Genomic DNA, 72,089 nt, shown 5'->3' on the forward strand with positions numbered 1-72,089 from the left:
GGTCTTGGAAAATAGCTTGAGCCCCCTAAGCATCCAAAGGATAGATATAAAGTCTCCATGACTGAATAATAATATGTCATCAGCAAAACATAGATGGTTCAGCTTCAAACTAGCACACCTATCATGGAATTTATAGCTTGGAGAAGAGCTAACTTTAAGCATAATCCTAGATAGATATTCCATACCAAGTACAAATAACAAGGGAGACATAGGATCTCCTTGCCTCAATCCTCTTTTAGCCTCAAAATATCTATTCAGTGAGTCATTAATCATCAATGAAAACCTGGGAGTTCGAACACAAACCATGATGAGCTGTATAAATTTATGGGGAAACTGAAAAACAGTGAGCATTTCTTCAATAAAGTCCCATTCTATAGTATCATATGCTTTCCTCAAATCCAATTTGATCATGCAACTTGGCCTACAACTTTGTCTCCCATAATGCCGAACTAAGTCTTGACATATCATGATATTGTAAGCTATATATCTACCATGAACAAATCCCCCTTGATTTTCTGCAATTATTTCAGGTAGAACTTTCCGGAGTCTTGAGCATACCATCTTGGAAGCTGCTTTATATATAACATTACAACATGCAATGGGTCTGAAATCACACACAGTATCAGGGCAAATATGCTTGGGAATGAGTGTAATGGTTGTGTTATTAATCTCCCTAAGTAGTTTACCCGAATTAAGGAAGGATAACACAGCTGTAGTAACCTCCGAACCCACCAGATTCCAATTATCTTGGTAAAAGTAGCTGCTATATCCATCTGGGCCTGGGGCTTTCAAACCTGGTATTGCAAACATTACATCCTTAACCTCCTGAGTTGAAAAATCTATTGTGAGATTCTGAATAAGAGCTGCATTTAGAACTGGTCCTAGCTTCATGATTGACCGAGACACCTTTTTCCTGTGCATCATAGCTGTCCCCAACAAGCCTTGATAATAATCCAAAAAAGCCTCTTTTATATCTGTAGGAGAGTCGACCCAAATCCCTGCCTCAGTCTTGATGGACATAATCCTATTCTGTATTCTCCTAGCCTTAAGAGAAGCATGAAAGATGTGAGTATTTTCATCTCCATTAACCATCCAAACTGCTTTAGCTTTTTGAGCTAAGAACATCAAGTAGGCTTTATGGTAATGAAGATACTGTTCTCTAGCCAATTGTTCTTGAGTAATCAACCTGTCATTAAGTGGATCCTTCTGCAATTGTTCTTGAAGTTCCTTCAATAATAGTCCCGCCTTAAATTCTGTCTGTTGAATGTCAGAAAAACCCTCTCTATTTATATTCACTAGCACTTGTTTCAACCTTTTCAGCTTAGATACAACTTGGAACATTGGAGTACCAGCAACTGGTAAGTTCCAACTGGTCTGGATTTTGTCTTCATAACAAGGTGCTTCTTTCCACATCCGGAAATATCTAAATGACTTCTTCTCCAATTGCATCTCCAAAGTAACATGAACCAGAATTGGACTATGGTCAAATATCCCTTCTGGTAAGAACATAGCCTCTGAGTTAGGAAAATGATCGATCCATTGTGGATTAACTAAAGCTCTATCAATCTTTGAATAAACCGTCTCCTCTGCTCTCTGCTTGTTGTTCCATGTATAGAAGCATCCTGAAAATTTCAAGTCTTCCAAATGACAAGATGTCAAACAGTCTAGAAATTTGCTTGAAATCTTAGTGGTAACCTTTTTGCCTATTCTGTCATGTAGTGAAAGAATCTCATTGAAGTCTCCTATCACCATCCAAGGTTCAGTTACATCTATAGCCAATTCTTGTAAATCATTCCATAGCTGCTCCCTGGAGGAATCATCATTATAACCATACACAAAGGTGACCAAAAACCTTCCTGTTCTATTTGGAACCTGCACTAAACAGTGAATTAATTGTGTAGTATATAGCTTGATATCCAGAGAGAAAACTCTCGGGTTCCAAGCAATTATTATCCTACCCTTATCAATCCAAGGATTGTTATTAGTGAAACACCACCCGGAAAACAGACTTGTATACATAGAACCCATATTTTTATTTTTCACTTTTGTTTCGAGTAGACTAACCAAGCCAACCTTCTTTGAAAGGATTAAATTCTTAATCTCCCTATGCTTATGTTGACTGTTAATCCCTCGAACATTCCAGGTAAGGATTCTATCCATCTAGTGTAGAGGGTCCTCCCCCCTCTCTTCCTGTATTACTCCTCTGTAACAGTTCTATCTCAGGATCCTTTTCCAGCAGACAAAATTTATTATTCACACTCGTTTGAATGGCTATAGGTTCCTGTATCTTAACTCCTTTGGTAACTGATAGAAATCCATCTGCATCCACATTGACTTTACTTGCAATTGGTGATGAGACCCTCTGTTTAGGAACCCATTCCTGCTTGACTGGCTTACTCTTCCTGCATATGTGAGCTTCATGTCCTAAGCCAGAGCAATTCGTACAGATAATGGGCTTCCACTCATATTCTACGAAAATGTCAACTTCCTGGTCAAATTCATTCAAGAAACTGATTCGAGATGGAAAGTCCTGTGTCATGGTCTCCTCAATAAGAATTCTGGGATATGCTAATCGATCTCTGTTTTTAGTAATGAAGTCAACTTGAATTGGCTTACCAATCTGACCCACTATCTTGAAAAGTGACCTATCACCCCAATATTTAATATCCAGTCCTCCCAATTGAACCCAAGTCGGAATTGAATCTATATCTTCTTTAGAGAAATCATCAACAGGATTCCAAGGCTTCATTATCAGAGGTTTTTTCCCAAAAAACAGATAGCCTCCATCCAATATTCTATCTCTCATTTCCATAGACAAGAATCGAATTATGAAAATACTTGATGAGAGAATCCCAACTTTGTCTACTTGATCTTTCCATAACCTCCTCACAAAGCCTCCAGGATTCGAATTGGTGGATTAGCACCAAGCACATAGCAGACTATGGAAGATTGCCAATAATTCACCTCCTCAGCTATATCCTCAACATCAATTTTGACTCCTGAAGTCCTCTCCTAATTCATAACACCTTTCCCTGCAATACTCTTCTCTTTGGCCCTAGTACAAGTGACATTAGTGGAGTTAGACTGTAAAATCGGAGATGGAACAGCCTTACCCATATCTACATCTTGCATTACTTGCTTGGAGGCCGATAACCAATCTTCTACATTATTACAGATTCCTGTTCGAGGTGCTGGAGTGGATTCACCACAGACTCGCACTTCGCCTGCTCCTTGTTCATCCTCTGACATCTCCAATTCTTGAATCCCTAAAATGGCATCCATAGATCGAGTTTTGATGACCCTATCAGCAGATGTTGGACCTGTTCTCTTGCTTTTGCTCTTTGATTTGCCCTTCCCCCCAACCTTTGATCCCTTTGCCATGGCGCCGATGAGAATCATCGAGAGAAAAAAAAGCACGGGAAAAAGCTTTCAAACTTAATCTTTTTCTTTTAATTTTTACTAACATTAATTTTCACTAACATTAGTTTTATTTTTAATTTTTTTAACATTAATTTTCACTAGCGGAGCCTTTGCCTCGAGCCCCCTTGGCCAAGCCTTTACCCCGAGCCCCTACCGTAATATTTTTGTTGTTGTTTATTTTGTGTGTTAATTTATATATATATATATTATATGTTTGTAATATTTATTAACAAAATTATTTTTGTAATTAAAAAAATAATAATTTATAAATCTTATTTAATTTTCATATTGAAATCTCGCTTCTTTAGGGAGTTTCAGATGCAACCAAGTTTGTGGGTTTTCAGTATTTTATTTTTTAATCTTTTATTGTCTAATTTTCTGAAACATCTTTGCATGCTATTTGGCTAGACAATAAAATTAAATTGTAATCTCATACCGTTTCAATCTTAGTAGTAATAAAGTCTATTCTCAACAAAAAAAAATTAGAAATGTATTTGAAATAACTAACATGTCTGTTTATATTTCATAAAAACTAAATAAAAGTATTTACAAAAAGGCTTACAAAAAGGGAGACTACTTCAAAAATTGTATAGGTTTATCAACTTATCTCATTTATTAAATAATGATATAAATTAAACAGTTATACAAGAATCTGTTTCAAAGCAAAATTAAACCAAAAAGATAAAATTATTACTTATCCCATAAACAAAACTTCATTACACACTCAAACCGATAACCTGAAATAAAAACCCAAAATGAATATGTAACTAAAAACTATATCTAGTAACCCACCACTAAAATAAAAATATAAGAATATCTACTAATAGTCTTATTTACAGACTTTCAAAATTGAAACAAAAAACTCTATATCAAAACGTTTATAAACATGAACATCAACATAAAAATCATACTTTGAACTTTGGCATTAAGAGAACATCCTTTGGCATTGTACATTTCTCCTTAATTATTTTCAGTCTCCTTCATTCTTTGCCATGACCAGTCATGGTGATGGGGTTGTGTGATTCGCGTTCACTACAAAAAATCTTAGTTTTAGTTGTAATAAATTTTGTGACTAAAAACAAAAAATCTGTGAATAAAAAAAAATCATCTTACTTATGTTATCACTAAAAAGTCTGTGGTTAAAAGTATTAGTCACAAAAATTACAATTTGTTGTTACTAAATGTATTTTTAGTCACAACAAACTTTATCACTAAAAATAATAGATTGTGACTAAAACTACATTAGTGACAACTTGTGATTAAGTATGACTTTTTAGTCATAAATAATTTTTTGTTGTTACTAAAAGTGACATTTAGTCACACAAAATATATGTTGTGACTAAAAAGTTGTCACTAAAAGTTATCTTTTTTTGTAGTGGTTGTTGAGGCTACCACAAGCAATGGTCCTCCACGGACACTACCGATTGACTAGGATGAAGAGATGGATGGAGAGGGAGATGGAAAAAGAGATTAATTTTGTTTATTATTTTTATTTTTTAATATTATAATATCTCTTATTCTAGTTTAAAATGTAGTAATAATAGTGGGGAAATTAAAAAAGGTTCCTTAGCAAAATGACTTATTTTTTGAAGTCATGATTTTGCACTCTAGCCTAGTTTTGATATTTTTTTACAAAATGACCTCCGACGTTCTAGAAAGCTGGTCAAAAAATTTCAGACAGCTGGTCGAAATTTTAGGCAGATATCATTTTACAGAAAATTATCAAAATTAGGTTAGATTGCAAAATAACTTTAAAAAAAAAGTCATTTCACCAATTACTCAATTAAAACTGGAAGATATTAAAAATATAATTGAGGAAACCGTGAGTGATATATTGAAACCAAATACAAACTTTCTATTTTTAAATAACTTGACCTTCAGATTTAAATTAGATATAACTATTAAAATTTTAAAAACAAATGTAACCAACTTAATTTAATGTTAATAAAACATATAACGTACTAAAAAATATAAATAAAAAAACTACCTTAATAGTGTAGTAAAAATATCATTTTTATATTAAAAAGTGGGATTTTTCATTCTCTTACGAGTCAAAGACTATATTTTTGGGCCTTATTATCTGAATTTGGGCTTGGTTCATTTTATTATCCCTCGACAATGCATGACCAAGTTTTCCAATGAGACAATTAATGCAAAAGGTTTTTAAGACAGAACACCACCGCAGGGAAGTGATATACTATTATTAGTGTAATTCTATCGGGTCTCACTTATTTGAATTTAATAAGTATTATGGTTAGGCATGGCAAAATGGGGCGGGGAGAGGCCCCGACCCGATAGGGCATCTTTGCCCCAGTAAAAACGGGGCAAAATTCGAGGGGGGGGGGGGGGGCCTGCCCTGCCATGCTAGAAATTTCCCCACCTCGATTTTTTTTTCTATACTCAAACTCAATTCTCTTATGCTACTTATATACATATTACGTAAAATTAAAATTTTATATGTGGTTTAGAATATTTTTAATTCTATATAGAGTAGAAAGAATTATAAATATTGAAAAATATGTTTTATATAATTCATCCTTATTTTTGTATTTATTTTGTAAATTTTAAAATAAAATAAACAAAATATAATATTTGATGGTGTAGTTAATACCAAGTGTAAAGTATAAATATTACAATAAAAAATAATATTTAGGCTTAGGAAAAATTCTAAAATTATAATTTAATATTTCTAAAAAAAAAAGTTAAATGGGGCGGGGCAGACACGCCTTGAGTAGCCCCGCCCCAAGAAACTAACCGGGGCGGGGCAAAATGTTTGCGGGGCGGGTCGGGGCGGAAGCGGGGCGGGGCAAACCCGCCCCATTTACATGCATAATTATGGTGTATCGCTAACCAATCATGAGGTGCCACCTAATATGGTGTTAAACATCCTAAGGTGCCATAATTAAGATATGTCATAGGAGTACGTAGTTTATATTAATAATTTAGTTTACCATTTGTTATGGCATAGTATATGTCACGAAATTTTGCCAGCTAAATTAATGCTGGACTAAAACAAGCTTAGCTTCACTTATTATTTATAAATATATATATATATATATATATATATATGAGAATTTTTAGTATTGTACAAGAAGGCTCTTCAATAAAATAAGCCAAAAACATCAAATGTACTTGTATGTAATCTTGTTTGCATAGCTTAGTAAGCTCTTAACTTATCACCAATATATAAATAAATATATATGTGAAAAGAATAAATGGTTATTTTTTTTTATGCCGGCGATCGATGTAGTATCAAAAATCTACCTCAACCGTTGGATCATCATCACAGTTATATCAAAAGCTGGTAATTTAGTGTATGATTAATCTCCACCGTAGGATCATTTCCATGTCTGATCAAGACTACTGATACGAAGAGTTCTATAAATAACCACCACACAACTTTCCTTGATCGATGCCCTTGCGGGGAGAGTACCCAAAATTTGCAGTGTTATATATAAAATAAAGCTTTGTTCCCATTTTGCCCCTTCAAGATCATACTCTCCAAGTTCAAAAATAATATTATCCCAAGGCTAGAAGCTGAGAATGATTACTGTAATGATATCTGCATCCAAATATTACATACCAACGATGAGTGGAGCAACAGAAGTTTTGAGAATTTAAAAAAAGGTCGTGACAATTTTTTCAACCAATTATATATTTCTTTTTTGATTGAATGTATATTTTTGGTATATATATATATATATATATATCGTTACTCGTAATTAAATTATTTAGTGTTGTCTTGGGATGATGTAGAATTAGAATAAACAAAGTTCTAAAAGTTCTTAAAATTTATTTAGTGAAATACGAATGTATTAGTTTTAGGAAGCTTCATGAATTGCATGTTTTTATGTTAATTTCAACTCACAAGAGTGTTAGAATAGAAAGTTCTCCATCTAATATTAATTGAATGATCTGGACTATATAGTTTCGGGATATGGATATAGTAACATGACAATTAAGACTATTTTTGTGAATGTTAATCAAATAATTGAATGTATTTTTGGCCACTAGTACTTGCATATATATATATATATACATTTTAAGTATTATTTTACTTTCTAGATAGTTTTAATAAATTTTTTAGAATACTATATGATAATTCAGATAATTAGTTTAAAATTTCACAGTAGACAATCGATCAAATGTTTAGACATAAATTATTTTATAAAAAATTATCAAAGATTAAAGTACACAATCACTTAAAAAAAAGTTATTATCACCAATTTCTAATAACTTCGATGCTATGTAGTAACTTAAATGTAAAAGAGGGGTAATATGTATATATAGAGAGAATTGTTAAGGGGTATTGTTGGTGCCAACATTACAATGAGTTGGCATATCACTATTTGTACAATTCAATATCAGGTCATGCATATTTGAATTTTATAAGTAGTATGAGGAATCGCTAACCAATCAATGAGTGTCACCTCATGTGGTCCTGAGCACCTTAAGGTATCAAATAACAACACTCATATATATATATATATAGACATACAACTTTGATAGTATATTTTAACATGACAGATGTTTGATTGAAGGATGTATAGGAAATGGAATATATAAATATATATATAACTACATTAATTTGATAAATTTGTGACGATAAGTGATTTTGCATTCTGGTCTACTTTTAATAATCTTTTGCAAAATGACCTATGTCTAAAATTCGACCAGTTGTCTAAAGTTTTCGACGAGCTGTTTATTATTTTCGACCAACTGTTTGAATTTTTCAACCACTTATCTAATTTTTCGACTAAATGTCTAAATTATGAAAGACAATTTTGCAAATGATTATTAAAAGTAGGATAGAGTACAAAATGATATTAAAAAATAGTTCATTTTACCAAAGTACCTAGAATTAAATTAACACAGCAATCAGAAAAAATGTTTATTTAAAGGGAACATATTATTATAAGTCTAATAGTGGCTATTTCACCTCATTGTATTTGTACTATATTACTAAAGATAGGGCAGATATAATGTATAGATAAATGCTGACTTTGCTCTTAGAAAAAGATACATACTAGGGTATATGATATATATAAATATATATGATTTATATATTTATACAAATTATTTAATTACTTTGAAAGTGATACATTTGTCGTCTCCAATAAAGCCTTGATTAATTGTTTCTTTGTTATTTATTTAAACCACCTTTGCTTAAGTCGCAACTCGCAATTGTATCAATTACATATCTTATCCCAATTAATAATTAAATAAATAAGCCACACAAATATATATAATATATATTTACATAATTGTTTCTATTTTAAAGAAATAATTAATTCTTTTGATAATAATTTAGGAGGAGGGTCTTCTTGGATTGATACAGAGGAGATGCATGGAGGACATGGAGATCACTAGTGATGATCAACCATAGAATTACATGAATAATGGTGTTGATAATTATGAAGTGTGATCCATATATATAATTATGAAGTGTTGATATATATATATATATATAATTTATATGTATGTTGTTGATTTTGAAATACACTAGCTAGCCATGTTTAAACTCTTGTCCTAATAAAGTTGGCTAGTATATATATTTAGGGGAATTCTTTTATAGGACTTCACTTTAAGCTTTACTGGTAGAACTCTCAGTGTTCTTGACTTGTGAACAGTTTTTGGCGCGATTTTTTTTGTGACCGTGTATATTGTAGCTATTTAGAGCACCCTGCAAATTTTCAGAAAATTTTGAATAGTTTACAGTAGCAAAAACTAAGTTCGAACATGTTGTTGCACGCGTGACTATTTTTTTTATGCGCGTGGAAAGCAACATATTTGAACCTCGTTTTCGGTACTGTAAAATATTCAGAATTTTCTGAAATTTTGCAGGGTGCTCTAAATAGCTATAATATACACGGTCATAAAGAAAACCGCGCCAAAAACTGTTCAGGGGTCGATAAATAGTGAGAGCCCCACCGATAGGGCTTAAAGTGAAGCCCCTATAGAAGAATTTCCCTATATATTTATAATATATATATTGGCGAAATAAATATCTAACTTCATATATGTATTACACTTAAATACTTAATTTTTTATTTTTGTAGTATAAATAATAAAAAAAATTAAAAAAGAAAAAATTACTATTTATGTTACTAAGTATTTAAGTACAACAATTACATAAATTTATGTATTTATGTCGCAAATATCTCTAATAAAACAGAACATACATTATTCCTTTTCTACTATTACATTCTTGTAATCTCGAGGTATTTTTTTGTTCTAGCTCTTGTTTTTTTTTATATGGTTGGTCTCATGATGATGTGTTACATGTTTTGTTTCTCTATCATTTTTCTATTCAAGTTTGACAATTGTTCAATTTTTGGTACATTGTTAAGACTTTCTTTTCTTGGAGCATAATTGCCATTTTGCAGGCTCTTCTTTGTGTTTAGTCTCCTAATCAACTATGCTTAGAGTATTTTGGGGAGCCAAACAAAGCCACACATATGGTTCTTCTTGAGTAGGACCTCACACAATAGTTTTAAACTATGTTTAATATATATATTTTTTGAAATTGATTCTAATTTTCTATAAAAAAAAAATACATTTAAGACATAATTAAATGAATATGTGTGACTCTAAAAAATGATCTGAGAGAATATATTTATGGAATTTCCAATGCAGCTACTCATAATTATGGGGAAAGATGTCATTTTATTATTATTATTTTGTAATGAACTAATTTTTCTTAATAATAGGAAAAACGTAATTTGTGAAATAAATTATTTTAATTTTATAGTATATAATTTGATGATTTTTAGTATGGTTAAATTTTACAATGCAATTGGTTTGACATTATAGTCATTTTCTTATAATTATACCCCTGCTAAATAATTTTTAAGTAATATTCCCATGTTATTTTATACTTTGACAAGTTTATATTTATTTATTATTTTCTCAAAAATAAAAAAGGTATATATTTTCAATTCTTTTTTATCACAAGTTTAATGTTTCCTTTTTCCTCAAAGTTTATCACAAATTTCATGATAAATAATCAATCATATCCACAAAAAAGGAACCCCACAAGTGACACGTGTCATAAACAGAGTTGCTCAAACTCTATGCCGCGTAGAAGCTCTTTCACATTATGCTTTCACATTTTTGGTGTATGCATTCCAAGTGTGAACCATATCTATTCTTTTTTTCTCCAAATCCAAAGTAACAAATAATAAAGATGTTATATGCATTCAAAATATGAACCGAAATATAACATATATTGATCACAGTAGCAGCAGTTTAGCTTAGTTATTCACATTTATTAAAATTAAGATCCACTGTTTTAAAAAGCAATGACACTGTGTAATATTTGGAAACATATTTTAAGTGCACATATCATTACTCAATAAATAATAATACGACTAATTTGTGAAAATAACATCTTTTTTAATACTTGCCTAGTTTTGATAATTTTTTGTAAAATAATTTCGGTACAAAATTGAAATTTTTCGATCAGCTATTTGGAGCATCGGAAACTATTTTGCAAAAAATTATCAAAATTAGATCAAGGTGAAAAATTGCCTTAAAAAATAGGGTTTATACATTTTTAGACCCTATGTTTTGCCTCATTACCTGTTTGGACCCTGTGTTTTGATAAATTATTTTTTGGACCATGTGTTTTGTAAAATGGTTCAAATAAGCCCCTAAACCTGATTTTGATGAACAAAAAATTGAATATAACAACACAATTCGTAGGCAGAATGTCTGTATTTTTGTTTTGAGTTGTTAGTTTGATGAATTATTTGTAATTTTAGTTCAAAAAACTTTGATCAAAATCAGGTTTAGGGGTCTATTTGAACTATTTTAGAAAACACAGGCTCCAAAAAATAATTTGTCAAAACACAAGATCCAAACAAATAATGAGACAAAACACATGGTCAAAAAAAAACTATAAATCCTAACAAAAAAATAAGTCATATTCCCAAATAAATTTAATATATATTATCACACGTGCCACATGTGTTTTCCGGGTAACTACTAACTACCACTCGTGATATTTCTTTCCATTTTCATTTCCATGGTCCCAAAAATCCCACTCTAATATATAATATAATAAAAAATATAATTGGCTATTAACAAGGTCTTCTTCTCAAACACACACACACATACTATCGTTTATGGCTTCCCCATTTTCAAAAACATGTAGAAAAGAGTCCATTTTCTTCAACGCCAATATTCCAAACCACTCTTCTTCTGCGTTTTGTTCTACTTCTCAAAGAGTTTGTTTCAGACATGAAAAGCCCAAGAAATCTTTCGAGATCGAAAGGAAAACTAGTAGTGAGATCACTGTGTCGTTTATGCAGAGTAGTAAAAGTTCCAACAGAGAAAATGGTTCCAATATAAAATGGGATCGCTCAGTTTCCAGGAAAAAACAACTTCATTGGCGAAAGGTTTTGTTTGGATCCAAGTCCAAGAAGATCAGGAGTATAATATTGCTCAATGTTATCACAATTGTTTATGGTAAGGACATTCTTTTCTTACTGAGTTTTCTGTTTTGACTTGATAGGATTTTGAGAGATTCAATCATAGATACTTTTAATTGTATGATCAGTACAAAATCTAGTGAAGCTTAAGTGATCTGTGATACTTAACTAATAATAAATCAAATCAAAACCTGCTAAAGAAAGTTATAAGCTGGAGAAGAACATGAAGTTTTAGTACCCCTCAGCCACTTTAAAGAATAAAATGGACATGTTTTTCTTCTTTCTTATTTCTTTGTATGCTAGTTAATGACTCGTGTAATAACATATAATGTAATTGGTGAGAATAAACCATTTTATAAGAATACTTTATAAAATGGCATTTTTTCTGTTTGGAATCCAGACTATCGAAGTATGTTGGTGGTGTTTGAAAGATAATTTTGCACAAAATTATCAAAACAAGGTTATCATGTAGAGTAACTGTAAAAGAAAAGGTTATTTTGCCAAACTTTATGAGAAATGCTCTCTGATTTGAACATGCAGCAAGTGACATTATGGTTGTTAAAGGCGCCGAAGCAACCATGGACCCAGCAGCCTTCTCTGCAGTGCGATTCATCGTGTCAGCAATCCCGTTCTTGCCATTTGTCTGGCGAGCTCGGCGTGACGATCATACCAGAAATGCAGGGATAGAGCTGGGGTTCTGGTTGAGTCTAGCATACTTCATTGAAGCAATTGGACTGCTTACATCTGAAGCTGGTCGTGCTTCATTCATATCTCTGGTCACAGTAAGTTGATAAAACTTTGAACAGACAATGCATCTAGGATTAGTATATACTGACTTGTATGTATGTGTAAGCAGAAGCATTATAAGTAGTCTATTTCAACAGGTTATTGCTGTGCCTTTGCTTGATGGTATGCTAGGATCATTTATACCTGCAAGAACATGGTTTGGAGTTCTTATGTCTGCAATTGGAGTCACTGTACTCGAATGTGGAGGATCCCCTCCCAATGTAAGCACCTACAAGTTTTTCAAGATCAACTTGTGTTGATGATGCTGCTTTTGACGAATTAGAAGAAAATAGATTATGGTATTTTTGTTGCAGATTGGCGATCTTCTCAACTTTCTGAGTGCAATTTTCTTTGGGATTCACATGCTTCGAACTGAACATATCTCTCGATGCACAAAGAAGGAGAACTTTTTGGCACTCATTGGTTGTGAGGTAATGAAACACCTACTACCCTTCAAACCTCTTTGGTATGCTGAATTGGATATGATTATTGAATTGGACTGAAATGTATTAGAAAGGACTAGGATAAAATTAAAGGAATTTACTCATTTGGTACCTTATATTTTTGCAAAGTATCACTTTGGTACCCTCTATTTTCAATAATGCTCATATAGTACCCTACATTTTAAAATTATGTATATTTGATACCCTACACTCAGATTTTATAGATAAAATTTTGTCAATATTATCAAACTGTCATTAGCTATATGTAATTAAATTTAAATTTGGACCTTATATAATTGATTAAATTGATAAAATTTAATTAATTAAATTTGAGTTTAGGGTACCAAATATGTATGATTTTAAAATACAAGATATCAAATATATACGATTTCAAAATAGTGGGTACCAAATGAATATTATTATAAACACAGGGTACCAAAATGATACTTTGCAAAAACACAAGGTACCAAATGGTTATCTACCCTAAAATTAATACTATCTTGTATTTAGTGTTGTATTAGATAGGATAAACACTATTATCCATATAAATTAATCAAATATTAATAGCATTGGAGATTGTAATTGAAGGTGTATTCCCCACTTTTGAGTGTTGGATAAATAATTTCATAGGGTCGAGATAAATAATCTTACATAAATGGAGCTATTTTGGAAATTAGGATTATTTAACCTACTCCCAAGTTAATAACAAACATGGAAGGAGTAATAACCCCAAATCCTAATCCCAATCCTAGTCTCATACACCAAACGGTCAATGTCTTTAGCCTTGTAATTTTGTGCATCTCAACAGTTTTTAATATTTTTTTCGTTTAGGCTTCTGTTCTTGCTCTGTTGTCTACCATGTGGGTACTCCTTGGAGGGTGGTTTGATGGTGATCAAAATCGTAACCAGACAATATGGACATGGACAGAGTTATGGGAATGGATTGCTACATTCCCATGGATACCTGCAATTTATACTGGTGTATTTTCTACTGGAATTTGCTCTATTATTGAGGTACTGCTCCTTATTTCTTGCTGATTATAGGATATCTTGTTTCTACTCATGTTTGGATTGTACCTAATCAAGTTTCACTCCTCTCTATACTCTTTTTTTTATCACCCTTCTTCAACTAAACAGACTTCTATATACTTGCACATACATGCATGCAAAGTTATACTTACATGCTTAGTTAAGAAGCTATATATATTGGACTTTGCTCTAGATCCTGTAATACTTTTTATTAGACTATTGTGTCCCACATGGAATACGTGTAAGAATATTGAGTCATTAATAAGAACATGTGTAACTCCACTAATAACCAATTGGTTTTTAGATGGAGCCTCGTGATTCTTGTTATGGTATCAAGAGCCAATTCCCTAGCGGGCATTCGATCTACACCGATCCAAAAGAGTGAGTCAAGCCGCAAGAGATCCGCATAGTGCAAAAAGACACTTGAGATCCAAAAAAATAAGCGAGCTGAAAAAAAAATGGGACACTTGTGATTAGGTGATTCAAGATTGGTGAGCGAAAAATCGCCACAATCTTGAGGGGGGATATTAGACTATTGTGTCCCACATAGAATACGTGTAAGAATATTGAGTCATTAATAAGAACATGTGTAATTCCACTAATAACCAATTGGTTTTTAGATGAAGCCTCATGATTCTTGTTACTTTTAGATACCAGCCATCGTTTTTTCGGTCTTGCACAACTATTTATAAGAACATAGGTTACTCCATAATCCTTGACGCGTTAAAAATAGCATTCTGGTTTTAAGAACCCCATAATTCCCAACACACTTTCTCTAGTTGAAAAAAACTTGATGTACTTCCTACCCTTTCTTCTCAATCTAGTTTCTCATGGAGGTTCATTTTCTCTTCAGTTTTCAGCCATGCGTGATGTTTCTGCAACAGAAACGGCCATAATATATGGTCTCGAGCCAGTTTGGGGTGCTGGTTTTGCTTGGTTTCTTCTCGGTGAAAGGTGGGGTACACTTGGATGGCTTGGAGCTACTCTAGTCCTTGGTAAAGATTTCTTATCTTCAATTATTTTTAGTTACTAAAAATTCAGAAATGGAATGAATCACTAAGATTATTTCCGAGTATAATGTGTGGCTACAAAAATCAATTTATTACAAGGAGATTACAACCAATACAAGGGGAGAATTCTAGTCTAAATTTGGCATGTTACAAAATTTCATTATAGTTAGTAACATTCAGCAGTATATAGATTTTTCTAATGATTGACATAACACAAGTCAATCTAACTTAGAAGTTAAGAGAAAGCAAGATTTTTTTTTTCTTGCAAAGGAGAGAGATTGCTTCTATACTAATGTAAACCTAATGGGTTTATGGTGGTGTAGGTGGAAGCTTAATAGTTCAGATGTTCGGTTCTTCACCTGAGAAATGTATAGAAGCAAAAGAAAGTAATCAGAAGAGTGATCTTCTGCTGGTTCCTCATGAGCAGATAATGAAGAATAGTCTCTCTGCTTCACCAATTGCTGTCAGATCCAGGAAAAATGTAGATATTTTGAAGTGATTTTGTTTATGATGTTTTTTAGTTTGTATAGTGAATTATATCTCCATGAAAAAAGAATATATATTTATATAAATATATATATATATATCCAAGAGAATGAATGTAGCTAGTAGCTACAAATATTGTATAGTATAGTACCACGCCCTAAAAATTGTTAGGGGGTGTTTGATAAAGGGAAAAGTTTACATAGATGTGGTGCTTGCTCATTGTCCAAACTCATGAAATTAAATAAAAGTAATGCAATAGAAGGACATTCATGATCCATCCAACATACACTTTAAATTTTATAATAGTTCTTATTTTATTATAATATTTTTATATATAATATTATGTTGACTTTGTCTTTTTGATAGTGATGTCCTAGGTGTGAATGTTAAATATTATTTTATTTATATAATAATATATCATTACTATTACTATAAAGATATCAATATACATTATATTTAGAATGCATAAACGCCTAATGTATTTATAATTGTTAAAATTATTTATACTATTAGTGACTATTTTTATATTTTTTAATATTTTACACAAATATATGTGATATATGAATATCTATATTTTATTTATATTTTTATAAAATTAAAGTTGTCATCATATTTCTACCCACCCATTACTAATCACGCCAAACAATCTTATCAGAAAGAGCATCCAACTACTGCTCTTTACAAAATGAGTAATATGATATGTGCTCACATAATTTACCCAACAAAACAATCCACACAATTATGTATCACATTTACTCTAAGTTAAAATGACTTGCCACTTAGAAATGTATAATGTTTTGGTATTAAATTATGTTCGCATATATTATTACTCTTGAAGTGGGTGTTTTGTCAAAACATGAAACAACAAGCATTTTGAGACAACAAAAGTACTTTGTTCCAAATCTCATGTTTCAATATCATAAAAGTAGAATACAATGGTAATAATAATAATAATAATAATAATAATAATAATGAAAATCTTGAAACAAGACACAAGCACTTCAAAGGTAGGAAGCTACTGCCGGGAAATTACAGAAGTCCATCAAAGTGGTCTTCATTATTAAAAGAACACAATAGAAATTCACTACCAGAAACATAAACATACCATTGTCACTAAATTTAGCGCCTGCCTTATCGAACTTCACTCTTCATTTTTCTTGGCAATAAACAATCCCCACGTTTGCTCACCAGATGAACTCCTGATCAGCTTTGCTTTCCATCCACCAACTATATCATTATAGTCCTCCTACAAGAATATGAGTATATTAATATGCATATACAAAGACAGATTTTTAAATGAGGTGTAACAAATGAGGGGGGCAAGCTCACTTCAGAGAAGTCGTTGATGAATTCGTCCTTTCCTTTTTCAAGTACATCTAATTCCCGTTGCAGAACTTGTAAGAACTGAAACACAATTTTTTTAAAAAAATTAAGAATAAACCAAAACATGGTTGTAAATAAAGACGTCGAATGGATTGTATGTCAAACCTGTTCGGTACGGTCTTCTGCAATGACTTCCTTAAAACCAGCATTCCTAAGCATCTGAATTTATTACAAACGCAAAAGAACTTAGTTAAGTACAGGAAATTGGAAGAAACATCTAAAGGGCGTTAAAGAGTAAATATTTCGACATACTTGGCCGTATTCTTCTACATCATGGAGATCGTATCCTCTTTGCTTAATATAATTTGAAAATTCTGTAGTTGGGGTTCCTGCACTCTTGCAATAATCACTTATGAGAACCTTTCCTCCTGGTTTTAACCACTTGTAGAATGACCTGAACAATGCAGGTTTGTCCTGCATATGTTAAAATATTGTACATTAATAGAAATTGAATGTCAAGATATGATAAAGGCAACAAGAACAAGCATTTGTGTAGACACTTTAGCATGGCTTTAATGTCCTAAAGAAATTACTAACAAAAATACCTACAAAGACTAACCTAAAAGAAAAAGTAAATGTCTGGCTTTTAGTCAATAAATATTATTAAAAAAAAACTAGAATAGAATATGCCAGGCAGAAATTCAAAACTCATGAGTTGAAAGCAAGCATCGTAGCTGAAAACAGACAAAAAGACTGCCTTACTTGAATGTGCAATATGGTGTCCCGGCTGTATATCACATCGAATGAGTTATCAGGATATGTCTTTGTTGTGCAATCAGCAACTTCAAATTCAACAGAGCAGTTAAGCCCAATGGCACGTTCAAGAGCAAGGGAAACCATATTTACAGAGAGGTCAATGCCAACAACTTCAACATCAAAGTTTTCAGCCATATAGAAGTCTCCCCCTCCAATTCCACAGCCAACATCTAGAACCCTCTGACCAGGCTTAAGGTCTAACTTTGCCACAAATTCCTTGGTCGTTTCTGCAAAGGCAATCCAAATATTGTTAGAAGAGAGTAAATTTGAAGAATCCACAAAGGATAAATCCTGTAACTAAATAATGACTGTTGTCACTTATCATAAAGCTATAATGTGGATGAAAGTTACAGACACACATACTTATCATAAAGATACAATTCTGCATGAATTGGTAATATCCTATCTTTATTTTTCTTTTCTTTTTTTTTTCCTAATCTGGTGTCCCATTATTTATACTGTATTTTTTTTAAATAATGAACTGTCTACAAGATTCTAGAGATCACCAGTGAAACAAATTTCAGCAAAAAAAAATTTTCGGAAAAACATTTACGGGGAAATGATCAACAAAAGAAATGTTGCCAACAACAAACAATGCAAATAAAAATATCGTGCTTGAATCTTTTAGAATTCAAATTTATTGCCTACAACAAACAATTCAAATTCTTAAGTTACGGCTTTAATATGAAAACAATTGCATATATTCAGTTATTGCGTATTACTGAAAAATATATGGCACATTGTGTTGTAATTCAAATATTTAGTTTCTCAATCATACAAGTCAAGAACAGTTTAATGATAAAGTATTACCAATTCCTCCAGTGCTCACATAACCCGAGCCAAACACACGCTCATAACGCAATATGCCACTGCATTTATACTGAACAGTATCTAAAAACTGCTGAAACCCTCTATCCTCTTGTGAATTGACTTTCTGCCATGTCCAACAGATCTGCATTATGCAAAAAATTATCAGTCAGCTTATTTAACTAAAAAAGTAGCAGCACTGAGAGATTTAATCTTGTTAAGTATATTACCTGATTTTGATTCTTTTTGTTTCGCACATAAGCACCAATACATTTGCAGCCAACAAGAGACAATTCAAAGGAATTTCCAGATTCATCACGAGTTTGGCATTCTTTAAAAACCTGGAATAGCATGGAAAAATACATATATTAAATAAAAAACAAAACAAAACCAAAAAAAAAAATTCATGAAATGAATGACAGAATTAGCTCAATAATTAAAACCACAAAGTTCTGTGATCAGACAACTTAAAAATTACAGTAAGAAGAATAGGGTAATGAAAAATATCCTTCAGCCAGGAGGACTATCAGTGATTCTTTTTCTCAACAAGTAAACTATTTTACCTCAGGCATTTCAGTTACTGTAATCAAATATTGACATATGACAGAGTAATATCTTGTTATCTCTAATAAGACTTCAGAAACAGGAGTATGAAATATAGTAGCTATGTTCATGTACCCAAAGTTAAAGCAGTTTCTTGGAGCATGTTTGATAACTCAATCAGAAGGCAAACCTTGGTATAGAATCTAGGTTCCCTGTAATGGGTTGGGTTGTATTTCCGCTTGGAGTCACCAGATTGGTGGAAACAAGATTCCCTAAAAAATATGAACCCACCAACCTTCAACCATTTTACCATCTTTTCTGCCAAATTTTCAACCTGCAATACATTACAGGGAAAGAAAGTTTCAGGAACAGATCCTCAATTGAGAGAGCCTGCACACTGACCATTTCAAATAGAATAACTATAAAATCTTCTTGAGACAAAGCTATTAAGTAGTTGAACACAAAAGCCATAATGCCAAAAAAGAAAATTAAAAGCGTTGGTGCTAGCAATAAATATGTGAGAATAGTAAGCTTTTAACATTTTGAAGTTCTTTAGTACACTTATATAATCCAACAATTACCTCTTCATCTGACAAATACATGAGAAGCCAATTTGAGAAAATCAAATCCACAGATCCTTCAGGTATATTAAGATCTGAGGATGTCACATCAGCACATCTAAACTCAACATTCTTGTAGTGCCCATTAATGTCCTCATTCTACATTAACACAAGTAAACAAATCAAACGAAAACCCCACAAATATGTTTAATTTCCAGCCAACTTGTATATTGGTATATACCGTATATTAAATCAAATATTTGGTTACCTTCTTTATGGCACTCTCAATGAAATCCATAGCAAGAAGATGGCCAGCCTTCTGAGCCAATTCGCCAGTAAAACGACCGATTCCAGCTCCTAACTCAACCACTGATTTCCCCTCATACGGTGGCAACAGAGACAATACCTATATACACATAATTATAATAACTAACATTCAAACATTTTGATTTTAATTACATTAGAGTGAGAAATGTTAAAACATTACACACCTCTGGTCGTTCTTCTTTATCGAGATCGGAAGCCTTCGAATCGAGCATCATAGCCTCCACCGTCAGATCCGCCGAGTGCTCCATCCAGTAATTCTTCTGAATCTCACGCTCTTGTTCCAACATTTTAGCTTCATTCACACCACCAAAAAAAAAGAATCAGAATCAGAATCAAAAACAACAATCACATTAAAACTTCAACAAAAAAAACAAAAACAAAAGGAGTAATTGCAATGGAACTCTACCATTGTCATGAGCAGCCATTGTCAAATCAGAATTGAAAAGGTGAATAATCCGAAAATGTGATGAAGATAATAGAATAACTAAGATCCTTCAATGGCGATTCGGCTCCTGGAAAAGCTTCGAGATCTTCGGTTAAAGAGTCGGCCCTTCTGATACATAGGCAGCTACCGTAACCGATGGAGAAGCCTCTTCTGCGTGGACAGGAATGGTTTACAGTTTCCGTTTGTATTGGGGAAAGAAATGGAGCTGGCTCTTAATTTATAGAGCTATCAATCAACTGATCTTCGGGCATAGGGGCATTTTCGTAAATTTTCAACTCCAGGCAAATCTTGGCGAATTACCAATGGCCAAAGTGAGTCATTTTACGAAGGATATGGGTTTTTTTTTATTATTTGTTTGTATTTTGTGTTTTGATAAATTATTTTTTGAATTTTATATTTTATAAAATTGTTAAAATAGTACCATAAATTCGATTTTGATTAATGTTTTCTCAACTAAAATCATAAATAATTTATCAAACTAACAATTCATAACAAAAATAAAATTATTCTACTAAAAAAACTCTATTGTTATATTTAATTTTTTCTTCATCAAAATTGAATTTAGTGTTCTATTTTAACTATTTTATAAAATAAATAATTTGTCAAATCATAAAATACAAATAAACCCTTTTATGATTATGAATAAAACATCTATTCTTTTTAATTTTATTTATTAATACAGTGAGCGTGAGAGGGGTGTACATGTTTTGTCGCTATTACACATTGATTTTTTCAAGAAATGAGATTAGATCTCGATGCTCTTTACCAAAGAAATAAAGAATCTTTCGTGGACCCATTGTTTTGTATCAACCATAGGTATCCCAACCTTTTAATTAAAATATTATATCTTTGAATCTACTACATTAATTGTCGTTTTCTAATTTTAAGTCCAAGTTGAGAATACACTTTTTATCCCTTAAAAAAACATTTTTCAACTATTTTTAAAACATAAATTGAGTGCTATCATTGGATACTTTTGTTTTGATCATGACATTAATTAGTATTATAGAAAGAATAATGATAGGTGCATTCAAAATATATATCTAAATATTACATGTTATTATGTAATATTTGAGATCCACTATTTTAAAAAGCAGTTATACGTTACTGTCTGTAATATTTGGGTGCATATTTTTTGTGCACATATCATTACTCTTATTAATATAAGTGGTGTCCATTCTCTTTAGCATTAATTTTTTTTTAAGAATTGCTAAGGTGAACCATCGGTGCCCAACACTAGAAGGAGATGTCATACCGTTATTGGTGCAATTCAATATCAGATCTTATTTATTTGAATTTAATAAGTATTATGAGGTATCGCTAACCAATTATGAGGTGTCACCTCATATGGTGTTAGGTACCTTAAGATATCAAATAGCAACATTCTTTTTTTTTTAGGGTTAAAAGTGTTTCCATTGCAAGTATGATCATTCCCAATTCAAATTGGTTTAGTGTCTAAACCTAAAGCATAATTAGATAGGTCATGAGCAATGTGATTTACTCATTTATGGATTAATCTAAGATGAACTTAAGGGAACGAAGACAGATAAATTTTTATAGGTTTCACATTCTCTTTAGCATTATTGCTGTTATAAATTAGTTACTCTTTAATTTTAATTAATTAGTCTTAACGCAAACAAATAAATTGTGACAAATAAGTTGTGTTTCGATCTTACTATCTACAAAAAAGAAAAAAAAATTATGGATACACAAATGGAAGAGGACTTTTAAAAAAATGGAATGAAATTGTAATAGAATTTACTCTTTTAATAATATGAGATGATTTTATTATGTGATTTCATTATATAATTAGATAGATAGAATAATTTTTTTTTTTTGAAAGTTGATAGTATAAATTAATATTTGTAATATATTAGATAATTATGTCCTAATTGAAAAGAAAAAAAGAGACAATTTTATGATATCTTACTTCAATCTTATTTCTTCATGCATATTGAAGATAACATAAAAATTTAGAAATGAGCAATTATTCTTATATATAAATAAGTAACTTATTATTCTTTTACTAACAAAAAAAAACTTTTTATTTTTTGTAAATTTTTTTATTCACATCTAATGCTATCATATCTTACTCATCAAACCCTACCTTTGAAAATAATGATAATAAAATAAAATATCTACTTTTTTCTATTGATCATTTTCCTTTTTCTTTTTTTCTATGGGTTTATAATCTCTGAATTTTTTCTTATTATTTATTTACAACTTATGTTTTGATAAATTATTTTTAGACTCTGTGTTTTGAGTTCTATTTTAACAATTTTATAAAATATAAAGTCTAAATAATAATTTATCAAAATACAAGATCTAAACAAATAATAAGACAAAATCCAAAAAAATATGGAAATAATATCTTGGCAAAACGACGTCATATATCAAGTGAAATAACTCGATTAAAATTCACAGAACTGCAGCCAAGAAAATAATTTATGTTTGCAATTATGCTAGAGACCAAAAGTAGAGCTCATATGTTCAAGAACGACAGTATCCCACCCGTGCAAACGATGTAATTTCGAAAAACGACATCTTGTAAAATTACAATACTCATCCCAAGACAAAACACAGCATACGTTATGCCACACCAACTCCACAAAACAATTGTATATATTTATTTTCCTTTAAACGACAAAAGCTTTTAAATACAATGGGGATGTTGTGGGAAGACTGTCTAATACTCGTACAAGGGTAAAAAAAATAATCATAATCATATAAATTTCAATCAAAGTAGACCCGATTGCTTCAATGCCTTTTCAAAGTCTTCATCAGTATTCTTAACCTGCAATTAATAGAAGTAGCAAACAAAAAATTAGACTGAAAACATATACACTGTGTTAGAAACATATCAATCATCAAAGCCAAACTTACCACAGTCACTTCACTCTGAAAGTAGAGCTCGATCTTTCTCATTATTGCTTCATCTCTATCACCACAAATTAAGTTAAATACAGCCCCTGCAACACAAAACACAAACCAGCAATCACTGTCAATTGTTGGTTGGTATATTCTCAAAAACTCAACATAACAATGACTAATGCAAAACATGGTTTGAAACTTACCCTTCCTCCCAAACCGACCGGCCCTTCCAATTCGGTGCAAGTAAACCTCATAATCAGGTTCTTGGGTATCATACTTAATCGGCAAATCATAGTTGATCACCAAATTAATCTACAAAGACAAATATTATTCAGCACTCGTGGGCACAATACCAAAGGATTAACTTAAAGAAAGAAGAAAACAGGTATATTCATGAGAGTGGAACCTGTTGTTGGTCGAATCCCCGAGCAAGAAGGTCAGTTGAAATAAGAACTTGAGTCAAACCATCTTTAAACTCTTTAACAATTTTGTCTCTCTCTTCTGGTGTGTTGGCACCTTGGATGGTCGTAACAGCATACCCATCGTCCACAAGCTGTTTATGCAGCATGCTTGCACTGTTTCGTGTTCGAACAAAAATAATCCTTTGTCCAAGGTTTTCACCCAGATCAAATATTCTCTCTTTAATTATTTTAATCTTGGTCATCTCATCTGGACAAAAGACCTTGTACTGCTTGACAGACTCCAGAGATAAGTCTTCTTTCTTCACGAAGAGCTGGTTGTAATCTTTAACTATCTTCGAAACAAAATTCTTGACTGTTTCATTAAAAGTTGCAGAAAACAGAAGCACCTGACAAAGTGAGATATTAGTTGATCACCATTCCGAAACCCCTGAAAAGCAACTGCATAAACAGTTTCAGAAGATATCATGAACGAAAAATGAGGATCATTCTAAATAAGGCTAGTGAGAAACCTAAGAGATTCAACAAACCTGGCAGTGAGGACTGCTTCTCTCAATATCCTTCTTTATTCTCAAAGAATCATCTTTAAAGCCATCCTGCAGGAAATTTTAAATAAGCTATCAAGCATAAGTGACATATAAAACTCAACTCTATCAAACATCAACTTATTTCGGAGATTTTAGTTACCTCTGCGAGCATGTGATCAGCCTCGTCAAAAACAAGAATCTTCACATTACTAACCCCCAATTTCTTGGCAGACATCCATTTCTTAATTGTACCAGGTGTCCCAATTACTATTTGAGACGACACAGGTGGCCGTTTGTTAATGGATATATAGTTTGTGCTGTCCATCGGAACGGCACACTCCGAACTTATTCCCGAGTACCTCCCCATTTTAAGAAGAACTTCCAAATTCTGCCATTCATTCATTTCATCAACCAAAGGTAAAAGACGTTCAAATTTACTTGGTCATAAAAACAAAACATAACCAAAGTTTAACCAAAAGGGCACCAAGAAAATGATTCATTGAAAACAAATCACTATTTGGATAACCGATAATTTCTTTAAAACCTAAAAATAATTTCTATAGTTTCACTGACACTGTATCCTTTCACTGGCCTCTACAATCTTTGGAAGGCATGCTAAGGTCATAATGAGTGAGGAAACTAAGCCTACAACTCAATGACACTAATGTATCTGTCCTGTCAACTAAATTTTGTGAAATTTGCTAACTTGCTCACACAATGCTTTCTTCCAGATCCAAGTCAATTACAAATAATAAAACATATAAAATAAATAACTTGATTGGTACCTGAATAGCCAACTCTCTAGTGGGACAGATGCAAATGGCTTGAGGAGCCTTGAGCTGGGGATCAACACGACTTAACATTCCAAGCACAAAACAAGTGGTCTTACCAGACCCATTATGTGCTTGGGCAATCAAATCCTTATGCGGAGGGGTCAAGATCATTGGCAAACTAATAGCTTGGATCTTACTGGGCTTCTGAAACTTCATCTCCACGTACAAGCCCTTGAGCAACTCCTCTCTAAGTTCCAATTCCTCAAAAGTTTTAGCTGAAGTGTAAGGCGTTTCCCCAGATACAACCTGTTCCCCAAGGAGAAAAAAAAAATTATCGACTGACTTGGCCGCAAATTCCTAAACCCTCAATTTTGTATCCAAATAAAAAATCAAGCATTAACTTTAGTCCAAAACCAAAATTAAAATAAGGGGTGGGAATGAATCAATCTTACAGCTTTAATATTGGAATCTTCTGGCTCATCTAGGAACTTGTTTATCTTCTTCTTGTCCTCGTCGATTTTCAAATTATCAATGTTTATCTCTGAATTTGAACTAGACTCGGGGTTGTTTGACTCCTCATCTTCCATATCAGCCCAGCGTTTTGTCTCCTTCACTGGAGATTTGGTAACTGTCGGTGGTTGGGCGATGGTGGCGGCAGTGGTAGTAGTGGCAGCGGCAGTGGTAGTAGTGGCAGCGGCAGCATTAGAATCAGCATCCGACATGGTTGTCAATCTGAAAACATAACAGAATATTATGGCTTGCGATTAGGGATGGACATGGGTTGGGTTGACTGGGTTGAGGGCATTTTAATCAGCCAATTCTACTATCTATAGTGTTGTTCGGGTTGCGTTGAACCTACTTCGTAAACTTCAAAAATTTTAAATTCATGTCAAATTTAACTTTGAAAATCAATAAATCATATTCCTCAATCTAATAAAGAAAATTGAAAAAAAATATATCATCAAGTTAAAACCTACAATATAAATCACTCAAAATTAATGGCTTATAAAACTGTAAACAAAATAAATCTTAAAATATTAATCATCTAAACATAGATCGTAAAGATATTATAGTCATGCATATAATACCAAATAGACACAATCATTAGTTTGGATTCTTCTTCTCTGCTCTTTGTCTTCAGTTTGATCGTCTAACAACTCACACCTGGTCTGGTCTGGGTTTGGTGTGGGAACAGGCGAGGTGAGGTGAGGTGGCGCTAGGGTAAATTCGAAAATTTTAATAAAACCATAATCAGATTATATTCACCAGCATGATTCTTTTTAACTGCAACATGTGGAAACTTTTCGTTTGAGCAGTAGTTTTATTCCCCTACCCCATACGTTATTCTCATAATAGAGTGGATTTAGAGCAGTGATTGGTAATCCACTGCTACAAAATAAAGCCAAGACTTCCCCATTAGTTAGTTACAATGCCAACACTCGTACTTTCTCTCTCATTCATCACCACTATTCTACCTTTGTATTACTTCTTTGAGTTATTTTCATTATCTTTTTAAATGGAGGTGTTACTTACGAAGGAAGGGTCAGATTCCTCGTGATGACATCTATCATGACATATATGTCCACATTCAACTTATTGTCCCTCACAATTTTATCCACTTCCATAGGATGTCACTTGTGCATGCCTAGCCTACTAATCAATAGTCTTATTACCATTTTTAATTAGTATTTTAGAATTTTAATCTGTGCATATGCTTTTTTTTTAAAAAAAACAGCCATGTACTTTCTTATAGGCCTCTAATGGCCACTGGTCTCAAGAAAAGTCCAAACCTAACAGTCTAGCTTCCTAAAAATATTTTGGCAAAACTTTTGGAACTGTAAAGGGCTAGGAAGAAGGCCTTGCCACCATTCTGCTTCCCAATCTTGTTAAACAACTCCCCTAGAAACACCATACACTACTAACAACAATCGCTTATATATATATTTATATATACATATATATTTACTTTGAAATATTTAATCAAACACCTTAACTACAATATCAGATTCAATATACAAGTAACATAACCAATATATATCTGAGTCAAAAATAAAATAAAATAAATAACAGTCCATAAATCAAACACACTCTAAAAACAAAACTAACACAATCTACGAATCCAACACAACACAGGACCCTCACACAGAAATCAGAGACACCCCAAATAAAGATACATAGTATTGATTCAACCACAACACATGAATCTCACATACAAATCATCAAAAACTACAGAGAGAATTATCATTGTATCATGCAGAGCCCAAAACAGAGAGCTGCCTATAGTTTTAAAATTAAAAATATTATGTATATTTACAACTATGGTGGAGGTCGAGGGGCAATACCAAAAGTCGTTGAAGGAGAGTAGAGAAGTCTCCGTCGTCGACCATAAAGAGTACAAATCCACCACCGTGAGCAGCGACTCTAAGACGTCGGAAACGGAGGGTATAGAAAACGTGAGGAAACTGAATGATTTAGGGGTTAGACTTTAGGGCAAAATGAAATTGTAAAACTATTTCAACAATACACAAATAAAAAAGTGAAAAGAAGAGAAGAGAGGCAGAAATCACACCTGCTTTGGTCTGGGTTTGGTGTGTGAACCGTCGAGGTGCGGTGGCCCAAGGGTGGTCAGATGGTGGTGAGGGCTAAGTTCGGGTCACCTAGCTTCCGGGTCGCGCGCGAGGGAGGGGGTATTGAGTTATATAAACTTCTTCACCGAACAATTTAACAATATAACACTCTTTTATGATTAAAATATATATATTTTTTACAACTTTAGTAATAAAATTACTAATATATCCCTACTTTACAGGTTAATATTAATACTCCCTTCATACAACCCAGCAAAGCAATCTCTCTGTTCTCTCTATCTCAGCTAGGTGCTCTTTATTTGAGCTAGTTTGATATTTTTTAAGAGTCCAAACTTGTCTCGTCATTTGATCACGTTATTTTTCTTTTTCAATTTTTTTTCTTCAGTTTTTCTTCAAGCAAAGTATGTAATTTTAAATCTTAAATAAGAACAAATTGTAACTTGTTTCTAAGAGTGGATTAAAAAAACTTGATAGACAACTACTTTGATTTTTGTTCTTTGCTAGAGTTTTGCTATTAGTGGGTAAGTTTGTTTTTTTCTTTATATATTCTTAATGATATTAAAGAATGCAAACCATATGTTTGTGAAAATACATCAATGAACTAACATTATTAAATTAGATTGAGATTTTCAACTCATATACAATATGTGCTGTTGCTTATGGTTTGATATTTGAAATGAAATTTACATTATTTGTACTATTTCATTATCTTTTTTTGTTAAAAAAATATATTGGATATGTGATGTAGAGTGTACATATTAGCTTAGTTTTATAATTGATATGTTAACAATTGTTTTTATTGAAGATTTCAGTTATGGTGCATAATCACTTCAAGTCAATTTTCTTAGACCCATATATTTAAATGGATCTTATTATAGTGTTTGGGTAATGATATTTTATGTAAATTTGCTTTCTATTAGCGTTTTTAGGTGGATCGACTATCCAATTACCCAAGCTCAACTCTTATACACTCTATTTCTAGGATTCCATGGCATGGACGAAAGTGCCAAACATTAGAGATCCACAACAATCGATTCAACGACGGTTGATTATTCACGAATCTAATCCGGAGTCATGCTTAAAATTGTCGAATTCTAGTGTGTCACCAACACCTCCAGCAAACACAACAACGACTCAATCAAATAATGAGGTAAATGAAGTTAAATACATTTTTTATATTCTTGTACTTTTTTAGTAGATAATATATTTAATTGAAATCAATTGGCTATAAATTTAGAGCACTAAAGGCATGATTTGAAAAATATTGGTCTGAAATGTAGAACTCAACCAAAACAAGTAGAGCTCGAGTGGTTATGGTCGAAATTTTAAAAAATGCAATGAACTTTCAATTTAGAGCTCGACTAACTTGAGTCAAGATTTGCAAACTCTAATTGATAGAATAAAGCTCGAACATATATAGTTGAGATTTCCAAAGTCTAATTGATAGCATAGAGCTCGATCGGTGAGTAGAGCTCGACCATATATTGTGGAGATTTCCAAAGTCTAATTAAAATTATAGCATAGAGCTCGACTGATGTGAGTAGAGCTCAACCGATGAGAGTAGAGTTCAACTGATGAGAGTAGAACTTAACCATACAATGTGGATATTTCCAAAGTCTAATTGAAATTGCAGAATGGATCTCAACTAGTGTGAGTCAATAAATACCATAAATAGTAGAGATTTCCAAAACATAATTGAAATTGTACCATAGAGCTTGACTAGTGTGAGTAAAGCTCTACAGATGTGAGTAGAGCTCGACCATACATAGTAGAGATTTTCAAAGTCTAATTCGTTGTAGAAAAGAGCTCAACTGGTATGAGTAGAGCTCGACTGGTGTGAGTAGAGCTCGACCATACATAGTCGAGATTTCAAGGCTTAAGTAGAGCTCTACCAAACATGGTTGAGATTCCAAAATTTTAATGAAATTTTCATAGGTCTTCTCAACTGGAGTAGGTAGAGCTCGTCTAACATGTGTTTCACTTTATTGATTAAAATTTTATCTTTCTCTTGTATTTAATTACTAGCTACATAATGAATAAGAGTCAGTGACATGTTCTGAAGAACAATCAGAATCACATGTTGATGAACAATCAAATTCTTCCTCTGTGCCATGACAGAATACACTTCTATTAAGTTTTATTTTGTAAAATATTTAATTTTTTATGTTATTTATTATTGAGAAATATGATATTTAATTTATTGCAGATCGAAAAGATTCCTCGATTGAAGTCTATATTAGAGGAGAATGAACACTTTGAGTGCAAGATAGGAGTAAAAAGTAAGATGGATGATGTCACAAAACTTATTGACTGATGTGTTAGAGATTGGAGGTACAATTAATTGGGCCGATGACACTGATAGGCAAGACAATTGTGACAATGTTGATGTTACAAATGAAGGTCAAGCTACAGAAATTAGCAACAAGAATCATGTACAATCTATGAATGAAGTCAACCAAACTCAACCATGTATAGTTGAGCTCTACTCATGTTAGTCGAGCCATATAGTAAAGGTTCGCAAAACTCAACCATGTATAGTCGAGCTCTACTCATATCAATCGAGTTCTACTCATATCAGTTGAGCCATATTGTAAAGGTTCTACCAAACTCAACCATGTATAATTGAGCTCTACTCATGTCAGTTGAGCCATATTATAAAGGTTCTACCAAACTCAACCATGTATAGTTGAGCTCTACTCATGTGAGTCGAGTCATACAATAAAGGCTCTCAAAACTCAATCATGTATAGTCGAGCTCTACTCATATTAGTCGGTCTCTACTCATATTAGTTGAGTCATATTGTAAAGGTTCTACCAAACTCAACCATGTATAGTTGAGCTCTACTCATGTCAGTCGAGCCATACAGTAAAGGCTCTCAAAACTCAACCATGTATAGTTGAGCTCTACTCATATCAGTCGAGTTCTACTCAAATTAGTTGAGCCATATTGTAAAGGTTCTACTAAACACAACCATGTATAGTTGAGCTCTATTATACATAAATTATCACTTTTAATGAATACAATAATGTCCATGCCAATATTTTACTAATAAATAAAATTGTTAATATACTTAATAAATTAATTGTACAAAAATATTTGTATTTTCATAATTTTCCTAGACTAAATTATCACACTTATTAACAGTTATTCTTATCAAACACATTGTCACATCTCATATCTACTATACATAAATTATCGCATTTAATGAATACAATAATGTTCATGCCAATATTATAAATAAAATTATCAATATACTTAATAAATTAATTGTATAAAAATATTATATTTTCATAATTTTCCTAGACTAAATTGTCACATTTATTAAGATTCAGTTATTCTTATCAAACACATTGTCACGTCTCCTATCTACTATACATAAATTATCGCATTTAATGAATACAATAATGTTCATGCCAATATTTTGCTAATAAATAAAATTGTCAATATACTTAAAAAATTAATTGTACAAAAATATTTGTATTTTCATAATTTTCCTAGACTAAATTGTCACATTTATTAAGATTCTGTTATTCTTATCAAACACATTGTCACGTCTCTTATCTACTATACATAAATTATCGCATTTAATGAATACAATAAATTGTCACATTTATTAAGATTCAGTTATTCTTATCAAACACATTGTTATGTCTCCTATCTACTATACATAAATTATCGCATTTAATGAATACAATAATGTTCATGCCAATATTTTACTAATAAATAAAATTGTCAATATACTTAATAAATTAATTGTACAAAAGTATTTGTATTTTCATAATTTTCCTAGACTAAATTGTCACGTTTATTAAGATTCAGTTATTCTTATCAAACACATTGTCACGTCTCCTATCTACTATACATAAATTATCGCATTTAATGAATACAATAATGTTGATGCCAATATTTTACTAATAAATTAAATTGTCAATATACTTAATATATTAATTGTACAAAAATATTTGTATTTTCATAATTTTCCTAGACATTGTCACATTTATTAAGTTCAATTATTCTTATCAAACACATTGTCACAAGTTCGATCACCCATGGTTGAGCTCTACTCATGTCAGTTGAGCTCTAAGATGAAATTATCATTAGTTTTCCAAATCTCGATCGTTAACAGTTGAGCTCTACTCACATCAGTTGAGCTTTATGCTAAAATATTTATCAATCTTCGCAAAGCTCAACTATCCATGATCGAGCTCTACTCATGTCAGCTGACCTCTATGATGAAATTATCATTAGTCTTCCAAATCTCGACCGTTGACAGTTGAGCTCTACTCACATCAATAGAGCTCTATGTTGAAATATCTATCAATCTTTGCAAAGCTCAACCATCCATGGTCGAGCTCTACTCATGTCAGATGAGTTCTATAATGGAATATTTATCAATCTTTGCAAAGCTTAACCATGTATCAAAGTTTCTACTCATGGAAATTGAGGTTCATGTCAAGTGAACACAAGAAAATTTAAATTAATTCAAATACAATTATATAAGTTAACCATAGTAATTCAAACATAGGCATACGCAACAACCATTACAATTTAGATGTTGTGGCTCGTAAGGGGCATGTCTTTTTTTTGAGTGACCAGGTTGCCCACATAAACGACACATTTTTATCCATTTTTTGCCATTGCCAACTAATAGGAATCTTTTCAATTTTGTTCTACCACGCATGATTAGGACATTTGGAGGCAATACCTTCGGCAATAAGGGAACAAGTGTGAGTGTTACAATAAGTTCGTATTGAGAAACGCTCTGAGTTGGTAACTTTTGCTTCATGCACTTACCAATTGCATGACTTTTTAATACATTTTGTCACATATAATGACTTGGTAGATTTATTAATTTCCATCTCAAAGAAATCCTTTATTGCAATATCATTCAACTTAGTTTTTACCTCGTCCTTGTTCTTGAATTCTTAACCAATTGCCAAATCTGATCCATCTGGGAAACTAAACGGGTCTTCACTAGTGACTTGATTTTGATTGTCGTGGTGGTCTGATGGATCATAGTAGTTGAGTGGGTCAATGTCATCTGGAGTTGGAGATGGTGATGCTGTCTTTTTGTTAAGAAAGTCCATAGGTTCATAACCTAGATTAACAGAACATTAGAAAATATATTTGATGTTAAAATTATAATTAATAAGTTTAAAGATTACAAATACAAATCTCAACCAAACCTAGTTAGGCTCTAGTAGTATCTCAACCCATTATAGTTGAGCTCTACTAGTATCTCTCTAGCACCCACATTATTTTGATATAATATAGTCAATAATCACATGAATGCATTGCATTGCATTACATATCATACAATATGTATAATTTGAGCATATGCATATTCTTATAAGTGTTTTCATGTATAAGTATAAAAGTTGTGTATGTGATGTCTATATGTATGCTCAATATTATTAACCTTGTGGCATTTGAGTTGTCTTTTATGGGTGTTTGATGTGCTCAAGATATAAGAAAGTATGAAAAATATGGACAAGGCATGGAATTAAGTGATGAAAGTGAGATATAGAAGGCAAAATAGGTTAAGTAGTGAAAAATAGTACAATGTCGATTACTAGTATTTCGGTGTAAAATTGAGTATTTATGGATTTACCTGTAACACTCTCACTTATTTTAGTTAAAACCATATTTGAGGTGTTACGTTTTAAAACTATATCATAATTTATTACTGCGGAAGTCTGAACATTTTTTTTATTTTTTTAAACTTGAAAACTTATTTCACATTAAACATAAAGTGTATCTCAAACATATTATACATAAGTATTAAATAACCCAATTTATTTTCAAAACATAACTTCACACTTTATTACAAACATTTCACTGATAACTGAAATAACCCACAAAAGGTCGATATGTTCATATGTACAAATCAAGGTCAGGACCATGCTTCAGTTCTCCTCATGTCATTCACACATTTCTTTCTCTACTTGCAACACAAGACAATTGTGAGCCTAAAGCTCAGTAAGCAAAGTAATGCATGCAATGCTAATGATTACCCAATATCAATGGACATACACAACTTCTTTTTAAATTTTAGGTCCCTTAATATTGTGCACACTGTTTGAATTGGTCAATGCCTGCAGGGCTTGTTACACATATAATACAAAATCCCATGGGTTCTCCTCCGGCTAGCCATCACCACAGTAGGGCACATTAAAAACCTTATTCCATCGTTGCCCTGTCGGGCTCAAGAGTTAAGGCGGCCACACACTGTGGTGTCAATACATATAACAATAACTCATATGGAGGAGAAATAAAAACGGAAACATGGCAAACAATATAATTGGTTCACTAAAACCTAGCCCAAATTATTGGGCAGCCACTATAAGCCTACTATAGGCCTCCGTTTACACTTATTAACACTTTCAATTGCCTTTTCAAAACAGTGGCACTGAACTTAAACTTCTTATTACAACTTTCTTTTATGTTGCACAAAACTTGCAAAGGCATCATATAATTAATCATCATAATATCATGCATGGTCTTATATCATATAATAATTTACCATATCACTATTATGTCATGCTTACAAATTTATGATGAAGTGTCAATGTATGTTAATACCACTTATTCACAAAATATTCATACCATGCATACTTTCACATAACACATAATTCTTGTGTTGCAGTTGAGTACTTTACTTACCTTCTGTCCAAAATATAATTCACCGTGTAACAAGTGGTGTCTTAGGTGTTGATGTGTTTATCTTGACAATGGCATGGATTTCTCATCACAATGAAGGCAGTAAGACATTGAACTATCATTTAAAAATACCCACAAAACATCATATCAACTTTCATATCCAAATCATGCCTAAAATGCCTTAAACCACCTAGATCGAGCGTTAGATTTATCTTAAACACTTAGAGAAATTTTGAGAGAGTTTCCCCTTAATTTTAGCTATCCTCAAATATCAAAATCATCCAATAATCAACATCAAATAACATGCCATAACCATATATCCCAAATACCAACATAATTCATAATAAAGTTATCATATACCGATTTTGATAAAATTATAATTTCCTAGATCATCACCCAAATTAAATGAGTCTCCACGTCTATTCAAACATTTATAAACATATCTACCCTCTTATAAACTCAATAAAATAACCAAAAATCAGCTTGTACTCCAAGAACCCCAAAAACCTCATAAAACACAAAATTTCACTTACCGAGCAACTTTTCGGCAAAAACAATCTCTTCAAGCTTTTCTAAACCTTAAACCACTTGGAAACCACCAAGAAATATCTTAAAAAGAATAAAACACCATATATAAGCTCTCAACAAAATTCAAAAACATGGTTTAACTTCCAAGTACAAGAACTTACCATAAAAATACCAAAACTAAGCTTAATTCACTTCTTTGGCTTTGATTTCACTTGGATCTCCTTAGAATTTCTTCAAACCAGCCAAGAAATGGTTTTTGGTTTTATTTTCTGTCTGTTTTTCAAAGTAACGGTCGTGCAAAGTGATAAGGTTGATGAAAATTCTTTATTTTCAATTATTTATTCTTATTGTATCAAAATTTGACACCTTTCATCTCATCATTTCACCTTTTGATTTATGAAAACCTTATCACTTCAATAATTTCAACTTAATCATCTGCTAGGCCTATTATCCTTATGTGTAAAACACTCACACCAAACCTTAGGTCCATATGACTTCATACCCAATAGTTATGCTTACCCGATCGAGCGTAGCGTACTTATGCTAAGCTCGTTTTGACTTTGCATCAATACAACTGATTATGTATACCTCCCATCAAGAATTGATCTACTGGTTCTAAAACCATTTTTACATCATCAATGAGACCTTAATCATACCTCGATTAAATTTGGTAAATCCATAAATACTCAATTTTACACCGAAATACTAGTAATCGACATTGTACTATTTTTTCACTACTTAACCTATTTTGCCTTCTATATCTCACTTTCATCACTTAATTCCATGCCTTGTCCATATTTTTCATACTTTCTTATATCTTGAGCACATCAAACACCCATAAAAGACAACTCAAATGCCACAAGGTTAATAATATTGAGCATACATATAGACATCACATACACAACTTTTATACTTATACATGAAAACACTTATAAGAATATGCATATGCTCAAATTATACATATTGTATGATATGTAATGCAATGTAATCATGTGATTATTGGCTATATTATATCAAAATAATGTGGGTGCTACATTACCAAATGTAATCGAGGTATGATTAAGGTCTCATTGATGATGTAAAAATGGTTTTAGAACCATTAGATCAATTCTTGATGGGAGGTATACATAATCAGTGGTATTGATGCAAAGTCAAAACGAGCTTAGCATAAGTGCGCTACGCTCGATCGGGTAAGCATAACTATTGGGTATGAAGTCATATGGACCTAAGGTTTGGTGTGAGTGTTTTACACATAAGGATAATAGGCCTAGCAGATGATTAAGTCGAAATTATTGAAGTGATAAGGTTTTCATAAGTCAAAAGGTGAAAAGATGAGATGAAAGGTGTCAAATTTTGATACAATAAGGCTAAATCATTTAAAATAAAGAATTTTCATCAACCTTATCACTTTGCACGACCATTACTCTGAAAAACAGAGAGAAAAGAAAACCAAAAACTATTTCTTGGCTGGTTTGAAGAAATTCTAAGGAGATCCAAGTGAAATCAAAGCCAAAGAAGTGGATTAAGCTTAGTTCTAGCCTTTTTATGGTAAGTTCTTGTACTTGGAAGTTAAACTATGTTTTTGAATTTTTCTGGGAGCTTATCTATGGTGTTTTATCTCTTTTTAAGATATTTCTTGGTGGTTTCCAAGTGGTTTGAGGTTTAGAAAAGCTTGAAGAGATTGTTTTCGCCGAAAAGTTGCTCGGTAAGTGAAATTTTGTGTTTTATGAGGTTTTTGGGGTTCTTGGAGTACAAGCTGATTTTTGGTTATTTGATTGAGTTTATAAGAGAGTATATATGTTTATAAATGTTTGAATATATGTGGAGACTCATTTAATTTAGGTGATGATCTAGGAAATTAGAATTTTATCAAAATCGGTATATGATAACTTTATGATGAATCATGTTGGTATTTGGGATATATGGTTATGGCAGATTATTTGATGTTGATTATTGGTTGATTTTGATATTTGAGGATAACTAAAATTAAGGGGAAACTCTATCAAAATTTCTCCAAATGTCTAAGATAAATTTAACACTCGATTTAGGTAGTTTAAGGCATTTTAGGCATGTTTTGGGTATGAAATTTGATATGATGTTTTATGGGTATTTTTAAATGAGAGTTCAATGTATTACTACCATCATTATGATGAGAAATCCATGCCATTGTCAGGATAAGCACATCAACACCTAAGACACCACTTGTTACACGGTGAATTATATTTTGGACAGAAGGTAAGTAAAATACTCAACTGCAACACAAGAATTACATGTTATGTGAAAGTATGCATTATATGAATATTTTGTGAGTAAGTGGTATTAACATACATTGACACTTCATCATAAATTTGTATGCATGACATAATAGTGATATGGTTAATTATTATATGATATAAGACCATGCATGATATTATGATGATTAATAATATGATGCCTTTGCAAGTTTTGTGCAACATAAAAGAAAGTTGTAATAAGAAGTTTAAGTTCAGTGCCACTGTTTTGAAAAGGCAAATGAAAGTGTTAATAAATGTAAACGGAGGCCTATAGTAGGCTTATAGTGGCTGCCCAATAATTTGGGCTAGGTTTTAGTGAACCAATTATATTGTTTGCCATGTTTCCGTTTTTATTTCTCCTCCATATGAGTTATTGTTATATGTATTGACACCACAGTGTGTGGCTGCCTTAACTCTTGAGCCCGACGGGGCAACGATGGAATAAGGTTTTTAATGTGCCCTATTGTGGTGATGGCTAGCCGGAGGAGAACCCATGAGATTTTGTATTATATGTGTAACAAGCCCTGCAGGCATTGACCAATTCAAACAGTGTGCACAATATTAAGGGACCCAAAATTTAAAAAGAAGTTGTGTATGTCCATTGATATTGGGTAATCATTAGCATTGTATGCATTACTTTGCTTACTGAGCTTTAGGCTCACAGTTGTCTTGTGTTGCAGGTAGAGAAAGAAATGAGTGAATGACATAAGGAGAACTGAAGCATGGTCCTGACCCTGATTTGTACATATGAACATATCGACCTTTTTGTGGGTTATTTCAGTTATCAGTGTAATATTTGTAATAAAGTGTGAAGTTATGTTTTGAAAACAAATTGGGTTATTTAATACTTATGTATAATATGTTTAAGACACACTTTATGTTTAATGTAAATAATGTGAAATAAGTTTTCAAGTAAAAAATAAATAAAAAATCCAGACTTCCGCATAAAGTAATTATGATATAGTTTTAAAACGTTACACCTCAAATATGATTTTAACTAAAATAAGTGAGGGTGTTACAATCTCAACCAGCTATAGTTGAGCTCTACTAATATCTTAACCAACTATAGTTGAGCAACAATTGAGCTCTACTACTTGAATTAACATATCAATTTAATTTAATCTCTTCTTTTTGCAAATAATGTAATATCTCTTTTGACAAAATTGTAGATTGAACAATTTTATAGATTAAAATTATAAATCTCAACCAAGTTCAGTTGAGCTCTACCAGTATCTCAACCAACAACAGTTGAGCTCTACCATTATCTCGAACATCTCTACCTAGTTGAGCTCGATTATACCAAGCCAAGAACTAAGCAATATCATCTTTTTCATGGGTCTCACTTTGCAAAATAACTATTTTTAACTCAAAAACCATAAAATGGCAATGACATGTGTAACATTATACTTTCATTGTTATTTTTACCACATGTTTATGAAGAAAAAAATATGTAAATAAGAAAAATGCAAATATTTAGTTCGAACATTTAAATGTAGAAAGATTTGAAATTTAAAATACTAATGTCGACTAAGCCCAGGTGAGCTCAACTACTATTTTAACCATAAATAATTGAGTAACAATTGAGCTCATCCATGTTTGGTTGAGCTCAATTGTACATAGTCGAACTAGTATCTCACCCATGTTTGGTCGAGCTCTACTATAACTATCATCTCGACAAAACCCAATCGAGCTCAACTGTACATAGTCTATAGCCATTTTCTAGTTTTTGAGTTGAAAATGTCAATTTTTCGAAGTGAAACTCACGAAGAAGATAATACAAAGATCTTGACTGTGTACAATTGAGCTCGACTGTGCACAGTCGAGCTCAACTGTTGTAATATCCAACATTTTCATTATACATTTTTTTTATTATAAATCAGAGTTTTAATACATAAAATGTGCAAGTTTACAAATTTAAGAAATAGTAATGGAAAAATAGTGTTTAAAATATCATTTTATGTTTTTAATGAGATTAAAGAGAGAGAAACTTGAGTAGTCAAGTATTAGACTCAAATGTCATATAATTTTAATTGGGGATTTTTATAAAATTAAGAAAGTTTTGCTAAAGGGCTTATTTGAAAAGAATTTTAGTATTTTGGGTCCAAGTGTAATTAAAAAAAATAATAAATAAATAAATAAAATAAAATAAAAGGCTTCAGCCTTTCTTTTTTTACCCGAGCCCCTCTCTCTCTCTCTCTCTCTCTCTCTCTCGTGCGTGCGTCTGCCCGACCACCGAACGTCCACCTGCGATCACCGTTTATAGCCATGCGCCGGACCGTTGGATTCAGAGGCCTTGCGAACTATCGACCACGCGGGAATCTAGAGCTCACTCGTCGATTAAACACCTCAACTGGTCGATTTAAGTTCGGCCACCCCGCGACTTCAAAGTTGCGATTCGGCCACCTCGGGCATCCGTTTGTCGATCCGTCACCACCATCGTGTTCCTCGTGTTGTGGGCTTCAAAGCCCAATAACTTGTTCCTACATCTACCATAGTTGGGTGGTGGGCCCACCACGAGCCACTGCGATCCACCGTAGACCGACGGTCGAAACTTAGTGTTCGAGGTTCCGAAGTACGTTTTGAGTCTTAGAAAATCATCGTTTGACTTGTTGTGGAACCCGATCATTGTGGTATAAATTCTTTGACCTATATTGTTATTGATTAGAGTAATTGTTATTATGTGTATTTATAATATATTATTATATATTCTTGATATATTGAATATTTTCTGTAATTATACTGGCTGTCTGAGATTATATATATGTATTTATTATACAGGTTTTGATTTTGGGATTTTCCATTTTATAGCCGTTGTGCTGTCCAATTGTCTAGAAAATATTAAATATTAAATAAATTATAAAAAATACATATTTAATTGATTTTCCATTAATATGGAAATTATTATGATTAATTAATTTTAATTATTATTGTTATTGTTTTGTTAAGTAAATCAAGAATACAGATTCATATATATATATATATGGAAAGTGTGATTTATAGTAAACCTATTATTTAACCATTATTATTGTATATTAATATTTTTATTAATATTTTAATATTAAAATAATATCAAATATTAGTTTCTTACAGTTATTGATATTTGTAAGACCAGTGAATTTTGGAGAAAGTATATTTATTATATCACTGGAATTGATATTATGACTAATTAATAATAATATAAATATAATTATTTATATTATTATCATTATATTGATTATTACAATTTTATGTTAAAAATATGATTTCTTTTATAAAATAACTATTTGAATATATATATACATTCATATATGTATTGTTATTGATGTATTTTGTTATTATTATTGAAATAAGTTTATTTATAGATGATAATTATTACTGTTGTTGTTGTTGTTATTATTATTATTATTATTATTATTATTATTATTATCATGAGAGTACATTATTAAATGAGCAATGTTTTATATGAAGAGTTATTTGTATTACGTTGATAATAATTATTATTATCATTCATATAGTTTATGGTATTGTTAATATACATTATCAATAGTGTATATTTACGATTTTGATAGAATTTAATAAATGATGTGCCTTGAATAAGATTTGTATGGATTTGATTGATTGACTCTTGCTGAGCAATTTTAAAATAAGCTAAGGACCTAAGGTAAGTAAATCTCACATTTTTGTGCTTAAGTGTAAGATGCATGACTACATTGATTGTGTGATAGGTAATTGAGTTAAGTATGGAATGATGATGATGCATATGATAAGTATGTGAAGAATGGTTATATGAATATCATAATGGTGTTGTGTGATAGGTAATTGAGGAATTTTGTGATATGTGAAAGCTGTCTTACTTGGTTAAGATTGATATGAATTATGTGCAAGTATGTGTTCTTATGTTGATGAATATGTGGATTACTTTTATGTCATGATTTTGTTATATGTTATGATATATGAAACGTTTAAGTTTTTAGGCTGTAAACCTTAGACCTGAGCCATAGCTCTACGTTAAGGTATAACAATGCCACCAACCCAAAGCTTCATGTATTATGACTAAAGATGTTTTGAGTTATATGAGATGTGATACAATGGCTTGATTGAATACCATCAAACATGAATCATGAATATGAACATTGGCATTTCAGCATCTACATGTATGCATGGCATGTAAAGTTATGTGATATAAGACCATGCATAAGAATATGAGAAAAGTTATGAAATACCTTGAAAAGTCTTATGTAAAGTTAAACAATTAATGACACAAGGTTTAAGCAAAATGATAATAAGATGTTTAAAAAGGGTGCCACTGTTTTGATGAAGCAATTAAGTAAGTTCAGCAAAGAAGACGGAGGTCTATAAGACTAATAGTGGCTGCCCACTAGTATGGGCTAGGTCAGAGTTTACCATTCAGTCATGCTTGCCATGCTCCCGTCTTTCTCCTCCATATGTGTAATAAGTATGCCAGCTATGGCAACGGTGAAATGAGTGTTATGATGAGCCTAGCTGTGATGATGGCTAGCCGTAGGAGAACCCATGGGATTCTATATGATATGTGTAACAAGCCCTGCAGGCATTGGCCGAATCAAACAGTGTGCACAAGTGAAATCAGGCCCATAAAAATGTGAAACTAAAAGAAATATCATAAAAGTAAAGTTTGAAAGTGCATGAGCAATAAACGAAATGCATAAGTATATAAGTCAGCATATTAGTATATGGGCACTTCAAACTCACGACATTCATGTGTATGTGTATGCATGAGATTTGCTTACTGAGCGTTAGCTCATTATGTTATTTTCCAACATTTTTCCAGGCGTGGCTTTAGCTGTTGAGCAACTTGTGGAGCACGGACTCAGTAGCAATGCAATAGTGGTTTAGAGTTTTCATATGGCTACATTAAATTTAAAGTATTCATACGTGTAATAATTTCTACTAATAAGTTTATATAAAAGTTTTAAAAATTTTCTGTATTTCTTTGTATCAATTTATTTAAATTCATTTGGTCAAGTGCCTTACATACTCGTAAACCCTAGAATTACGAGTATGTGGAGGTGTACCCTACCTTAGGGTCGTCATAACTGTGCACAGTCGAGATCTACGTATCATCTTCTTCGTGAGTGCTCTCAACTGTGCACAGTCGAGCTCAACAGTACACAGTTGAGCTCAACTGTACACAGTCGAGATCTGCGTATCATCTTCTTCGTGAGTTTCACTTCGAAAAATCGCTATTTTCAACTCAAAAACCATAAAATGGTTATAATATGGCTAACAATGTACTTATATTGTTTTTTTTTATCACATTTACATGAAAAGACAAACATCTAAGCTAATAAAATACAACTTTCTTTATTTTCACATTCAAATAAAAAATTAAAAAGTTAGGGTTTTTTACTTACTTTACCTTAATGTAATTGTTTTTTTTCCAACAATGTCACTGAAATAGATATGTAAGTGTGTCACAATATAATCATTCTATAGATTTGGAGAGATTTTGAAGAAGAAATTGTGGATGGAGAAGAAAAGGATGAACCCTGTTTTTTTTTCTGATTTTTTTTGGAACATCTGATTTTTTTTCTTCTTTTAATTAAAAATAAATATAAAAATAAAAGGGGCATTATTGGAATACCAAAGTTTCATTAAAGGAGGAGGTTAGTGCAGCTAAAATTTGAAAAATAGATGTTACAAAGCTAATAGAAAAACTTTTTAAGGTTATATAGCTTAATTATACAGGCAACTGCATCATCACAAGTTAAAAAGGAAGAGTCGATGGCTATGGGTGGGTGGGTGGAACTGGTGGAGTGGTGGTGGGTTCATTTGCCGAGAGAGAAAACGAGGGGTCAAACGGCTAGGATAGGTTTAGAAATAAAATTAGGTTAAGGGATTTGGTAGAAAGATATATATTTATCCTAGGGTTTGATTATCAGCTTCAGTTAATTAGGAGATTTCTTGATAAGTAACATTTTTAGAATTAATTAACTAAAATTAGTCCTTAAATAAATTCAATTAAATTTGACCTATTATTAATAATGACATTTCTCATAGTTCTCTTACTTATACTCATATAACTTAGCTATGAGTGAAGGATATAATTGGTAGATTCAAATAAATATTGGGTATAAAATTAAGTTTTTTAAAAAGTGGCTAAAAATTAAATGGTATCTCTAAAACTGGACAATCCATATAATTTGTACGTTAATAATTAGTTTGGGTTTGGCCCAATATGTAGGAAAAACTCATTGCAGGATCTTTATTTATTTTCAAGTAAGTTACATATTATCAAACAAACATGCAAATTCCTAGAACATGCTCTTATGAAATTGATACAAATACAGAGTAAAGTAAAAACTTATATTACACAGCGGAACTGGAACAACTTCATCCTTCAATCTCTCTAACCCTTGATTCATTTATGTAACAGAGTATTATCAAGAGATTGAACAAGTTCAGCAACACAGTCTTCCTCACCAAGTCTTTGATCAACCTAGAACTAGTGTGGGCTGGTTCTCAACACATGAGATAGAGATCTTGAAGAGAAGAAGAAGAGAGAGTGGCCAAGAAATGTTAGACTGTCTAGGTTTTCACTTACCAATCAACTGAAACTCACTTCCTTGTGAAAACCATATATATCATATTCCTTATATAGGCAACTTAATGAGATTTATTTAAATTTAAATTAATTAAAAATAATAAACAAAAATAAAAACCTTGGGCTGTCATAAATGGACTTGGGTCCAATATCTTTGTTTTTAATTTAAATCCCAATTGGGCCTAAATTCAAAGCTTTTTTTTTAATTAATTAATTAAATTCGTATTCAAATTAACTAATTATAATTTGAAACTTGATTTAATATTATTTATTTATATTGATACCAATTTATCAATAGTAATAATTTACCCAAAGATTCTATTTTATTCTCTAAATCTCATATCTCTGTAAATTCTCTAAAATTGACTTAGTCAACTTTAAAAATCCTAATTGATAATTAAATCAATTAATTGAGACATTCTAGATGATTTACTCAAAGGTGATGTGGGGACTACGGATCTATGAAATAAAGCTCCAACAAGTTATTGAATTTATTTACGAATAATTTCACTACCTTATTAATTCATCGTGACTCCACTATAGACTCGGAATTGAACTCTTGGATACATAGAATGTATTTTCAAAACCATAAATACGTTATCCATTGTTATAACCATTACAATAAGTTAATCCTAACGAGCTGAGTGCAAATTACCGTTTTACCCCTCATCAGTATTTTATCCTTAACTCCTACTAAGTTCCTTATAAATGATATTTCCGTGAACTTCATCACAGAAATGAGATCTCAATCATTTAACCTTTTGAACAAAACAACTAAGGAAATCATCTTTTCACTTCTCATAAATGAAGTTATAGATTTCGTATTTATGAATAATACTCCCACTCAATTACACTAATAAATCTCCAAGATGTAAGTATGGGCTAGATCGTAGGATAAGCTGGTAACGAACAAATCAAAAGATTTAAATAATATAATTAGCAGAATATTATCACTTAGAGTTAAGATCGACTTAACATATGGTCAACGTTGTGACATTGATTAGATTTGATAACAACGATACTTATTTATCAATCAATAATCAATATCGGTCCTAGTCCGATGTAACTAAGTACATCCGATCTTATCTACTTGGTCGATGCCTTGGACAAGACATCACACTCTGAATGTGTAAGTAGATCATATCGTAGATTGCCTAATCAGTGGAAATCCAATGCACTGATCTAATCTTAGGACTGGTTCTTTTGAACATATAATTACAACTATAATCCACTGTGACCTAGTCACTATAATTGCAACTATCCATATGTTCGAGATTTTATAAATGTTTGTATTATTTCAATAATCATGTAATAAAACAAGCAAGCAACACGGTTGCCAAACTAAATGATTTCTACTACTTTTATTGCTAATATGAAATCGTGTTACATGTCCGACATGGTTTTATAATGGCATAAAACCCAACACAATAATGTGTAATTTTTACTATGTAACGTTAAAATCTACCCAAAATTTATACTAAAAAAAAAATTATACCCAAAATTTATGACTTAGATAAACAAAAATTTTATTTGTATATATTTAAATTAATTAAAATTAAATAAATTAGGTGAACAAAATAATAATTAAGTTATTTTTATAGTTATTTTTATAATAAATTGGATATATATTTATAATAATATTCATAATATATAAATTGTATATCTTATTATTGTTATTGTTTTCTTAATCAGATTCGGTTAAAAATTGTTCAATCAGTTATATTCCCATTTTTTAAAGTCAGTTGGTCAAAAGGTAAAAAAAAATGCAAACACAGCACTCAGAATGATGAAAGCCAAACATCACTGATTCCACATAAACAAAACAAAGATCAATAGGAATTACACCAAATAGGAAAGCAATTCCCAGATATTCATACATTACCAACCCTTGTTCTTATTATTATCAAGAGATAATAAAAACATTCACATAGTCACTGAAAACATAGGTAATATGGGTATATTTAGGCCCCATAGAGGCATATACCACGAAAGATATATAGGAAGGATCACACAACATCAAGAAATTCATATAGAATACTACAGATTATAAATTTATAAATTCAAGCCAATTCAAGCATATATAATGGCAACTTTCAGACATTAGATTCACTTTTTATTGGCAATGAAGAGGCCCCATCTCTGCTCCCCAGATGTGCTCCTAATAAGCTTTGCGTTCCACCCTCCAACTATGTCATTATAGTCTTCCTACATATTGTTCAATCAACCAAAAGAGAATACATAAGAACTGTGTATGTGCATATACGAGTAATGTTAGGCACTAGGGCTGAGTATAAAATCCGAAAAACCGAGTACACCGACTTTCCGAATACTGAAAAAACCAAAACCAATTAACTCGAACACCGAAAAAAACTGTTAACGGCGTAAACTGCTACTGTTCGGTCGGTTTGAAAAATCCGTGTGGACTGACCGGTTTAAACAGAAACTGACCGAACTTATAAGTATATATAGGTTATGTTATGCTTATGTACTTTTAATTATGTTTTCAAACTTTCAAATTGGAGAATGTAATTATGTTCTATGTATTTATGTTTTAAAAAAGCTCAAAAATGGATTCCAACAATCCAAAATTTTTAGTTTTTTTTTAACTAAATTTTTTTAAAAAATTATGGAATTTTGTTTTAAAAAAAATGAACTTCAGTTTGGTTGTGGTCCAAAACCGTCAGTTTTTTTATTTAATTGGTTTGGTCGGTCGGTTTTTTGATCGCACCAATCCAGACCGAAAACCTAATTATAGATTTAATAATATGAAAAACTGCCCAAACCGACAGATACTCAGCCCTACTAGGCACAAAATAATGTGATATGCATTTTAAACTATTCAACTTTATCAAGGCGAGATCACTATTTTTATGTGTGCCTAACGTTACTGTTTCATTAATGATAAATTAAGAAGGAAAACGCACTTCAGAGAAATCGCTAATGAATTCATCCTTCTCTTTTTCGACAGCATCAAGTTCCCGCTGCAGAACTGCAATGAACTGTAATACAATAGAGAAATGAAGCATTGGTACCTTATCACAGAAAAAACTATTCAATAAACATTCAAACATAATTGTGTGTATTTTCACAAACCAGATCACTGCGATCTTCTGCAATGACATCTTCAAAGCCAGCATCTCTAAGCATCTGATATTATTACAAAATAATGGCCCAAAGATCATGTTATGTTATGTTGAAGAATTATGTATGAACTTATATCCTGAAAGGCATTTCAATGGTAAGAATTTTCGAATCAAACATCAAACAAACCTGCCCATATGCTTCTACATCATGAAGATCATATCCTCTTTGCTTAATATAGTTAGAAAATTCCGTAGAAGGAGTTCCTGCACTCTTGCAGTAATCACTGATGAGAACCTTTCCTCCGGGCTTCAACCACTTGTAGAATGATCTAAACAATGCCGGTTTGTCCTGCAATTGTTCAAAATGTCAGAGAAATATCAGACCACTAACAAGAACAAGTGAAAGAAAATGACTAATGAGATAAAGATGGTGTCGAAAAGTCTTTACTTGAATGTGTAATATGGTGTCCCGACTGTATATCACATCAAATGAATTATCAGGGTAAGTTTTTTTGGTGCAATCAGCCACTTCAAACTCAACAGAGCACTTAAGTCCAGTGGCTCGTTCAAGAGCAAGAGAGATCATATTAACCGAAAGGTCAATGCCCACAACTTCAACATCAAAGTTCTCAGCCATATAGAAGTCTCCTCCTCCAATACCACACCCAACATCTAAAACTCTCTGCCCAGGCTTAAGGTCAAGCTTTTCCACAAATTCCCTAGTTGTTTCTACAAAAAAGCAATCAAATATAAGAGGTGGTAACATACATACAATGGTTGTGATTAATGGTCTTTCATTCAACAAATAAGAGACTATAAGATTTCTTTCAGGCTTTTCATCGAACACATGGTAAGCAATAAAGAAAGATGATAAATTATTACCGAAGCCACCAGTGCTGACATAACCTGGTCCAAACACTCGTTCATAACGAAGAATACCACTACATTTGTACTGAACATTGTCCAAGAATTTCTGGAAACCTCTGTCATCCTCTGAGCTCACTTTTTGCCATGTCCAACAAATCTGCGTAAAATTAAGCTCTTTTATTCAAAGAAAAATCTCTGTATAATCTATACTAATTAACCCTTTTGTTAATTTGTCAAAACTCGATTAAAAATTGTAAAATAATTCTCTTTATTCATCAGCTCAAACTATATTGTACAGATTAAATTTAAAACCTGATTTTGGTTCTTCTTGTTTCGGACATAAGCTCCAATACATTTACAGCCCACGAGAGAAAGTTCATAGCAATTTCCTGATTCATCTCGAGTGTGACACTCTTTGAACACCTACGTATACCATGCATGTGAAATTAGTAATGGAAATTCGAGAACATGATATAGCAAAATGGTTTTTCAAAATATTAGCAATTTTTGGTGTATATATTCCTATATTTTTTTACCTTTTTTTTTAATGCCTTTTTAGATACTGTTATCTGTTTGTAATGGTTGTTTTGATAAATTATTTTTTGGATCTTGTATTTTGTAAAATAGTTCAAATAGATTTCTGAACTCGATTTTGATTAAAGTATTTTGAACTAAAATTACAAATAATTCATCAAACTAATAACTCAAAACAAAAATTCAGTCATTCTGCCTAAGAATTGTATTGTTATATTTAATTTTTTGTTCATCAAAATCAGGTTTAGGGGTCTATTTGAACTATTTTACAAAACACAGAATCTAAAAAATAATTTATTAAAACACAAGGTCCAAATAGGTAGTGAGGCATAACATATTGTCTAAAAAAATATAAACTTTTTTTTTTATTAATTTCAAGCGCATAAGAAATACAAAGGAATGAGAAAAATAATAGGTATGTTAATTAAAAATGTTTAAAATGTGAATATTACGTATATTAATTAAAATATTCAAAGGATTAATAGTGTTCTATAAATATAAAAAAAAAATTACTGTGATAAAAATGTAAAAAATATTATATTTTACAAAAGAAGTATTATTTCAACTCATGGAAGTGCTTTATTATTAGTAATATTTCATTATTTTCACCTTGAATTCAGACAAAAATAATTATCATTCAAGATATTATTGAAGTATTAATTATAAATTTGATCAAAAAAATAAGATAAAATTATTAGTATCAATATATATATATACTAGATACAAAAAATGTGCATATTTGCACGTTTGCTTAATTTTATTTATAAAATTTATTATTTATTTTTATTAAATTTATATTAATGTTATATAAATTTTAAAATAAATATTATATTTTAATTAAATAATTTATTTATTTTATTTAAGTTTATGTTTGTTCTAGTTTATGAGTTTGGGAGTGACAACAAAAGATTACATATTATATGTTTAATGTAATATTAAATATCATACGCGGATTTTGAATTTAAGTTTCTTTCAAGTTTTAAAAAAAAAACAATTTGGTGCTAATTTACAATAGATTATATTATATGTTTAATATGATATTATTCTAATAAGTGAGTTTAATTTTAATTAAATATTTATTTAAGTTATAAAACATATAATCTTATTATTTTTAAATAATTATTATTGTAAAATATCTCAAAAATATCATATTTTAATTTGTTTAATTATTTATTATTTTTAAATAATTATTATTGTATAATATTTCAAAAATATCTTATTTTAATTTTTTAATTATTTATTTTATTTTATTTAAGTTTAAGTATTTACAAATTACCGTTAAATATAAGAATATTCTGTTAAATATAAGAATATTCCATTAAAATTAACCTTAAAAAAATAAAAAACTGTTAAAACCAAGAATTTCCGTTATCTACACACTTATTATATAGAAGAGATATATATTTAAAAGTTAGTGTTTCTAATTATTAATGGATGGATGCACTTGCAATAATTGAGCTTTATGTACCCCACATATTTGTTTGAGGAATTTTAACAAAACCTCATATTTCAACATCTTATTCAATCTCTGTTTTTTAAAATATATATCAGAGTATTTGTTTTTCTAATTTTTTTTGTACGGTGGTGTTTGTTGTAGTTACAATATATATTTTGTAAGTTTTTAAAAATTCTGAATAATTTACAATGTCGAAAAACATATTTGTATTTTTTCGAACACGCGTGGTAAACCGAAATATCAATAAATATCAGAAACTCTATTTTCGACACTGTAAACTATTTAGAATTTTTTGAAAAATTTGCTGGAAGAATATTATAACTTCAACGAACCCCGTCATGAAAAAAAAAAATACTCATGCATATGTTTTTAGAAGCAGAGGTTGACTAAGATGTTGAAATGGGAGGTTGACCATAGCACTCCTCTATTTATTTATTAAATATTCTCTAGTGGGGCTTTCTCCGGTGCACCCAAAAAGGGATACACCAATGTACACCTTATGTTTTCAGTATTTGAAAGAATTCCAGTGCAATTTTTTTTTTTTATGATCATGTATACTATAGTTATTATAGCATCTTGCAAATTTTTTTGAAAATTTTGATTAATTTATCTTGTCGAAAATAATATTCAAATAATTTCGTTGTACACGTGAAAAATAACTTATTCGAGCATCATTTTTGACACGATAAATTGTTAAGTTAAAAATTAAAATCATCCAAATATAAAAAACAAGAAAGAATGTGCCGATGTGTCTTTCTGGGTGCACGAGAGAACTCCCCAATATTATTTTTATTTTTTATTTTTTATTTTATGGATTTATTGCACTGTGAAATTGGTAAAGAAATTAGAATAGGGCAAACCTTGGTATAGAATCTTGGCTCACGGTAATGGGTGGGATTATATTTTCTCTTAGAATCTCCAGATCGATGAAAACAAGACTCTCTGAAGAAAATGAACCCACCCACCTTCAACCATTTCACCAATCTTTCTGCCAATTTCTCAACCTGTAAAAATATCATTCCATCCCCAAAAATAAAATAAAAATTATAGCAATAAATTGTATCACATGTGTTGCAATAATGAAAACCTAAAGAACCCATTCAATCATTGCAATAATAATACAATAAAACACGACAAAAATTAGGTACAAAATTTACACCAAAAGGAAAATTGGTACTACACATATACATATTACAAAATAATCAATAATTTTGGGAAAAATATCACTTTAGCTCTTATATTTTTTTTTTCTTCTGAAAGTGTAATCGACCTCTGTGTTATGTTAAATGATAACTCAAATCTTGTATTTTACAAAATATATCAAAATAGTACTCTAAACCTAATTTCGGTCAAAATATTTTCAATTATAAAATAAATTTTTGGATCGTTGGCAATGTGATGGGTTCAGATAAGCGGAGAATGTGGTCGATTATATTTGAAAAATATTTTCACTAAAATCGAGTCTAGAGTACTATTTTAATCTATTTTGTAACACACAGGATTCGAGTTGTAATTTGACAAAATACAAAAGTCGATCGCATATTTAGAAAAAACACAAGACTCAGTCTTTATAATTTCTTATAATAGTATGTCCAAGAACATGCAATAATTTATTTTAACAACTCGGTAGTCATAAAACTTTAACATGTTGTTGTTGACTAAAGGTCAATTTCTTGTTCTTGAATAAGGAAGTGGGAGAAAATATGAACTTCATTAAAATATGAATATTTGATAAAGAGATTAAAAAATAAGGTGTGTTACTAAAAGTACTATAAAATAATGTATTTATATAGCTAGTTTTGGTAATTATATAAAGTTTAGTATATAATCTAAATATATCCTCTGCTTTCAAAGTAGAAGGAAAAGAAAGCCAATTGGCAAAATAGGACAAATTTGAGGAGTTTGTGGTGGTTATGGAAAGTGGATATCATTATTTTTTTAAGCCTCAAAATAGAAAAATAAAATAAAATAAAATAAAAATAGTTTATATTATTGAAGAAAAAAAAGTTTTAATTAATACCTCTTGATCAGATAAATACATGAGAAGCCAATTTGAGAAAATCAAGTCCACCGACCCATGAGAGATGTTCAAATCAGGTGACATAACATCAGCACACATAAACTTCACATTCTTGTAGTGCCCATTAATCTCTTCATTCTGTAAATATACAATATATATATATTTGTTTATATTATCCATCAATATATATATATATAATATAGGATAATTAAATGTTACTACTGTATGTTTATTTTCTAATTTTGTTATTTAGAAAAATTATAACTCAAATATTTCCGTATGATATTGTATATTATAGTTATAACAGTCATCTTATCAATTTTTACAAAAATTTCGAATCATTTTTATGTGTAATTTACTGTTTGAAATCTGATTTGGACATTCTAAAAAAAAGTGAAATATCTGCTAAAATTATAATATAAACAGTCATTCAAAAAATGAGTTATAATTTTTCCAAATGTTAAAAAACGATCAATACCTATTTGGACATTTTGTTTTGATAAATGATTTTTTAGACTATATTTTGTAAAATGGTTCAAATAGGCTCTTAAACCTGATTTTGATGAACAAAAAATTAAATATAACAATAAAGTTCTTAGGCAGAATGACTATATTTTTGTTCTGAGTTGTTAGTTTGATAAATTATTTGTAATTTTAATTCAAATTTTTTTTATCAAAATCAAATTTAAAGACTATTTGAACTATTTTTGAAAATACAGACTCAAAAAATAATTTTTAGCAAAAACAATAGGTCTAAAAAATATCTTATTATTATACCTTTTTGATGACATCTTCAATGAAATCTAGAGCAATAAGTTGGCCAGCCTTCTGAGCCAATTCGCCGGTGAATCGACCAATTCCGGCTCCGAGCTCCACCACCGACTTGCCCTCGTACGGCGGAAGCAGAGATAAGACCTATATATACATATATATATATATATTATATATAAACGTACTTTTCTATATGTAAAAATAAAATTATGAAGTAAATGCAATTTATTAGAGTCACAGGTTTCAACGAAGTAAAAAGAAAAGCTTTTGTCTGTTGTGTATTGACCTTTTCTGTGAAAAATACAGCTAAAGTTCAAAAAATAAAAAATAAAGATAAATAAAATGAAATGCTATATAATTTAATACAGTTAGTCCAAAATAATCCAAAATTTAGACTAAAACAAACAACCATATCAAACACTAAATATCATGTAAATGCAATCAAATTTTCCTTAAAAAAAATTAATCTCACTTTAATTAGTGTCTTTACACTCTTATAGTTTATATATATGTATATATATATATATAAGTACCTCTGGTCGTTCTTCTTTATCAAGATCAGAAGCTTTGGAGTCAAGCATCATGGCTTCCACTGTCAAATCTGCAGAGTGTTCTTTCCAGTAACTCCTTTGTATTTCACGCTCTTCAAACACTATAATATATATAAATATAAATATATATATTGATGATTATAGAAACGACCCAAAATAATTATAATAATTATAATAATAATGATAATGATAATAAAAATAACAGCAAGAAAGGTAGAGAAAATGACTCTACCATTGTTTTCATAGGCAGCAGCAGAACCCATTATAGTTCCAAGATGGAACAAATTAATATCAATAATATAAAATTAGAGCTTTGTTTGGATTTACTATTCCAAATTATGATTATATTTCGAAGTGGGGATTTTTTTTTTTTTAATTTTTATAAAAATGATGAAATTTCTAAGAACCCTCAATGGCTCGACGAGATCGAGAAAAGCTTCTTGATCTACGGTTGAAGCCTCTTCCCTTTTGCTTCATACAGCAAAGACACAAACTCACTCACAAATCCACTTTCGATATATATTTATATATATATGTGTATGTGTTTATTTAGCTGAGATGAGATTTTATGGTTCAAGGTGAACCCAATTTATAGACCTTCTTCTACTCCTCTTTTGAGGGGCTTCGGTGGAATATGTCTCCAAATGTTGTTGGAGTTTTTTATTTATTTTTAATTAACAATTATTTATGTAATGTGAGTGAAAATATCTGTGGCCGCGGCATACATTAATTTGTATAATTTAACGTGTTGCCTAATATTAAATTGCTCTAATTAATATATGTTACATCAAAAATCGAGTATTGTTATTAGACATCAGTGGTGTCCACTGTCCAACACTATCACGGGGTAGCACCTTATGAATAGTTGAGAATTGCTAAGGGGCACTACTGGTGCCTAACACCACAAGGAGTTGTCATACTGCTGTTGGTGCAATCCAATATCGGGTCCCACATATTAGAATTTAATACTTATAATGTAGTACAACTAATCAACCATAAGGTGTCACCTCATGTGGTGTTGGACACATTAAGATTTTGTAATGTGAGTGAAAATAATTGTGGCCCCACTTGATGCGGCATACGGTAATTTGTATAATTTAACGTGTCACCTAATATTAAATTGCTCTAATTAATATACGTTACATCAAAATCGAGCATTGTTATTAGACATCAGTGGTGTCCACTGTCCAACACTATCACGAGGTAGCACCTTATGAATAGTTGAGAATTGCTAAGGGGCATTATTGGTGTTGAACACCACAAGGAGCTGTCATACTGCTGTTGGTGCAATCCAATATCGGGTCCCACATATTAGAATTTAATACTTATAATGTAGTACAACTAATCAATCATAAGGTGTCACCTCATGTGGTGTTGGACACATTAAGATTTTGTAATGTGAGTGAAAATAATTGTGGCCCCACTTGATGCGGCATACGGTAATTTGTATAATTTAACGTGTCACCTAATATTAAATTGCTCTAATTAATATACGTTACATCAAAATCGAGCATTGTTATTAGACATCAGTGGTGTCCACTGTCCAACACTATCACGAGGTAGCACCTTATAAATAGTTGAGAATTGCTAAGGGGCACTACTGGTGCCCAACACCACAATGAACTGTCATACTGCTATTGGTGCAATCTAGTATTGAGTCCCATATATTAGAATTTAATAACTATAATGTAGTACCACTAATCAACCATAAGGTGCCACCTCATATGGTGTTGGACACATTAAGATTTATGTAATGTGAGTGAAAATAATTGTGGCCCCACTTGATGCGGCATACAATAATTTGTATAATTTAACGTGTCACCTAATATTAAATTGCTCTAATTAATATACGTTACATCAGAATCGAGCAATATTATTAGATATCACTGGTGTCCACTGTCCAACACTATCACGATAGGTAGCACCTTATGAATAGTTGAGAATTGCTAAGGGGCACTACTGGTGCCTAACACCACAAGGAGCTACCATACTGCTATTGGTGCAATCCAATATCGGGTCCCACATATTAGAATTTAATAACTATAATGTAGTACCACTAATCAACCATAAGGTGACACCTCATGAGGTGTTGGACACCTTAAGGTGCCAAATAGCAACTCTCATGAATAGCTAGTGGTTTGATTTTCTATAATAATTATTAATTAATATATTTAGGACCCGATATTAAATTGTAGCCCGAACAATATGACATTTTATGTGACAGTCAGAATCCCGTGATTCGTAAGGGGAAAGACCGGGTAAAGCTGTGCAATCCCACACCGCCTAGGGAAGATCAAGTGTGATGATTCTAAGACTGTGTAGGTATGAGACTACATAGTTGAAGAGAGCTTAAATGGATTGATGGGTACTACCTATATCAACAAGATGCATCTTCTTTTCGGTAGCCCATCACTTGAGAACTCCAAAGTTAAATGTAACGCCCTGCTAATTAGGGACCACTACCAAGTGTGTTTAAAACCAGTGTTGGACTTGCTAAACAAGTCATTTGGACCAAATATGTGTTTAAGCCACTAAGGGTTTAGGTATTAAATTTTTTGATCAACTCAAACATTTCCATTTAGTTGTAAACATGTTCTTTACATGGGATCCCAAAAACGATAGTTTAAAAGCTTATTACAAAACTCAGATTACACAATAAGACGTCCTAAGCGGCAAAAGCTGGGTTTAACCCTAGTTCCTCTGAGCATCTCGGCCGTGGTGGTTGAGCGGACTGCATATGTACATACCACTGCTATTGCCCTCCGACTCATGGCTGGTTGAGCTTCTCTTTACCTTTACCTGCACCACAAAGCACCTGTGAGCCAGAAGACTCAGCAATAAAACATAATCAACAATTCAGTGAATAAAACAACCATCAAACAGTAATAACTAAATCTGGCGCATTCATTAAACTCAATTGGAGACTATAGAGTCACACAAGTGCATGTCGTACTTTCTATCAAGTTGTTGGCATCCGAGCCAGTCAAGTGCATGTTGCACTCCTAGGGTGGCCCAGCCATGGTGGCCTGCACTCCACGTGCATTATGCCAATCTTAGCTTATAAACTAAGTTCCTTATGCCTTTGACTTATAAGTCAAGCCACCACACCTCCAACTTATAAGTTGAAGCTTTGGGATTCTCAACTAATAAGTTGATCTCCACTTAACATCCTAATGATACCCTAGTTTATAAACTAAGCTTCACAGTCATAACAGACAGTCACATGTTTCATATAGCATATTTATCAAATAGTCACATAATGCATTATAATACATTCACTCAACAGTCATAAGCATAATCATAATTATGCACGTTATAGTATACCTAATCAGACATTCGCAACATAATTATAATCATGTTCATCACCTTAACTAAGCTCTAATCATGCATTCACATAACAGGTGCAGTTTTCTTACCTTTGGTCCGTATGCCAGTTACTAACGACAACCCTCCGAGTACGATTCCCCCGATTCAAGCCCTTAGCGAAAACCTAGTCACAACCGCGATAAGGAAGTTCCCATCAATAACAAGTAAATAACAACTTCCAGACCAACTCTTAGCCTCCGGGACATCAAATTCCACTTAACAAGGAAGTAGAATCAATCCCGAGCCCAAATGGTTAAGTTCCCAATCTAAAAATCCCATTTAAGCCAAAATTCCCCTTAAGAGCCGCGACCCCTCACACCCGAGCCACGGCCTGCCTCTAATTCCAGAGGCTCGGCCACCTTGGAAACCAACGCGCGCCGCGGCCCGCCCCTGCCTCCGAGCCCTGCTGGCTCGAAATTCCTCTCGCAGGCCGCGACTCACCACCACGAACCCAGAAATTTTTGGGTTTTTCTTCAATCGAATCTAGCCAAAGCTTAACCAAATCCGACCCACACCTCCAATTCAATTCCGACAACATATATACTCATTCTCACCAATAAAACTCTACTAATTATCATGGAAAAACTCATCAAACTTCACAAACTCAACCTTTCAATTATCTAACATGCATAAACACCATAACTCTAAATATTCAGTAATACCAACCAACAATTCAGTTCAAGATTCTTACCTCAGCTGTGATGAATCACTTGAGCTTAACCCCCAAGTCTAACACTTGATTCCCAAGCTTTACTCTTCAAATTTTCCAAAAAGACAACTTAAGCTTCCAAGGCACATAGAGAAAACGAGAGAGAGAGAGAAGGGAAGTTGTTGAGTTCCTTTTCCTTTAGTTTCCTTAACCTTCTCAGCAATCCCAGCTCACCCAAACACTAATCTTAGCCCAAGAATGACCATTTTACCCCTTGCCCTTATCTTATTCATCAAGTGTTCACAAGGGCAATTTTGTCCTTTGCTTTAAATCCCGCTATCCACAATTTACATCCTATAATTCCCGCTACTTCCAATATTCTCGCACGGTTACCAATAAATTCTCATTACCCACTAATTCCCGATAATGTACTAAATTACTTGAATACCCCTAAGCTCACCCTGAACCGTGTATTATGACCCTGTTGTGACTTTTCCGCTAACTTGCTCATCGGGACCGCCTCTCGTCGAGTAACCCAAATATATCCACATAATAATGTGGTCTCAAACACACAAGCACATATTCGCATTTGTACCCCAAACGGGTCAAATTACTAATATACCATTCTTATAAGAATCGGCCCACATGCACATATTTAATATCTTTAAAATACAAGCATAATTATATTATAATATAATTCACATATTAACTCAATTATTGCCTCCCGGCCCCCTAATCCAGGCACTAAGCCATATTAGGAAATTTGGGATGTTACATTAAGCGTGCTTGACCTGGAGTAATCTCAAGATGGGTGACCTCCTTAGAAGTTTTCCCAAGAAGTGGGCGAGTGAGGACAAAGCACGCTGGAAAGACTCGTGTTGGTTTGTAGGGTCAGTCATCATTCTAGGAAGCATTTATAGTGACGTGGGGCTTTGCATTTTAAGTGGTGATGAGCAATATTGTATGAAAACCTTTTTAATTGGAAATATCTGTGTAGAACATCTAATAACATATTAGTGTCTCATGTTTTATTAAGTTTTAGAATCAAACTTACATAAGTATCATCCATCACATATAATGTCATAATATCAAAATACAATATACCATTTTTGGATTTTTATAAGTAAATTTAAAAAAATATATATGACAACTAGTTAGTGGCCAAATCCAAACATAATCTCAATAATAAACTAGAAACTATTTGGTGTACAAACATTAAATATTATAGCATATCATATTTCATTAAGTTTTTTAAAATACATAAGTTACCTTAGATAAGTATTATTCATTACACACATAATGTCACAATACCAACAAATGTAGTTCATTTGGTTACTTAATAAATTATATAAAAATAAATAAATTATTAATTTCATATGATCACAAAATTTAACATCTATATACCATTTCGATTTCTTAGTAAATTAAAAACAAATAATAATAATAACAACTATAGTTTGCGACCAAAACAAAACTTAATAGATTCTATGTAATAAAGTGGTAATTATTTGGTGCCTAAACACTGAATATTAGAGCATATAATAACACAATGTTTCATTACTTTATACAAAATAATAATTCACTACTTTTAGTCATACACAAGTTCCAAAATTATGACAATATAGTGTATGGGAACTAAATAGTTTCCAAACTTTAGCTGATTTAGAAAACTTAGTAAAATATCAAACAATTATTAATAGATTTTTTTATCATTATTAGTAAAATGTTGATTGGAGTCAATTTTTTATACGAATCATTGGACTTCATCTAACAATCAATTTGTGACTAGTGTAGCTACCTATGTTCTTATTAATTGCTTAATATTTTACACTTATTCTATTTGGGACATCATATACTCCAATGTCCCGCTCACCAATCTTGAATCACCTGATCTCAAGTGACTTTTTTTTCAGCTTGCTTAATTTTTTGGATCTCAAGTGCCTTTTTGCACTATACGGATCTCGTGCAGCTTAGTTCACTATTTGGATCTCAAGTGTTTTTTAGCACTATGCGAATCTCGTGTGGCTTGACTCAATCTTTGAATTGGTGTAGATCGAATGCCCGCAAAAAAATTGACTCGTGATACCATGACAAGAATCATGGAGCTCCATCTAAAAATAAATTAGTGATTACTGAAGTTACTCATGTTCTTATTAATGACTCAATATTCTTTTATTTATTCTATGTGGGACACCATACTCCAATAATGCAACAGTATACTAAAATGTGTCCTCAACTCAAATTGTGCTCGATCTATTATTTCTAAACACCCAAAAAAAATCGTGGCTCTCAATGTTTGGCTAAAAGGAATATTTCTACTGTATTTGGAAATTGTTTGGCTGCTGACAAAACTGGGTAACATCAATAATATCAGTGGAGTTTTCCAAACCTCTGGATGTGTAGAAACAACACAGTGAGGGAGAGAATACTTTTTCAAAATAATTTTGATGATATTCCCTTTATTTATGTTATGTCATAAATTGTTTGATTATATTAGCAATAGTATAATATTGATTTTCCATTTTTGTTTCATTTATTGGAATGAGTCTCACTTTGCACTTTAGTCTAGTTTTGATAATTTTTTACAAAACGAGCTCTGACAATTCAGATAGTTGGTCGAAAATTTTAAATAGTTAGTCGAAAAATTTAAATAACTTGTTAAAATTTTGGACAGATATCATTTTGCAAAAAATTATCAAAATTAGAACAACGTGCAAAATCATTTTTAAAAAAAATATCATTTTCACAAAATTTTCTTTTTCTAAATAGTATTTTTTGTCACTAATCTGTAATATTGTTACAATAATAGTCTTGATATGAAAAAAAAAATGTTATGGTGCTTTTGTCTTGACCTCCTCTTGAAAGGTACATTTTTTGTTTTTATTTCGTTTATATTCTTGGCTATATTATATTATTTATATATGTATTTACACATACAAATACAATTGTTGGAAAGTTCAATATTTGTCTAGACCAATGGGATCTTTTTTACCCTATTAAGTGAAGTCAATTTAATGTATTTGTGAAAATTAAAGATTTATAATGTGGAAATTACTTTCTTTTTCAATGTGAATGTAACCATAAATATTGTATTTAAATACTATATATTTATTGATGTGATATTTATTTAACTTTCGATTTATATAATAAGTTCTATTTTAAATAAAATATTTAACTATTTTAAATAAAATATAATTAGTTAAAAAAATTAATATGATAGCATTATTCTAAAAAGAAACTAATAGAAATGTTATGATAGCAAATATGTAATTTAAAATAATATTATTTTGTTTCTTCTATAATATCAAATAAAGAAAACAAAGTATACTTTATTTCCTTTTCGTAAATTACCAAATAAATTAAGAGGGAAAATAGAGCAATTAGTGAAAATGACATCTTTTTGAATTCATTTTGTACGTCTGGCCTAGTTTGAATAATTATTTGCAAAATGACATCTGTTTAAAATTTTGACTAATTGTCTGAATGTTTTGATCTCTGAAAAATTTTGACCAGCTATCTAGAGTGTCGGAGATAATTTTGCAAAAAATATAAAAACTAAGTAAGAATAGTACAAAATTACTTAAAAAAATATATCATTTTGACAAATGATCTCTAAAAATAAGTGTTTTTTCCTCTCTATTTCTATTAAATAGTGTAGGGTTTACTCATTTGTCCATACATACCACCACATTATTTGTCTTAGCGTTTCCGGATTTTTTTTTTTTTTTTGTGTTGTCATTGTCTATTTTTTAAATTCAAATATTCTTTTCTCTTTTTCTAGTCATTCTTATCTTACTATGAAAAAATAGGCAAGTATGGTGAATATTCTTTAGAAAGATGGGAAAACTAATGATGTTGTGTTATTTTGTATCTGACTAAAATTAGAACCATTAAAGCAATTTTCATTGCATAAAGTAAATTTTGTGATATATTTAGCATAAAAGATAAGCATACATTACATTTGTAATTGTGTTGCAATACACCAAAATATAAATTAACGAAAAAAATCAATAATAATTAATAATCATTTAATATTTATTAATAATATACAAAAATTAATTTTTTTCTTCATATTTTTATTGTCTAAATTATAGTAGTATAGTAAAAAATATAAATTTATAATAATCAATAAATTATAATAATTATGAGTAATATGATAAATAAAGAAGCAAAGTTAATTGTTGTGACAAATTTGGCTTATAATGGTTGTGTTTGGTAAAATTTTTGTTTTTGAATTTTTTAAACACAAAAATGAAAATATTATTTTATTTTTAAAAAATAAACATATGTTTAGTAACTATTTTTGTTTTTTGTTTTTAAAAATAAAAAATAATAAATGTGTTTGATAATTTTTATTTTTATTTTTTGTTTAACAATATGAGGTGTTGATTTGAAGAAAGGGGGAAAAAAAATCGAATACACTTTAAAAAAAAATTGAAAGTGAAAAAAATCTATTTCCAAAATTTAATAAATTTTAATTAAAATTTTAAAAAATAATAAATAAAAATAGAGTTACCAAACACATTTTATGTTTAATTGTCAAATTTTTAATTAATTAAATAAAAAAACTATTTTTTTTAAGTGTTACCAAACAACACCAATATATTTTGTAATAAATTTATCCATAAATACTTAAAGTTAGGGGTGTTCAATATTTAACCACTCCAATTCAATCCGCAAAGTGCACACTTGTGTGGATTGGATCAAATTGAAAATTTTAAAATATGTACTTGTGTAGAATGGATGCATTTTTCAACGTTGAAAGTAATTCTAATCTACACTTTATTTATATAATTAATTTTTTTTAATATTTATAAAATAATAATTTTAAATTTTTATATATTTCATACAAGCAACATTAGTGATATAAGAACAATTATTTTAAAAAATAAATAGAAATACCTTAAGTAATACTTAAATTTTTAATTTGTGAACTTTAAATTTAATTCCTGTATCAAATTCAAATATATTTTAATTATTAATGTATCAATAATCAAGCATTCATGATGTATTTCTAGCTAAATGCTCTAGTGGATAGGAATAGTGTGTCTTATAAGTGAACATTAGACTCCTATTTATAGAGTTTGAGATTAACATTTGAATTTCAAATTCCACCAATCCTATGTTTGTTACCAATGTTTAATTGAATATTTATGGAATTAAAATAGAGATTTGAGAGTTATTTGGATGTTAAAATCGTTCAAATTGAAAAAAAAAAACTAAAAAACAAATTGGTTGCCATGACCCCTGGCCACGGCAAGGAGTATCAATGGCTGCGGCCACTGGCCTCTGTCCCCCAAGCCGTGGCCAGGAATAATCAGTGGGCGTGGCCACAATGTAAATTTCAGTTTTAAAAAAAACGTCACAATCTCTCTCTACATGATTTTGTAACATCCATACACCTAATGGAAGTTAAAAAAACATGTATGCAACAGTCATATTTCACAATGACTTTGTGAAATCCAAGATCAAATGTGTAACATACAATCTTCACGTTACAAATTTGTAACTGATTTTATAACTCCAAATATATCACATTTTGACACACACATGTGTCCAATTTTGTGATTCTCAATAATATATCACAAAGTGAGACAAATCACATTTTGTCACATTTATTATCCAACCAATCATCACGACAAACAAATACAACAAGCTAGATCACTAATTATCAGACTTAATTCAAAAAAATTATTGTATCGAACTTTAGTATTTATAAATAGTGTCTTCACACTTTAAGCTTAACATTTCCTAAACCATCATGTTATACTTAATCTACACTTATAATTTTAGTATGGTGCTCGTGCTCCACATTTGTAGAATTAGATAAGATTAAATTCAACATTTTGGGACAAAATAATATAGTTTTAATTTGGCCCTGCCGGCTTCGAAAAGCTGCATAGAAATGGAACCACAAATCTTTCTTTTTGGTGGGGGAACACCTGGGATTCTGCGAAACGACGTTGCTCAATTTTTTCTTGTCATTTTCTAATTTTTGATATTTAAAAAAAAAAAAAAATTTAGTCAATTATTATCGAATAAAACTTTTGTGATATAGTTGCCAATAATTCCATGCCACGTCATTATTAATTTATATATATTTTTTTGAGTTTATATTGTTTTGGAACCTGTGTTATGTCACATTATTTGTTTTGACAAATTATTTTTTGGACTTTATGTTTTGTAAAATAGTTAAAATAGAACCCTAAACTCAAATTTGATGAAGAAAAAATTGAATATAACAACACAGTTTTTAAGCATGATGATTTTAAATATTGACCAAAATCGGGTTTATGGTTCTATTTTAACCATTTTACAAAATATAGGGTTCAAAAAATAATTTATCAAAATACAGAGTCCAAACAGATAATGAAACAAAACACAAGTCTAAAAAATATAAACTCATTTTTTTTATCCTGTCCCATTCCAACAATTTGTTGCCACTAGAAACTGAATCTCTAGAGTGGGTCCCATTTGGTATCAACCACAAAGATTCAATTATAACAAAGATATAATTGTGTTAAGTGGTAAGTTTATTTTTCTTTTTCCTTTTATTCTAAAAAAAGCATAATAACTTTTAATGATGCTACTACCTACCAAACTGTTCATCAAGGGGGACCAAAAATTCATTGAGGAATAGCCAATGATTTTAGAGATATATCATAGAGTCTTAGTGGGTCACTATTTGCATTATTATTCCCTTGACAAATACTATTTGCATTATTTGCATTATTATTAGGGGTCACTGTTTGATTCAACTATATTCACCAAGAAATTAATAAAGATTCCAATTATCTAATGGGTCCCTGATAAATTATTTCCACATAAACTTGAAAAGTGACCATGATTAATTGTTTCTAAAGAATCATGAATTTTGTGTGAGTATGATTTTTTTTCAGCTTATTAATTTTGTTTTTGAATGGTTGGACAACATAATTATAATTTGTTATAAGGTAATTTCGCCTTAATATGCGACGATAACCTAACTTAAACAAAGAAGGTGAGCTAGCAATGTCGGTTTGCTATAACATTCGTAACATGCAAGAGTAACCTCGCTTGTCCCAAAAGAGTAAACTTGAAGTGTCGGTAATGCTAATCCTACTTGAGTAGTTAACGCACAAATTGCAACGAGACCAATTACACTGTTTCTCTGCAGTTTTTTCATAAACTTTTCTCTGCGGTCGATTACACTGTGGTACCAATTACTTCTAAAAGTCGAAGTGTATTAAGGAAAAAAACCATAAAGAAAGCGCAATTTTATAGTTGTGAAACCAAAAGTAATCTATAGCCTAATCCCAACAACAACAACTACTGCAAAGATATAAATATATCTACTTATATGCATTAATGGGTAGAATCCCCAAGAGGGATTCATTCCCCTTCACTCTTAGTTATGAGGATTGTTTTTTTCCAACTTTAAAAACTCTAAAGATCTATATTTAGTTTGTAAGCATAATTTTTAATTTTCTACATTCTTCTTGTACTTCATATAAAATCCTTTTACTTAATAAAAAAATATTAGGATAATACTATTTTGTCTTTTTATTAAGTTAGATTCTTTGTTTAATAAAATAATTTATGAGACTTCTTATTTTGCAAAATAAAAAAAATACTCCACACTCAAATTTAATCAATGTATTTTTTTAATAACACTTAAATATCTATAATTTATATGAGTTGATAAATTTTAATTACATATAATTAGTTTTAGAAATAATTAAAATATTTCTAAGAAGACAATAATTAAAATAAAAGTAAAAAAATTGATGAAAAAAAAAGAGAAAAAGTGAGTGAGAGAAAAAAAAAATCATAAGAAATGGAAATGATGAGACATAATTTGATATAACAGAAAGTAATGAAATAGAGAAAAATAAGAGATGAAGTGGTGTAAGAAAAAATAATATAAAATATATATATATATATATCTTTGAAAAACTATTGAAACAACATTTTTTTATTCTAATATATATATATTTAATAAAAAATATAATGTCAAATATTCTATTTGTTTTCAAAAAATATTTTTTTTAGAAATAAAAAACATTTTTTTTGTCTATTTTTATAAAGTATCAAGTTGTTGATGATGTATAATAATTAATGGGTTCCTCTAATGGCTAGATATAATGCAACTTTAATCATGGTGTTTCTACATGATAACAAGTCTTTTTCATAATTGGTAAATCTTTAAAAGTACCACTTGACAATATAAATTGAGAGCATAGTACATATATAAAATTATTATTTACATTGCATATAGTTATAATAGTACTAGTGAAATTTACTTTTTTCCTTGAGCTTCAAAAGTGTTAACATTTAAGGTTCATAGCATATTCATGTGCATGGCCCACTTACTCCAATTATTTTTCCATTGCAAACTTTGATCAAATATAAATATATATATTTATTAAGTTTTCTCCAACCAAATAGTTTTATGCTCTCTATGTATCTCTTGTTTATTTATTTATATATATATATATTTATTTATGAACTTATTCTTTATTTAAATTATTTAGAATTATCTAATATTTTAAATTATTTAGAATTTTTTTTAAATCTAAAAAAAAAGTTAAAATACAATCAATCGCTACCCAAAATTTTCATATATATATATATATAAATATATATATGAGTGTACTATATATGTCTAATGGTGCCCATTAACAGTTCCACCAAACTGAGAGAAAATGAGAGACTTTCCCTAAGTAACTCATCTTTACTAAGGGTAGATAAATAGGAAATATGACAATCTGAAAAAGAAAACAAAATATAGAAGAATAAACCAGTTTATCATTTGTTAATAATAAGTTAGGAGAAAATAAGTTAAATTAAGAGTTGTAATCGATCTTATTATACACAATATGACCGAACATAGTATTTGAGAAAATCCCTTAAGATGGACCTAAGAAATTTGTGAGAATATATTTGAACACCATAATGTTGGTTGAAAATTTTGGGGGAATAAACATCGGGTTTGGTTGTTTAAATTTTTACTTTTAGCTTTGGCTTATTAGAAAACATTTTCATAAGAAGTCACTTTTTGTAGCTTCACTAGGAATAGCTTATTAAAGCTAAAAACCTATTTGACTAAAACATTAAGATACTGGTTGAGTTTCTGCTTTTAGCTTTTTAGGAAGTTTTACTTGGAAAAGCTGATAAAGTTGGCTTAGCTTTTTAAAGATAAAATGTGAATGTAACGATTTAATTATTCTAGACTTTGGACCATTAATAACTACTATACTAATCTTAAGAAAACGTACATATGAAAACAGCATAACTTTATTATGTTAAGAAAATGTTTAAATACATAAATATTTCACATAGGATATGGGATCCCATTGTTTTGAAAATAAAACAAAACATAACTTAAATAAATTGGTTACAAAATTAAGTGCGGAAAAATAATACATCATAACTAAAAGACTTAAAAAAAACTTCATCCTCGAATCGAACGCTCAGTCCATCGATTCCATCCTGCCTCAATACACATCCCCAAGCTGCCAAGAATCTTTTCGCCGCCATAACTATTTTCCTGCACATATAAAACATAAAGGAATAAGTCTAATGCCCAGCAAGGAAAATCTACTACAAGCATGAAACATAATCATACACATAACTATAAGCTATAAACATATAACACATATCTATAAAGACGTACATCATATACTATTATACTATTAATGGCCATTAAAACATGTGATAAACCATCTACGTCCCCTTTCTAATATCTGAGGTAGGTTAGATCACATGGTAGGTTTATGATAACCCATCTACATCCCCTGTCTAATATCTGAGGTAGGGTAAATCATAACCATGAAACATAAGTGTTAGGCTAATTTTAGCCTACCTTTTTAAGTGTCTTTATCAGTGTCTTTTTAATGGTTCTTGTGTTTTTGGAGCGGATTTATGCTTGTTTTTTGCTTGATTTTAGGTTAAGCATATGTTTTGGGCATTTGGAGTAGATTGTGGAGAAAATATGCTAAACTGAAGGGTTATTAAAGCTTTTGCTGAAATCTTAATTAGGGCCGCGACGCAAGAATTGGCGCCGCGGCGCTAGTGCGAGTTAGAGCCGCGGCGAGCCCTTTTCCAGAAACTCAAGATTTCGCAATTTCCGAGTAGGGCTGCGGCGTTGGCGTCCGTACACCTCAGAATTTTAAGGGCAATTTCGTCATTTTGGAAAGATATAGAATGAGGTCTTCATTTTGAAAAAGGGGATTGCGATTTTTACAGGAGAGACAGAAAGAAAGAGGGGAAAAACAAGAGAAGGCGAACTTTGGAGCAAGCGGGGGCGATCTGTGACAATTCCCCATCTAGTTTCATTCTCTTTTTCTTTAATTTCCTATGTTATTGTTTATGTTTAGTTTGATTATGGATATGAATATTGAGATTATGAGCTAAACTCCTAATTAGGGATTTGATGGATATTGACTCAAATTATCCTATGGTTATTGCTATTTGATTATTCCTTCTTCCTTGTTTATGTGATTTGTTCATCTTTGTGCTTAATGTATGTTTGAGATTGATCACCTTAAGCATGATTCATGATCCTAATGTGAAATCTGAAAAGTGAATATTAGGAATGCTCTAAATGAATGAACATAGGTTTTGATGTGAAACGAAAGTATTCGCATAGCTTATGTGACTTGTAGATTATTGCTTAATGCGAATTGTTTGTTGTACTATCTCAGAAATGCAATAGTTGACAATGCAATTTAGTACCTAAATGATCTGAAAAGAGTTTAGGTGATTTTATAATCTGTCATCTCATTGAAGGAAGAAGAATAGTTGACTAGTGTTAACAATTGGGTAATCGAGGCAATTGAAATCATATTCCTATCTTCACATCCATTGTTAAACCCTTATTTTTTATTTGTTGATTTTGCTTGTTGTGTTTTCTGCAATTTAATTTAAAAACCAATTTTTATTGTCGCCAAATAGAAATATAAATCCAATTTGGTTAGTACTTGGCTGCAATTCCCTTGGGTTCGACCTCACCTATGTGAGTACTACTTGTACGATACGTGCACTTGCGTGTAATAAAAATATCGCAACAATAAGAAAACATAACATAACATTTTTTTTTTGGTAAATAAGAATCATTGTATTGCTCAAAACCAAGTCATGTACACTTTCAGGTCTTCTAATACCCCTATTTTGACTTACAATTCATGTATCTAACTTTACAATTTTTGAAACCATTCTTTATCCCTATTTCTTTTTTCCTTGTACATTGATACAATAAATCTCAATTTGAGTTCTCTTTTAATGACCTCTACAATATGATTTACATGCCAAAGTTTAGATAACCACAAAACATCATTTCGGGCCCTCCATATATGATACACTAGTGCAGTAACAGCAGCTATAAAGAATCCTTTCCTGACTTTACTCAAGTGTTTTGCTTTGGATATCCATTTCAATAATGCTTGATAATGCTCTGTTTGTGCTTGACAGCCAATCCAATCCTTCATCCTCAAAAGACAAGTTTTACTGTAAGTACATTGGAAAAATAAATGAGGAATATCTTCCTGGTGGTCACCACACAGTAGGCATACTGTGTCCATCCCAGATAAGTACCTGCTGATATAATCTTTGGTACTCAGCTTCTGATGCAGCACTAACCAAAGGATAAATCTGTGTTTCAGAATGCTACTTCTCTCCCATACAAATTTACTCCACTGTACCTTAATATGTTGTTCATATAGTATATCATAACCAGATTGAATACTATATTGCACTGCCATAAAAGCTGACTTATCTAATTTGACTCTAAAGAGATCTTTAATTTCAACAATTTTCTTCCAATACCAGCTGCAATTCTGTTGCACTGTGTATTCCCACCAGTCCACCTTTTTCAAGTAAATGCTATGTATCCATTTGACCCACAAATTATCCTTTTTGGAAGCTATGTCCCATACATATTTCCCTAATGATGCAACATTCCATTCTGAAATTTTCCTGAAACCTAAACCTCCCGCAGCTTTTGGAGTGCAAACAGAGTTCCAAGCAACTAAGCCTGAACCATGAGACTCTGCCATTCCCTTCCAAAGAAATGCTCTACAAATGGCCTCTATATCCCTCAATAACTGTTTTGGCAGAATCATTATTTGAGACCAGTAAGAGTGGATTGACAGTAAAACAGAATTAATCAATGTGGCTCTAGCTATGTATGATAAGTTTCTAGAACTCCACTACTTAATCCTAGATACCATTTTTTCAAGAATCACCCCACACTCAGCAGTAGAAATACGTTTGGAACATATAGGGTTACCAAGGTACCTGAACGGCAGTGAACAACGAGTGAAACCAGAGATAGCCACCACTCTGTCAATCTCGGATTCAGGCATGCCACTACAATATATTGCAGATTTAGCCTCATTTGGAATAAGTCCCGAGGTCTTGGAGAATAATTTGAGCCCCCTAAGCATCCAAAGAATAGTGATAAAATCTCCATGACTGAATAATAATAGGTCATCAGAAAAACATAAGTGATTCAACTTTAAACTAGCACATCTATCATGAAATTTGTAGCCTGGAGAAGAGCCAACTTTAAGCATAATCCTGGACAGATATTCCATACCAAGTACAAATAACAATGGAGACATAGGATCTCCTTGTCTCAATCCTCTTTTAGCCGCAAAGAAGCCATGCATTGAGCCATTGATCATCAAGGAATATCTTGGTGTTCGAACACAAATCATGATATGTAGAGTCCAAAAACTTTACTTAGCTAGGATAGATAGTAGTATTATAATATTAATAGTATTATCTTTGTAACTGTGGATTTTTGGTTCAGACCGGGAATTATTTGGACACTCATAGTAGTACTTATAGATTTTCTAAGTTTAACCTATAGTTTAAGAATATTAATTTTAACCTAAGGTTTGATTATATGACTGATATTAAGAATAATATTTATTATACCATAAGGTTTAGATAAGGACCAATAGGATTTTAGGCACATGTTATGAATGGGTGATTAAAGATTAAGTATTTTGAGGATTAAATTTAATAAGGGTAAAAGTTTGAATGCTATAAGGTCAGTCAGCAGCTTTGAATACGTTGAGGGCTTAGTCAAGGCTATTTACTCCATTCAAACTTAGCTAAAAGTGTGTAATTTTGTGTTTAATTAATCAGCGTGTGCCGATATATCGCAGCTATAGGGGGCGATATATCGCAGCACGTAGATACGGAAAACACGAGACGATGCACGACAGCCTCGGGCATACTGGCCCAGGCGATATATCGCCTACAGGGGGCGATATATCGCCTCCTTCAGCATATTTCAAAAGTTTTTGAATTCTTTTTCCTTTCAGCCATTCAATCTCTTGATAAGTCCAACATCTTTTTGAACGAGTCTTCAGCCTCTGCTGAACGATTATTCAAATTATTTTCACCTAAAAAGCTATTATTTTTATTCAAGTAAAATTTAGATCTTTTCATTCCTAAACTCTATAAATAGGACCTAGTACCCAGCCATTATTCATCTTTTGCTCTAAGTTCAGAGGCTGCAAGTGCTAAGTAAGTGTGAGAGTGTAAACACCTGGGTTGGGGAATCATAAGCTTGATCACCATAAGCTTATCAAACACTTTGGGAAGTAAGGCTTCATAGTATTTCGGTTCGAGGTTTAGATTGGTCTACAAGTCTTCAAGGTATTTCCACACTCTCTAGTTCATTGGTTTTATGTTATTTTTCCTTCTCATAGTCTTCTACTCAGTCTTCTAACCTTATTCTTATTTTGGTTAGGAAATCTAAGAACTTGCTCATAAGTTTTTGGTAAGTACGTTTCTCAAAGGTTTAGTCATTCCATTCCTTCCATTCTTTTCATTACTTTTTCTCCAATCTACTCACCCTGTTATATATGGTTTTAGGAGTGTTCCAAAAGTCCCAACGCTGTCCTCTTATCCCGGTAACTTTGGTAAGGAAAATAGGATAGAAATGCATATGTTATATGTTCTATATGTTATCTTATGTTATGATAAGTGTTATGATATGTATGTTTGTAGGCTTAGGCATATGACCCATATGACTAACAAGACCCCAAATAGGTTATGGGCATATGACCTACTTAGCTAGTAGGACCCCACTAATCTCATGGGCATATGACTTGTTTAGTCTATGGGACCCCAAGTAATAATGGCCATTATAGTATGTGTATGTAATAAGTGTTATGTTATGTCTTTATGTTTATTATGAAATTTATGTACATGATGTATGTGTTAGATTTTCCTTGCTGGGCATTAGGCTCATTCCTTTTTGTTTTATGTGCAAGAAAATAGCTTTAGTGGCGGTAAGGTTCGTGGATGCTTGGGATTGTGTATCGGTGGTGAATGGATTCAAGGAGTCGAGAGTTCGATTTTCAAGGATGTAGTCTCATTTTTTTTTTATGATCTTTACATGTATTTTTCGCACTTCTTATGTAATTCCTTTCATTCTAAATCATGTTTTGTTTTTAAAGACAATGGGATCCCATATCCTACTTATTTTATGAGAGTAACTTTTATTTCTACAAGTTTCTAATAAATTTATGGTATTTTCGCAAATGTAAGTTTTATTAAGGATTTGTATGTATAGTTTCGTTAATGGTCCAAAAGTCTAGAGTAGTGGGTCATTACATGATAAGCTGAATAAACTTCTGAGGAAACTGAAAAGCAGTGAGCATCTCTTCAATAAAGTCCCATTCTATCATGTCATATGCTTTCCTCAAATCCAACTTGATCATACAACTTGGTTTGCGATTTTGCCTCCCATAATGCCAAACTAAGTCTTGACATATCATGATGTTATATGCTATGTATCTGCCATGAACAAACCCCCCTTGATTTTCTGCTATTAAGTTAGGTAAAACTTGCCGAAGTCTTAAACATATCATCTTGGATGCTGTTTTATATATGACATTACAACATGCAATGGGTATGAAATCACAAATAGTATCTGGGCAAATAGACTTAGGAATGAGAGTAATGGTTGTGTTATTAATCTCTTTAAGCAATTTACCCGAATTGAGGAATGATAGTACAGCTGCACTAACCTCCAAACCCACCAAATTCCAGTTATCTTGATAGAAGTAACTGCTATATCCATCTGGGCTTGGAGCTTTCAAACCTGGTATTGAAAACATGGCATCCTTAACCTCCTGAGTTGAAAAACCTGTTGTAAGAATCTG

The 72,089-nt window shown here is 31.3% G+C and overlaps 4 protein-coding genes and 1 long non-coding RNA gene across 7 annotated transcripts; 2 read left to right on the top strand and 3 right to left on the bottom strand.

Annotated features, from left to right (window-relative positions):
* Nucleotides 1-11,496: 11,496 nt before the first annotated feature.
* LOC133831656 (uncharacterized) lies at nt 11,497-15,883 on the top strand. Of its 2 annotated transcripts, none has more exons than XM_062262028.1 (7): nt 11,497-11,889; nt 12,393-12,634; nt 12,737-12,859; nt 12,932-13,069; nt 13,913-14,095; nt 14,964-15,105; nt 15,444-15,883. In XM_062262028.1, exons 1-7 carry the CDS (start codon nt 11,547-11,549, stop codon nt 15,617-15,619), a joined length of 1,347 nt encoding a protein of 448 aa, XP_062118012.1. In that variant the 5' UTR covers nt 11,497-11,546; the 3' UTR covers nt 15,620-15,883. The 2 variants fall into 2 exon arrangements, with proteins under 2 accessions (XP_062118012.1, XP_062118013.1); XM_062262029.1 differs by having other exon boundaries at nt 11,498-11,889; nt 12,953-13,069.
* Nucleotides 15,884-16,477: 594 nt separating this feature from the next.
* On the bottom strand, nt 16,478-20,620 carry LOC133831658 (phosphoethanolamine N-methyltransferase 2-like). Its single transcript, XM_062262032.1, has 12 exons — nt 20,389-20,620; nt 20,147-20,274; nt 19,924-20,061; nt 19,677-19,814; nt 19,286-19,429; nt 18,783-18,893; nt 18,556-18,697; nt 17,692-17,972; nt 17,242-17,403; nt 17,095-17,148; nt 16,936-17,010; nt 16,478-16,852 (listed from the first exon to the last, which is right to left on the bottom strand). The coding sequence occupies exons 1-12, from the start codon at nt 20,405-20,407 to the stop codon at nt 16,748-16,750; spliced, it is 1,497 nt and encodes a 498-aa protein (XP_062118016.1). The 5' UTR covers nt 20,408-20,620; the 3' UTR covers nt 16,478-16,747.
* Nucleotides 20,621-22,854: 2,234 nt separating this feature from the next.
* Nucleotides 22,855-27,744, bottom strand: LOC133831657 (DEAD-box ATP-dependent RNA helicase 38-like). 2 transcript variants are annotated; one of them, XM_062262030.1, is made up of 10 exons: nt 27,587-27,744; nt 27,360-27,479; nt 25,470-25,749; nt 25,030-25,323; nt 24,405-24,632; nt 24,248-24,313; nt 23,705-24,106; nt 23,502-23,610; nt 23,311-23,396; nt 22,855-23,221 (listed from the first exon to the last, which is right to left on the bottom strand). In XM_062262030.1, exons 3-10 carry the CDS (start codon nt 25,737-25,739, stop codon nt 23,165-23,167), a joined length of 1,512 nt encoding a protein of 503 aa, XP_062118014.1. In that variant the 5' UTR covers nt 25,740-25,749; nt 27,360-27,479; nt 27,587-27,744; the 3' UTR covers nt 22,855-23,164. The 2 variants fall into 2 exon arrangements, with proteins under 2 accessions (XP_062118014.1, XP_062118015.1); XM_062262031.1 differs by having other exon boundaries at nt 27,360-27,438; nt 27,587-27,733.
* An 8,463-nt stretch (nt 27,745-36,207) lies between these two features.
* LOC133831659 (uncharacterized) lies at nt 36,208-37,919 on the top strand. Its single transcript, XR_009892542.1, has 4 exons — nt 36,208-36,341; nt 36,423-36,498; nt 36,967-37,028; nt 37,747-37,919. It is a non-coding gene; the product is annotated as an uncharacterized LOC133831659 (long non-coding RNA).
* Nucleotides 37,920-45,488: 7,569 nt separating this feature from the next.
* Nucleotides 45,489-53,468, bottom strand: LOC133831660 (phosphoethanolamine N-methyltransferase 2). Its single transcript, XM_062262033.1, has 12 exons — nt 53,143-53,468; nt 52,893-53,011; nt 52,366-52,503; nt 51,589-51,726; nt 50,429-50,572; nt 47,891-48,001; nt 47,594-47,735; nt 47,160-47,440; nt 46,899-47,060; nt 46,722-46,775; nt 46,553-46,627; nt 45,489-45,833 (listed from the first exon to the last, which is right to left on the bottom strand). The coding sequence occupies exons 1-12, from the start codon at nt 53,171-53,173 to the stop codon at nt 45,735-45,737; spliced, it is 1,494 nt and encodes a 497-aa protein (XP_062118017.1). The 5' UTR covers nt 53,174-53,468; the 3' UTR covers nt 45,489-45,734.
* Nucleotides 53,469-72,089: the final 18,621 nt, after the last annotated feature.

The sequence above is a fragment of the Humulus lupulus genome, chromosome 4 (genome assembly GCF_963169125.1).
Source record: "Humulus lupulus chromosome 4, drHumLupu1.1, whole genome shotgun sequence".
In the NCBI taxonomy this organism is placed as follows: Eukaryota; Viridiplantae; Streptophyta; class Magnoliopsida; order Rosales; family Cannabaceae; genus Humulus; species Humulus lupulus.

Bases quoted from the DNA above. Each gene is read 5' to 3' on its own strand.
- LOC133831657 (XM_062262030.1), bottom strand. From the start codon at position 25,739: ATGTCGGATGCTGATTCTAATGCTGCCGCTGCCACTACTACCACTGCC. The intron at 23,611-23,704 runs GTTCCACTCTCA...TTGTCTTTGTAG, and splicing joins GGGGATTCGACCAACAACAG to ATTAATTTGGTGATCAACTA. The intron at 23,397-23,501 runs GTAAGTTTCAAA...TTTGTGTTGCAG, and splicing joins CGGTCGGTTTGGGAGGAAGG to GGGCTGTATTTAACTTAATT.
- LOC133831660 (XM_062262033.1), bottom strand. From the start codon at position 53,173: ATGGGTTCTGCTGCTGCCTATGAAAACAATG. The intron at 47,441-47,593 runs GTAATAATTTAT...GCTTTTTTGTAG, and splicing joins TGTCAGCACTGGTGGCTTCG to AAACAACTAGGGAATTTGTG. The intron at 45,834-46,552 runs GTGCGTTTTCCT...AACAATATGTAG, and splicing joins TCATTAGCGATTTCTCTGAA to GAAGACTATAATGACATAGT.
- LOC133831658 (XM_062262032.1), bottom strand. The intron at 18,894-19,285 runs GTTTGCCTTCTG...ATGCTATTCCAG, and splicing joins AACCTAGATTCTATACCAAG to GTTTTTAAAGAATGCCAAAC. The intron at 17,404-17,691 runs GTAAGGCAGTCT...TAACATATGCAG, and splicing joins ACACCATATTGCACATTCAA to GACAAACCTGCATTGTTCAG.
- LOC133831656 (XM_062262028.1), top strand. From the start codon at position 11,547: ATGGCTTCCCCATTTTCAAAAACATGTAGAAAAGAGTCCATTTTCTTC. The intron at 11,890-12,392 runs GTAAGGACATTC...TTGAACATGCAG, and splicing joins TGTTATCACAATTGTTTATG to CAAGTGACATTATGGTTGTT. The intron at 12,860-12,931 runs GTAAGCACCTAC...AGAAGAAAATAG, and splicing joins GTGGAGGATCCCCTCCCAAT to ATTATGGTATTTTTGTTGCA.